The sequence below is a fragment of the Cannabis sativa genome, chromosome 1 (assembly GCF_029168945.1).
Source record: "Cannabis sativa cultivar Pink pepper isolate KNU-18-1 chromosome 1, ASM2916894v1, whole genome shotgun sequence".
NCBI lineage: Eukaryota > Viridiplantae > Streptophyta > Magnoliopsida > Rosales > Cannabaceae > Cannabis > Cannabis sativa.
The window spans coordinates 38,961,391-39,021,391 of record NC_083601.1 but is presented as its reverse complement, the minus strand read 5'-3'; the positions used below and the strand labels follow the sequence as shown (position 1 = coordinate 39,021,391).

Sequence of the window (60,001 nt, the reverse complement as noted above, 5' to 3'; positions counted from 1 at the left end):
ATGAAAATAACATGTCTATATGAGTATGATTCTATTGCTATATGAGCATAATTGATCTAAGAGAAAATAGATAAACTTATAAACATATAAATATACTTAATATTAATTTTGAGAAAGAAACAATTCAATTATAAACAATTCTAAATATCAGCTTGACAATTTCAACACACTAATTACTCATTAAATAACCATAATGTATACATCATGATAATTTTATTTTATTTGATATCAAATGATAGAGATTATTGAGGTTTTCAGCCATGGAAAACACACTATGATCAAAAAGTAATGCTCATTAATTCTTTTATTTTATAAGTATGTGAATCAATTCTTTAAATCATATTTTTAGCGTATTAAGTTTTTTTAAATTTTTAAAATTTTACAAGATACTTTAAACAACTATAACATAAGCAATTGTGAAAAAATAAATTTAAAAAATACTCTTAAATACCAAAATAAATAGTAATGTATTAGTACACTATACACCCATTTAAAAGAAATAAAATTTTAAAAATTTTTTAGATAAAATATGGTACCCTAATATATAACCTTCTAAATATTTCAGAATTTTTATAGGATATCTCATCTTATCTTCTTTTATTTGAAAAGCAATGATATATTTCAAATAATTTATTTATTGCAACTAACATTTCTCATTTATGATCACCCATGGGACAGGCAACCAACCCCAAATGGCCCAACCTCTCCCCTTCATTTAATTTTATGTGCCGACTGAAATGCTATAGAAGATGCGTCACTCTAAGTTACACGAAGACGAGTGAGGGAGATAGCAATTATTGCTTGCTTGCAATACATTGACCGTTCATTAACTTCGCCTTAATTAGAATTTGTGTTATATGTTTTATGTACCAACTAGTAAACAAAGCCGCGCTTCGCGCGGTTTTAAAGCATGATTTCAATATATATATTTAATATCATATTTATTTAATTAATTATAATTTTTTAAAATATATATATATAAAAAAATATATAATGAAAGTGAGAAATTTATACATTTTTGAAAAAAAAATTATATTTATAAAGTTATATTTGTATAACTTACTTTATATTTATGAAAAATTTTATTTTCACCGCATAAAATTATAAATGCACCCCAATATTAAAAAAAATATAAACTAAAAATAGTTTTAGAAAATTAGTGTTAATATTTTTTTAGATTTTTTTTTACATTATTTTGTGTTAATTTCTTTGTCTATTATACTCATATTATATCATATTTTTTTTTTCTAAATTATGCACATTTCTTTATTTATTTTTCATAATATTTAAAATATAATTTATTTTTATTTTCTTAGTATATTTTTTAAGAATATGAAAAATGAAGAATATTTTTTAAAAAAATTTAGCATAAACTAAAAATATATATTTTATATAAAATAAAATATTTCTTATTTCTTTTTTTCAAATTTTTATACATAAAAATAAGGAACTGCGAATACATGAACAATTACTTAGATACTACACTTTAGAATTCAGATCAAGAATTATTTTATGTAACTCATTTCTGATACAAGTATTACATATGTAATTTATTATAAAAATGTACATTAAACTAAAAGTACAATAGTTATATTTCATAAATATGATAATTAATCGAATTTAACACTTTGAAATTCAACTTCAAAAATTTATTTTGTCTAACGCCTCTTTTATACAAATATTTTTTTATGTAACAAATTATTTTGTAATACACTATATAAACAACTTAAATATTTTTTTATAATTAATGAAAAATCAAAAAATAATTAATTACACATACAATTGTTATTTATATAGATTTACTATTAACTAATAAATTCAAATTATTATTGATATACATATATCATGATACTAATTCTTAAGGTATCAAATATATATATATATATATATATATACTAGCAAAAAATTACGTGCGAAGCACGTATACTAAATTTTATATTAGTTTTTTTCTACGTTATTAAAAAGTGATACAATTAAAAATAAAATATATATATATTATTAGTTATTAGGTTCAACATCATTACCCTGTGTTCATTTTTAAGAAAAAAATATATATATATTTATGAAATAATAATTTGTTGCAACGGGTGTACAGGAAAAATTCGGAAAATATAGCATTTATTAGTAGAGTATTAACAATTTCAACAGTAAATTAACTGATTGTATACTTTTTTATCTACTAACATTAAGTATTTGATATTTAAGTGGTGAACTCTTATTTGTCCGCTTTTCAAATTTTTCTAACACTCTCATTTTATTCTTCCAACTTTCTGTAGTTGGAGTGATGTCCTTAATTGTTGTATATAATGTAGTCATTTATTCACCTGTTTTCAAATAAAACAATAGATATACAAAATAAAATATATAATTAAGCTCATATTAAAATCAATCTCACCTTTCAATATAGTAAAAGGATTTTAAATTGATTCATTCTAATAATTGTGACAGACCTAACGAATAATAATATTATGTTACCTAATAACAAAATAGGAATCTACCAAACAACATTATCAAAATTTATTCCAAGTATAATTATATAAATCTATTACTCATTGAAGTCTATTAGAAACTGTAAAAAGCTCACAATACAAAATTTCACATCAAAAATCTAAAAATGATCAACTATGTAGCAGCAATGATAATACAATAACCAAAATTGTCTAGTCATATTAAAACTTAAAAGAGTGACATTATTCATTCAAGTTTCGACTAAGTGTTTATGAGTTTGAGTTATAATATTGTGTCCTGTGTTTATGTCCAAATAATATTGTGTGTGTCTGGCTAATCTAGTGGAGAAGATTGAAGTTTTGATTCTCAATAAATAGAATGAATATAAGTGTATACTTTGTAGTAGGTCATTATTGTGTCATTTTTAAGTTAATGTGTCAACTTGAAAACAATTCATTTAATAAACGGAATAGAGGAGTCAATCTGAAAATATTTTCTACCTTAATAAGTAGAGCTATAGAAAACAAACTTGATAACTTTTTGAGTGTTAAAAAATTGTAAATGGTTATAAATTTAGAGTAAATAACTTGTGTGTGGCAGCTGGTTAAAGAAGCCAAAATTGAAGTTATGTATATGCTGACAACTCAGGTTCACATTTCAAGTTTTGTAAGACTATACTCTCTTCCCTGGCCTATTAACAAAAATTTAACGTACACATAACACATGAATATGACTTTCTGCCCGAAACCAAGAGATGATTAGAAAGTAAAAGCACCGCTAGAACTTTTTTTTGTTTGAAGTAATAATATAATAACTAATATATTTTATTACATATTAATAATTAATTCAAGATGAACTTTCAAAAGTATTTTTGAAATATCGTGTGATATATAAATGCAATACTTTTGTATAATAGCATGTAGCATGTTGTCTTCATTAGTATTTTTCAAATTTTAATATGAAAATTAAAATTATAAAATATAGCTTAAGAAATTATAACTAAGGTTATAAACTGGTAAACGTTATGTTGGAGGCTGGGATTTTTGCTCTAGAGAGAAAAATTTGTTAGATTAAATTTTGGTAGGATTATTTATCTAAAATTAATCAATTATAATTAACGTTTTCTAATCAGAATATTCTGTCAAGTATTAGAATATTCTGTTAATATTTTGACAGAAAAATAAATAATAATATTAAACCAAGAATTCTGTTACATGGCCACATTTTATATAAAAAAAAGATAATATTTTAAAAAAAAGTCAGTCAATAATTTCTCATAAACCAAAATTCGTTTATATAGCCACATTTTATATATTCAGATTTAGATGTGGAGGCAAACAATTATAACCTGATCGAGCCAAAAAAACAAATAGAAAAATTATTTAGCAATATATATATAATATATAAAGCAAAAATCCAATTGTATTTTTTTAGGTTTAATGAGATTTATTTTATTTATTTCATTATATAAAGTAACCCATGAATTTCTCATAAACTATATTATTTTTATTAATAAACCATTTTATTTTTAATATAAATAAAAAGTCATCCATAAATTTCTCATAAACCAAGAATTCTGTTATATAGGCACACTTTAGGTAGAAAATAGATATAACAATCAATTTTATAGATTACAATAATTATTATTGATATTTATTTTAAAATCTATAGAATAACTGTTTTAATAATATTCTACATATATAACCATACCTATTATTTAACGTACTTAATTTATTAATAATAATATGCTATATTAATTAATTTAAAAACTTAGTCATACATATATAATGTGAAAATGTATACATATTCTAAAATAATTCTTAAGATAATTTGAGAAAAAATAAAAGTTATATATTTTTTGAAAAATATATTAAGTATAGTTTACATTTAAATTTAATTTAATTTTTTATTATCATAATTTTTTAATTGAATTATTGTTTTAATTTGAAAAATAAGAATTGATTATTATTGTTTCAAAAAATATCTTAGCAGTATATGTTTTGAATTTTCATAACTTCACTAAATTCATGCTCAAACTTTTTTTTTCTTCATTTTGAATTTTGTTGCTAAACTTGAAAATAAGATTTTATTTAAATTGTATTGAGCTTTGTTGTCAAAATCTTCATAACTAAGTATAAATTTCAGAGGTTAAGGTAATTATTTTACCTTACTCAATGAGTAACTTAAAGTATAATAATTAGTTTAATAAGACAAAAAATTACGAAAAAATAGAACCAGATAGTACCAACAATTAGCCAATCGGGAAATTTCCAAACGAACAATTTCAACGAAATCTTAAGAAAATATGAGCTATATATATATATATTACCACTTTATAATTGGCACATAAAAAATATAAAATAAAATTAGCACAAAATTATAGGAACCAATAAACTATGTATTGCTTAGGGAGAATGGAGATTTCATGAATAGTACTAAATATAATCATTATAAATATAAGGATTAGATTAATGAAGAATAACTATACATGGAAAGAAAGTGTATATATAACTCAAAATTTGAGATTTTCACACAAATTATAATTGATTCACTAAATAAATGTCTTCTTTATAACATTTGTAACAATTTTTCTTATTCTTTATTGTATTTTCAACAAAATACAACCTCAAGCATCTCGAACCCAATGTTATCATCACTGAAATTTGCAATAAATTAATAAAAATTATAAATACAAATATAATTCAAAGAGATAGGAGATGAAGAGATAAAGAGAAAAGAAAGAATACCTATACTATTTGTACTCGCTCTTTACTCACACATTGATCGTCTATCGACCTCAAGTACATTGTTGCAAGAAAGCCACTACCACACTATCAGTGAGATTAGTCAAGTCAAATACAAATTCAATATGTAACGACAACAATTTATAATAATAATAAAAAAGAATGCACACTATTATATTTATGAGGAACAATAAAAGATTAATCAGTGAGAGTAAAATATATGTCATTATATAATATATATACTTAAGACATTTAAATTCAGTTAAAAGTATAAGATTAAAGAAAACAAACGTTAGAATCTTAAATATCAGTTCAAATATTAATGAGATTGGTTTTATTATTATTTTATTATATATAAATAATATTTTATTATTTTATTAAATAAAAATAAAAAGTTACCCATAAATTTCTCATAAACCAAAAATTTTAGTTATATAGGCACACTTTATATAGAATAGATATATGTGTGTACATTTTTGTAACTATTCTAGTAAATAAATTTTTAACATTCTTTTTGTCAACAATTAAATAATTGATTAAAATTGCATCTTAATACTTTTTTCTTAATGATAATTGCTATTTAGTGAAATGGTATTAAGGCAAATAGTATTTACGCACATTATATATATTGTAGTACTTACATATATTAATTAAACAAATAAAATAGTAAAACGAAATTATAATATCAAATTAAGATAATTTTTATTGGTCACTAATATTTTTTTTTTCAAAAAATATATAGTTAAAAATAAATTTATGTTTCGGTCTCTAAAATACATTTAATTTAAATAATATTTTTTATAAAGCACTTTTCTTTTTACGAATGCACATATATTAATAATAAATTTCTATTATAATGAAATGTGGCTCATTAATTTATGTTAATGATTGATATTCTTATATGTTACATATATATATATAAACTATTATTTTTTTTTTATTATAATGTAGTTATTATGGTTGTAATTATATATATTTTTTTTCAAGGGATGAGCTATAAGTTTTAAAAAAAATATTTTACCAATTTTTTTTATAGTTATCTATTTTTTTTTTTCTATCTTAACATTAATTATTATGTTACTTTTATATTTTTTTTACCAAAATATTATTATTTATTATTGTTAGGATAGGATATAAATTAAAAATATAAATTACCAAAAAAATATATTTTAATATATATATTTATATATACCTCATCTCATTTTCTAAATGTTCTAAATATTTTTCTCCATGTCTAAAACACACAACAATAAAGTATTTTTTATTATTAATAATTTCAAAACTATGATGAAAAATATCATATATTGACCTAAGAAAATAAAAACAACAACAACAGTAACAAAATATCTACTTCAAGCGATTAAAAAAGTATACACACTTCATCATATAAAAACCAAATAAAATATTCTTAGAAGATAAGAATATGCAAGAAACTAATTGAAGGTCATTAATAATAATAGAATATATACACATACACGTACAAATAGAGTTACAAACAACAAAATAAACGAATAAAATATTAAAAATAGCACCCATACATATTTAGGAGACATGGACAAAGAGAAAAGATTAATACAAAGAGAGACATATGATGAAAATAAAAAATCAAGAGAAGATATATTTATATATAAGAAGCATAATGAACAAAAACTGAATCTAAATACATATGCATGTAAAGATAGTTTAAGTGATAATCGTTCAAATCAAAATAAAAAAATTACCATATAGTTTTGTTGCAAAATATTCATTGGAGAAACTTGTCAATGAATAACTATTTCCAAATAATCTGAAAATAAAACATCAAGAATTAGGAATAACAATAAAAAAAGAATAATCTTAAAATATGAATAGTCATTGTCATGTAATATGAACATAGAACATCAAAATTAGAAAGAAGAAAAAAAAAAACATAACAAAAACTTCAAAATTATGAGTGGATACAAAACTTCAACTTGAGTATAAGACATTATATATAGACATAAATCAATAAGAACAATGCAAAGAAAACAAATAGTTTTTTTTTATTATTTAATGGAAGAATATGAATAGTTTTAATAATTAAATGTATAATAAATATAAATAATATTTTTTAATGAAGGAATACAAAAATTTTTAATATTTAATAGTGAAATCTTAATATAAACATAAATGAAAAGAATTAAACAAAGAATATAAATAGTTTTTTTTTTTTTTGTTACAAACTTTTATTTTTATGTAATAATAAAAACTCTAAATAATAAGAAAAATGAAAATATTAGAAAAAAATATATATATAATAAAAAAAGCTCATATGCATTACCACATCACCTTCCTATACCATTCTCCTTTATTATTATTATTATTATTATTATTATTATTATTATTATTATTATTATTGATAGAAAGAGTAAAAGATGATGATAATTACAATTTATAATTGTATTAATATATTATTATTATTATTAATTGATAGAAAAATAATTTATTCCTAAGAGATTGTTCATATTCATAATAATTGTTATTAAATTATTAGGTAACTTATTATGTGTTGTAACTTACTTATTAAAAGCTATTATTAATTAGTTGTTATCATATTTTATATTTTAATAGAGAAAATAGAATATCAAAAGAAGATGATACCATTTTTTAAAAAAATAGTTAAATAGCTATAACTAATTTGAGAGAAAATAATATATCATAAAGTAATAATAGCTAAATAGCTATAAACTAATAGCTATAAAATAGTTAAATAGTTAAATAGTTAAAGAAGATGATACTTTCCTATATATCATAAAGTAATAAATTATTTTTATATTAATATATCATACATTAGTAATTAAATGTAGTTATAAGTTACCCTAGTATTAATTAATAATAATAGATGTGAATGGGAGTTACTCTATTGATAATAATAATAGATATTTAGTTAAAATTATTATTGAAAAAATAAATAAATGATAAAAATTAAGAAAATAAAGAATAGGATAGAAAACACATATAGATTGCCACCTCAACTCCCTAATGCTTTCCTTTATATATATATATTGATTAGATTTTGTGCTATATATATAGAGTTGTAAATATGGATCTAATTTTTTCACACAATATAAAATTGGCACGAGCACGATCTCATACAAAAAAATATTAGCTTACAAGTTTAAATACACGACATATAAGCACAAATAAATTAACTTAAAAATACAATTTATTTAATTATTTTATAATTTGATAATAATAATAATAATACATATACATTTACTAATAAATATTCAAATTTTAATCCTTCTAATTAATTTTTCTTTAATTTTCTTTTGTAATTTTTTGAACTCCATTTTGTATCTTGAGTCTCTTATTATCTTTTAGTAGAATTTATATGTTTCCTTTCAATATATATATAAATATTATATATAAATATAAAACAATTGAAACTATATAAAATACATCTAATTTATAATTTAGTAAGTAAGTTATTAATTGTAAAAAAAAAATATAAAAGTGAAGCCCGAGTTCAACCCATATAAGAAAACTGGTTGACCTATTTACAAAAAACAAATCAACTCAAATAAAGCACGATACGAGTCTAAATACGACATGAAAATTTAGATTTATGAGCCATGTCGGGCTTACCCTTTCAAATATTAGCACGACACGACACGATTTATATTTATTTATGGACCAACACGACACGACTCGTATTATAAGCTTTTCAAAATATAAATAAGCACGACACGACTTGCACGTATTTACACATTATAGTTATGTGTGTGTTTGCACTAATATCTTAACCCACATTGGCTTCGTTGGTGAGTTTTTAAAAGCTTTCTGAAGCACTAAAATTACTTTTCCTTCTAGGTAATCAATAAATTTTATCTACTCAATTGGAGTTATAGAGATAGTTAATGGTTCCACACTACAAAGAAAATGTCTTTAAGTTCAAATCTCCCCTTCTCTAATGCCAAAACACAAAAAAATAACTATCTTCCAACTGTAATTTTTTTTTTCTTTTATTGGAAAATAATGTGCTACTGTTTGTAGTTTAAAATAGGCTTCAAAAATACATTGCACATCAATTTTTTTATTTTATAAATTACATTAAATATAATATTTATTTAATTACTAAAATTTTATTATAGACTGAAAATGACTATAAGACAATATGCAAATATTATGCATTTATATATATGAGCTCTCTTTTTTTATTGGTTCCATTTATCCAATTTGTTGAGCTCCAAGTTCATCTTAAATCTCATATTAATATGATGTTATTTGCTTTAGTATAAAATCTTCACATCATTCCACTTTAAGAATATGCTAAAGATTGTTGGAGGAAATCTTTTGGTGCAGCTTGTGCTAGTGTGGAAGGAACTTTTGCTGGCTGGGTTGATAAAACACTTAACAATGGGCAAAGTGACAATAAGGAAGCTGCTGTGATGCTTTGTTGGAGTAAATAGAGAACCCGTAATGATCTCATCTTTAAAAGATTCTCCCCAACGATTGATAAAGTGGTTTCATTTGCTAAACTCACTTTGGATCAATGGATTTCCGCTCAACACTCACCTTACAATTTCTCTCCTAACAATCACACTGTTAGAGAGAAAGATGAGCAGTGGACTAAATCAAGTTTAAACATGATCAAAGTTAATGTAGATGGTGCTATCTTCAGTCAATCAAACATCTATGGATTCAGATGCATTGCTCGAGATCATGAAGGAGATTTTATTGAGGCCTTCCAATCATCTAAATCAGGTGTTGTTAATCCTGAATTTGCTGAGGCAGTGGGCATTAAAGAGATCCTAAGTTGGATAAAATCTCATGGGTGGTCAAATGTGATGGTGGAAACTGACTGTGTCAATGTGGTGCATGCTATCAAGAGCAAAGTTCATATGTATTCTCCATACGGCATTGTAATCCACAAATCAAAACTCATTTTATCAGAATTGTTTAATGTTTCAGTTCATTTTGTTAAGCGATCTGCGAATAAAGTGGCCCGCTTTTTAACTAGGGACTCTTATTCTAAAACTTATTGCATGATTAGTAAGGAGTCTCTTCCTACTAATTTATTGTTCTTACTTTTAAAGGACTTTTAATTAACGGAAGCCTCTATTTTCGTTCAAAAAAATATGCAAAATTTCACACTATTAATAATATTGAATTTTGATCTACACTAAATTGGTGCACAACTTTTTTTTTTTTTTTAACTCTTTTTTAATTTGTTTTGAAAATATTAATAAATTATTTACTGACAATACATCATAAATTTATTATTAATATAAAAAACTATAAAATGTAAAATCTTTCAAGCAAAGTATATTTATTTGGTGTAAATAATTAGAATTGTTGCACTAAAATTAATAAATTTTACTAGGAGTGTTTATCTAATTCAATTCGTACTATTTTGCTCATAGTACATCTGATCCGTACTAACTGTGAATTTAATATTTTGTATCCAGTCCAATTCATAATAACTCAAATTTAACCCAATCTAATTTGCAAAAGTACGAATTGAATCGGTTACTTTTAATATTAAATTATTTAATATTTTATTAATTTTTTTTCTTCATATAAGTAACAATAAAATAAAACAAATTATTATTGTTTTATGTCTCTAACAATAAATTAAAACAAATAAAATAACAAATATCAAATTAAAAAGAAGAAAAAAAATTACTATGTATAAAAATATATATAATTTTATTATAAATTATATTTTTCTTATAAATAAGAATAAACATTTAATCTACTAAGGTTTGAAATATATTTAAATTATGTGCATTAATGTATTTTTTACATTAAAATATCAATTGTATATATAATTTTTAAAATATATAAATATATGTGAATGAAATTAGATCAATTACTTTTACATATCAATCAACCTACACAAGTACAGATTCTAAATTTTTCAATCCAATTCAATCTGCACAAGTACAAATATTCACACTTTACGAATTGGATTAGATATTTTATGAACATCCCTAAATTCTACACCAAATTAATAAAAAAAACAAATGGTCCAGTAGAATAGGTGGAACACTTGATCACTTGTATTCAACATAATTCTTGCTTTTTCTTCCGATGCCACACTTAGGTTGATACCCCAACATCTTTTAGAGATTACTAGTCCATATAATGACAACTAGACAAGGCTCAGAAGTACTACAGAATTTAAAGATCAACAGAGCTCAAAACATTTAGATTGAGATTGAGATAGTTTTATTTAGCATAGTATTCATTTACGCGAACGGTATATGACGTTGAGTAAAAATCACTTTATTATCATGTTAAAGTCTAAAGTAAACATGGGTATGTATGCACACATCAAACATTGTCTTACATAAACATTAACGGAATCATGGAACAAGCAGTATTTTCCCTATATGGTCGCTGCTTTCCATGAGTCTGTGAGCCTCTGCTGCTTCAGATAAAGGGTAAGATTTGTAGATGACAGGTTTCACCTTACCAGCCCCAATTGCAGGCCAAACATTCTTCTCCACTTCACTAACAATAGCTGCTTTGTTTTCTAGAGTCCTTGTTCGCAAGCCAGCCGCTGCGCCGTGGTCATACACAATCAGCAAATGATAAAAGAGGTAAAGCATATTCAACGGAACAGTAATACCAAAATTAGAACATGATCATTTGCTTCTGTATTCAATAAGAAAAAAGAGGAGACAAGAGGAAAAAAAAATGTAATATGTTGAGCTGAAGAGACCAACTCAAAGAAAGAAAAAAAATCAATGAGCATATGGAACCAAATCTCAATAGAGATGGTAATACCTTGCACTGTGAGGCGCTTGGGGAACAAAGCACGGAGATCTAATTCTGTAACAGCTCCCCCCATGAACCCAATAATGAAAAGCCTTCCATCATAATTCAAGCTCTCAAGATTTTTCTTGAAATAGGATGCTCCAATGCTATCCAGAATAACATCAACACCTACAGTTTCCCAAGTGTTAACTATGTTTTCTCAATCACAACATAGAAAATAGAGGCCCAGAATTTTCACTAATATGTAACTGCTACAAAGTAAAGTACCTTTACCACCAGTTTCTTCTTTTACTCTGGAAACAAAGTCCTCTGTTTTGTAGTTTATACAAACATCAGCACCAAGGTTCTTGCAGAAAGCTAGTTTTTCCTCGCTGCCTGGTAAGGAAGATCCAAGTACATGAATACAACAGAAACAGCAGATATGTCATAAGATAAACAAGTATGGCCAGACCTGCTGTGACAAATACTCTCGCTCCTATGTATTTAGCAATCTGAATGGCAAATGTTCCAATGCCACTAGAGCCTCCATGAACCTGTATTACATGTGGAAAAGTTGTTGAAATTGCATCTCCCCTAATACTTACCAACATCCCAATCAACCAATTTACTTCAATTTTGAAAGAAAAAAATGTCAAGCTCCCAACGCAATTGGATCACCATAATTATAGAGTTGTATCAAATAACTAAATAATCATGTACAACATTGTAACCATGCGGAACATAATAGTTGAAATCAATAAAATCACATCCAATCAATCTTGCAAACACACAGATTTAGATGTTTCAATACCAAAATAAATAATATCCTATTAATTATTAGTTTGATATAAAAACAGTGCCATCCCAAATCACAGTTGAGCTGTTGGTACCATCCACCATATACTAAACAACAAGGAATCAAATGAAAAAAGAAAAGGTTACCAAAAGTGATTCCCCAGCAGTGAGGCGACTGGTCATGAAAACAGTGGACCAAACAGTGCAAGCCACTTCAGGAAAAGCAGTAGCATCCTTCAAGGAAATACCAGGCGGCAATGGAAGAACTTGTCCAGCAGGCACAGCCACCTTCTCAGCATACCCACCTCCACTAAGGAGACAACAAACCTGTAAAGTGTAAACCATGGATTTTTTCTTCTTCATAAATTGTCTTAGTTTCAGCTTTAATTTAGGAGAAGAAATGATATTAATTGTGGTAAAGAACCTGATCGCCAACTTTCCAGCGGGAAACGTCTTTTCCTACGGCTTCAACGGTTCCAGAACATTCAAGTCCCAGATAAGGACTGGTACCCTTTGGTGGAGGGTGCTGGCCCTTTCTTTGAAGGGTATCGGCTCGGTTGAGCGCTGTGGCTTCGATCTTGACAAGGACCTCATCGGCGTTGAGCTCGGGGTCTTCAACGTCTTGAAGTTTGAGTACTTCTGGGCCTCCGGGAGTGGTTATCACTATCGCCTTCATCTCTTGGCCCCCAAATCTGTGTACATGTACAGGTCTCTACTATACTACTTCTTCAATCCCCTCCCTCCCTCCTCTTTAACGTCCTCGGCTTCTTTTTTGTTTTGTTTTGTCGTTTGTGTTTCTACAATTTTGTACGGTTTTGTCGTTTTCAATTATGCATTCTTTCTAGGATGTCGTTTGTTAAAGATAACAAAGCGATTAGCAAAGTGCAAACCCAGAGCATGCTTGGAATTGGGCCTCGATCTAGATCCCAAACATTTTGTGGACCCATGAACATATGGGCCTAATTACTTTCCATCGTGTGTCAACTGCTTTATTTTAGAAATTTACACTAAATATTATTTTTTAAAAAAAAAAAAAATTTACATTTATATTTTAGCAAAAAAAATTCTACAATGCACCATCCTAAAATAGATATATTGATGTACCCTTATCTGTTTTAGCATCCGAAATAATTTTTTAGTCAAATTTTTTCTCATGATCATGTACGTTATAGTTATTTAAGACATCGTGCAAAATTTTAAGAAATTCGGAAAGATTTAACATGCCAAAAACTATGTTCAAACAGTGTGTTGCACGAGTGACTATTTTATTTTATACGCGTGTAAAATAGGTTGTTTGAACATTGTTTTCTATATTGTAAATTATTCCGAATTTCTCAAAATTTTGTAAGATATCTTAAATAGATATAACGTACATGAATATGAAAAAAAAAATAGACAAAAATTATTCTGGATGCTGAAACAAATTAAGGGTGCATCAGTACATCCCTTTTAAAGGGGTACATTGTAGAATAGAATCTTTTACCATTATTCTTCCATACTTATCACTGTTTTTTGTACTTATTAATCAGCTTTGACTCATTTTTTTTTTTAAACAGTTGCTCACTTTTTATTTTTTATATTTTTCTTCTTTTAATTTTTTTTTTCAAATTCTTTTTCTCTTTTTTATTTTTATTTCTTTTCTCAAACTATTTTTTTTTATATTTGTATATATATAAATATACTAGTTAGAAGTTACGTGCCGAGGCACGTAAATATTAGTTTTATTTAGAGTTTAGTTTTTTGTTGTTTTATTTAGATTGTATCTAAATATATCATTTTTATTAAAATAATATATATGCTATCATATTTGGTTAGTAAAATATAATTGAGTATATTTAAGTCATAACAAAATAATACTTATTATTTACTTATAGAAAATTTAGAGGACACAATCTGTTTCTCAGTATGTAATTTTTTGTAGCATCATTAAAGATTTGGCATCATCAATCTGTTTTGATGAATCACAAAATCCCAGAGACGGATTAAGACTGGCAGGTGCTTTAACCTCAGAAATATTCGCCAAAGAATCAATTAAATCTTCAGATATTTCTTTCAATGTTGAACGATCATTGGTTGCAGGAATTTGGTCACTTTCCCAAGAGCTGCTTGCTTCTGATATCTCCGTTGCACGCTGTACAACAAACTATGATAAGTATGGTATACCCTACTTTAAAATTTGAAGATTTGAACAATAAAACTATTTCAAGGATAACATGAGCAGCAAAGGAAACATCTTTCTCAGCTAGAAACAGTGGGGAAATGTATATGTATGCTGAACTTACGCAAACATCTTTCGCAAGTTGTTCATCAAGACGGTGCAGATTCAACGAGATAAATGATGCCTGAATAGCGATAACGAGCTGCTCGACGAAGATCAGGAATGCCGTCTCTTTCTCTCAAAATCTTCACAAAGCCATTGACTATTTTAAAATAAGCTTCTCAAAAGTAAAACATTTATCACTGTGATAGATAAATTTTTCTTCTGCTATATATAAAAATATAAAAAGAAGTGATGAGATAAAATCTTTCTTCTTTTTTTTCTTTCATAATCTTAAGCCAATCACAAGTTGAAAAGGGTCAGAAATATTATGAAATTAGTTATTATAGCCAATGGCTATGGCTATGGCAAGAATATGAAGTTTTGAATATGAAAGCCTGTAAAGTAATTAATAAGCCAAAAGAGCTTGTGTCTTGCCTCGGATCGGATATCAATGAGCACAGAATTATCTTTCCCTGTCAGGACCTCCAAAGTCAATTGAGGAGACAAATCTCCCGCATAACTGCTGTATGTCGACACTCAAAAGAAGACCCTGCCACCAAATCTGATAAGAAATATAAAATTTCTTACACAATAGGCTAGTACATATTCCTGGTAAACATAAAAGAGGAAAACAAAAAACTAAGCAAAATAAATAGCAATTTGGATCATTCATACCATAAAGTGGCAGAGGTACCAGCCAACAAAACAAATGGAACGATTGGATCAAAGCCAAGAGTTTTCTCAAAACCCTCAATAGCAATATAAACCTGATTAATAAACACAGTTCACTCAGCATGTAGAAGAAGTAAAACAAAGATTAAAAACAAAAGGGTGCTGAAATCTATGATCACCTTTTGAAAAGCAATCTTGGCAGGTGTCAAGATATTTCATAGATTAATTCTCTAAAGTTGAGAACTTTACTAAGAAAGTGTGTAAACTTTACTAATACCTAAACAAGTTAAGTTTTAAGGAACTGACCTGAGAATGAGAAGAACAAGTTGGAGTTGCAGAGCATAGAGGCAACATTGTCATTAACAAATCTCAAACATTCATTGTTCGATCAAAAAAGAAATTAAATTGATATAAAACAAAGATAAATATCTAATTTTGGATTAAGAGGATTGGAGTGGCAAATCGTGTTGCTTCGTTGGAAACTTAAAGCTATTAGCTTGATCCTGTTCAACTACTCCTTGCCTCTCGTTCTTCTTGTGGGGACAAACGTTTTCATTTTCATACGAAGTGAGAATTTGTTATTGCATGGCAGTTCAATTAGTACAAATTCAAAATACTTCTCCTAAATAATAAATAGAGAAAAATATCAGTGATTATCACAATGAAATTTGTTCTGTTTCTTTTTCAATATAAAGTTTAATTTTGTTCTTAATTAAGTTAATGTCCATTTATCTTTTCCTCCAAAATGTTTTCAATTAAATATGATAGTGATTGCAATATTGGGTAGTCACCCACATCTATGGCAACCCTAAATACTAATCCTAAGTCATCTTGTTCATGTCCAATTATACATTCATAGTCAATGATCAATTATGCCTTTAAATTTATCAAAGATTAAACTCTTAGAAAAAGAAAAAAAAAACCAGACAATCCCTAGAATAATTAAAGAAAATATCAAGAACAAATACGAAAAAGAAAGTCATAGAGAGAAGGTACTCCGATTTACCGAACGAGAATCGCTGTAACGAGCGGATTGAGGAAGAAATTGAAGGAGTTGATGATCGATTTCCAATCGCTTCGGCAGAGGATGATGTCGGAGTATAAAGAAACCGTTGGGAGAAGATACTACACCGTTACAGGGGAAACTCCGAGAGATGAGGTGATTGAGAAGATCATTTTCGATGGAGGAGATCAGTAATTTTTGGAGAGGGCGATTCAGGAACACGGAAGGGGGAAAGTTCTGGAAACTGTTGTTGAGATTCAAGATCGGCACGAATCGGCTAAGGAAATTAAGCCCCACCTAAACACTTTTCAATAAATAGTCGCCTGCACAAAATCAAACGATCCAACACCGAAATTCTCTTTTAATGATCAACCACTTGAAAACCATTTCAAACTCAACAAGATTCCCCAAACCACTTCAATTTAAGGAGCATACAGATCAAGAACAGAGTACAAAATTTCAACGACAATTTTTTTATTTATTTTTTCATTTTTTCCTCCTAATGGGTAAGACTAAAATCGAGATGAGCATGGATCAAAATCAAAACGAATTCAATTACGATCGAAATTGAAGAAAATCAAAAACAAAAAACCTGATTGTTATCGTGTCGTATTTGGGTGTGTTCCTACTCTATTACGGAGCTTCAGAGCTGTCATTGCTGATAAAAACGGCTCCCAAATTGATGTGAGAGAAGAGATTGAGATTGAAGAAGATGATGATAGAGATGAAACCCAAATAGTTTTCGTTTAGAAAGTAGGAATTAAAGAACCCAAATTGTTTTCAATCGTCGACAGAGTGAGAAACTTTTTTTTAAAAAATCTTTTTATAAGAATAATTATATAAAAAATTGGGGATATACGCTAGAGAGATGTATGGTTAAGATGATTTTTTTTAATTTAAAAAGAGATTATTAATATTTAAAAGATTGTTTAATTTTTTGGGTTTAATTATTGGGTTTATTTGTTAATGGGAGTTTAAACCTAATCGTTAAATTTAACAGAATATTTTTTTATTTTTAAGTATATTCTGTTAAACCAAGAATCGTTAAACCAAGAATTGTCGTTAGATAGGCACTTTTAATATATAAAGATATAATAACTGTACATTTTTATATCTTATTTTTTAACACTCTTTCTATCTCTTACAAAAAATTAAGAGCACTCTTCCTATATATTTTATTATTTTTTTTTTTATTTTTTACATAATTATTTTTTAGATGTTTTGTATATTATTGAGAGTTAATTTATAAATAATTTGTATATTTTAATAATTTAATATCTTGTTATTTTTTGTTAATTTATAGTTGTCTTTTTTGTTATTTTATAATTATTTTATAGTTATTTTTATGTTATTGTTTAGGTGTTTTATAGTTATTTATATTTATTTTTATGTGTTTTTTGAATAGTTGTTGTTTAGTTTTTATGTATTTTTTTATCGTGTATATTTTTAATTTATTTCAAACAATAATTTTATTGTATATATGTGCATTCGTTTAATTGTTTTTATATTTTTTTAGTTGTTTTCAATTTATAGTTATTTTTAAACTATCACTAACTCAAAAAAGAAAAGAGAAAAAAAAAAGTTGTAATAAAAAATTTTATGGAAAAAAATAATGTATTAGTATAAAAAGATAAATCAAGTTGAAAATATTTTACTTATTCCAATTAAGTCAATGTTTTGTTATTTTTCTATTGCTTTGTAGTTTTATAATTATTTTCATGTTATTTATTAAGTTGTTCTAAGGTTGTTTTTTAGTTGATTTTGAGTTATTTTTTCAATTTTATTGAACACAATATTTTTTTAATTTCAAAACAATAAACACAATATTTTTGTAAAGTTGATACAGTAAAAATGTAAAAAAATTTGTGTTACAATATTTTTGTAATTTTTTTTTTCCCATTTTACAGTAATCTTGTAAGTTTTCTATATTTTCATCATTTCACCCAATAATTTAGATTATTGAATATTGATATTATTTTTTTTCATTAAATGATTGTATTATTATTATTATTATTATTAAATTTTATATTTATTTTTGTATTATTAGTATTATTTTATATTTTTTTTAATAAATTATTAAGTAGATATTAAATGATATATTAAATTTTGTATATAATAATGGGTAAATACTATTTTGGATTCTGTGTTTTGCAAAAGTTATCGATTGGACCCTCTATTTTTTTAAATGACAAAATGGACATTGTATTTTCCAAAATAGTAAAAATAGAACATGAGCTTAATTTTTGATTTTTTTTTAATATAACCAACTTGAAGACAATTCCTAACACAAACAGATACAATGTAAATATTTTTGTTATAACACCTTTAGATCAGATTATTATTAAATTTTATTTTAACAAAAAATCAGTTTAAAGTCTTATTTGTACCATTTTGAAAAATATAGGATTCAGAGAGTCTAATTGGTATTTTTTGCAAAATATATAGTTTAAAATAGTATTTACCCTTTTATAATTATGTATTGGAAAATAATAATAAAAGTTGATATAAAAATATTAGAAAAATACTTTTTGTGTGAAATATAAATATTAGAAAAATACTTTTTGTGTGAAATATAAATATTAGAAAAATACTTTAGTGTTAGATAAACAAATAACTAAAAAAGTTCTAAGCTAAAATGGGGTGTAGTGTTTTTTAGCTCGTCTATCGAGAAGAAAATTAAAATTTTAACTATTTTTTTTAACTTCTAAGTATTATAAAAGGGAAATTTGAGTTTCTATGCATTTTTTATACCTAAATTAATTATCTAAACTAATACTTATAACTCTTTAAAAAATAGAACTACTTTTACCTAAACCCCAAAATACCCCCCTCATTATTCTCAACCATTTCTCTCTCTTCCTCCTTTCTCTCTCAAATCAAACCCACCAAAACACACTGCCGATCCACCTCCCTTCCACCCAAAACCAACCATCGCAGAACGGCGAATGCCACCTCCGACCGAGACGCCGACGGAGAGCCAACCGAACCCACACCTCCACCACCTCCGACCCTCTCTGAAATGCGAAGAAAAAAAAAAAAATTCTGAAACTTTTTTTTTTTTTTCCTGCGATTTGAGAGAGGGAAGAAGACAAAGGTCCGATGGTCGGACCTTGGGGGTCCGATGGTCGGACCCATCGGACCCCCAAGGTCCGACCATCGGACCTTTGATTTTTTTTTTTTTTTTTTTTTTTTTTTCCGCGATTTTGGAGAGAGAGGAAGAAAGGGTCCGATGGTCGGGTCCGATGGGTCCGATGGGTCCGATGGTCGGTCCGATGGGTCCGATGGCTCGGCTTTAATTTTTTTTTTTTTTTTTTTTTTTTTTTTTTTTCCCGCGATTTGAGAGAGGGAAGAGAGAGGTCCGATGGTCGGACCTTGGGGTCCGATGGGTCCGATTGGTCGGACCCCATCGGACCCCATGGTCCGACCATCGGACCTGGGGTGTGGGATTATTGGGACCGGCTAGATAGAGAGAGAAAGAGAGATAGTTTTAGTTTGGGGGTATTTTTGGGGTTTTGAAAAAAAAGGTATAGTTTTTTTAGGGTTTTAATTATTGGTTTATAAATCAAATTTTTTGATTTTCTAAGCATAGAAAATCAAATTTCCCTTATAAAATATCTATTGGCTTGGCATGCTGTACAAATATAGCTCAAATCAAATTGAAATTTGAAAAGGAAGCTCAAGTTAAAAAAAATAGAATATTTGGTGCTAGTGCTACCAAACCATGTACGGCTCAGACTCAGGGCTGCTCAGGAAACTTGTATTTCTGCTCTTCATTCCAGGAATTCTGGGTTGGGGACCTGAAGGTCATTATGCCACTTGTAAGATCGCAGAGGTGAGTTATCTATCTTTATATATACAATGTATATAATATTATTGTACACAAACATAATGTGTATATGTATATATGATGATTAGGGTTATCTGAGTGAGGAAGCAGCGGTTGCGGTGAAAGAATTGCTTCCAGAATCAGCAAAAGGGGATCTTGCATCAGTATGCTCGTGGCCAGATGATATTCGCAAACAATATAGATGGAGCGCTGCTTTACACTTCGCCGATACACCTGATTATGTCTGTAACTTCAATGACCACAGTAAGTCTATATCATCTCTCATCAGTACTTCTTTTATTATTATTTTTTTTTTAAAAAAAAAAATGTGTTGCCAAGTAAGGGTTATTTAGTGTGATCTTACTGTACTGCACTGTAAAAATTGCAAGCAGTACTTATTTGTAATTGATTATATATTTAAGCTGTTAATGTTTTTGAAAGCATTTAAGCAGTGTTAATTTTTTGATGAATTTAAATGTAAAGGACGTACGGATTGAAAATAATAGAGGTCACGGATGGAATATATTTTAAAAGACGGAAATTAAAAGCAAAAATAAGGAAGAAAGATCAATAAATACAATGTTATAAAACAAAAAAATTTCAAGCTAGCCCACCAAGTTTTTTTTTTCCCAACTTTTCTTTCCAACAAGGCAATTAAAAGAAAATATTAGGGGAACTAATTAATAAGGGTGAATCAGGCTGCAAATTAAGCTCAAATCTTTGGAAGGTTGTCGTCAGTAAACTAAGCAAATTAATATCTGGATCTCTACAATAATTATAATATATAGGAGACTGCCATGACCCTTCTGGGAGCAAAGGTAGATGTGTAACTGGGGCAATTTTCAACTACACAAAGCAGCTATCTGGTTATCACAACCCCACCCTCGAATCAAAATGTGAGTATATCTTTCTTCAATGTTATTACATGGGGTGGCAATATATTTTATATTTAAAAAACAATTATATATCTAATATTTGGTGTGGCTTTTATTGTTTGTTTTGGCAGACAATTTAACTGAGGCACTTATGTTCTTATCTCATTTCTTTGGGGATGTCCATCAGGTTTGCTTTTCCTATTTTTGGTGCAAAATTACTGAGTATATAATTTTCAAACTAGAAATTAATAAAAATATTATCTGCCAGAGAAATGATATATTTATATACAAAAATTCTTGCTGTAATAAAAATACATAGTATAAAAGTTTCTTGTATAGAAATTTTATAACAAAGAAAATTCCTGGGAATTGAAACTAATTAATATTAATGTTAGAGTAAAATATTAATAAAAATAATGTAATTTATGAGACATTGCTTAAAAAGCCAGTATTTAACTGAGAAATAAGGATATCAAAATGTTGACTTTTCCACCCAATTAAATAATACACACTTTCTCTCTCCAAATTAACTAGAGACTTTAACTGAGAAATTGCATTTTGAAGAAATGAATGTATAATTATAAAAATGATAAATATAAATTTCGACATAGTGATCTGAAGTAAGTGCTGTATATTGTCAGCCTCTTCACATGGGTTACCTTGGAGATTATGGTGGTAACTTAATAGCAGTACAATGGTACGAAAACAAGACAAATCTCCACAGGGTAAGCAAATTAATGTGTCTAGATTCACACTGTAGCAATATTGTTTGATTATTTAATTAAGTAGTGTTCATGAAATTGATTAATTTGGTTTTTAATTTGTTCAATTATATATTCCAGGTATGGGACGACAAGATCATTGAATCTGCTTTGAAGTCATTTTATAATTCGAACCTTTCATCGATGATACAATCCCTTCATCAAAAAATTGAAGTAAATTAACGTTGCTATCTTTATTCTTCATATAATTAAGTTTTGCTTGCTTATAATTATAATCATTAATATAATTAATCTTCTCAAAACTTGTTTAACATGTTTGGTTTCTTTTTTATGGCGCTATACATAGACTGGTTGGTTTAATGATGCCTCATCGTGGGGTGTATGCCCAAATAATGAAACTGTTTGTCCAATTCGGTAAGTTTTATTATCTATATTATATCCTAATTTAATTAATAAGTCTCATGCACCGAGAAAATTAAATCTAGTTATTTCTTTCCTTAAGTACATTTTGGGCTTGTTTGGAACGCCGTATTAGGTCGTATTGTATTGTATTATATTGAATTGTATTTTATGCAATATTTTTATGTAAAACTATATGTGGTATTAACTTTTATGGACACCTAAATATATAATATTTTATTATAAATTAAATTTTAACATAGTATTATATAAAAATATGATATATAATCCAATTTAATATAATACAATACAATACAGTTCCAAACGAGCCCTTAAGTATTAGACTATACATGATGATGAGATAAGTATTTCATTTTCAGGTATGCCTCAGAAAGCACAGTCTGCGCTTGCAAGTATGCTTACACAAATGTCACGCCAGGCATCACACTTGGAGGTATTTTTCACTATCTCCTTATAATTTAATTAATTAGACCATCAAATTAAGTTGGACGTCGTTTCATTCATTCTATTATATGTAACTTCATTGATTTATTAAACCTTGTAATTTGTTTTCGTAGATGAATACTTTCTTTCTCGGCTTCCTGTTGTGGAGAAGAAACTAGCCCAAGGTGGGGTTCGATTGGCTGCTAGCCTCAATCGAATTTTCTCCCCTGAAGCACAACTAGTTGCTGAGTGTTAAGGATATCGATACATGAAATATCTTCTATAGTAGGGAAGTGGTATGCTATATATATGGAAAATTGTGTGGATTATTAGTTATTAAGGACTTAGACTTTTGTTATTGCCCTGCAGCCTCTGCTTGCTTTGGTTGTTTTTACGTTTTATCTTAATTATAAATCGATTATCCTAGAAACTATATACTTTGTTATTTATGTATTGTGGTTCATTTTCACTTTTAAAACGTACGTAATTGCATGCCAATTTGCCATGCCTACCATGTTAATCATGCACCTTTTGTGTGACAATAATTTAACATCTTTAAATTATTCGTAACTACGAAAATAAACTTTATACAAAGTAGAAAATTAGAAGTATATGTTTAAGAAGTATATAATCCATCCCAATATATAATTCGAATAAGAGCGTGGTCACTTAATTATTAAATTTTGATAGGTGACCATCCAGTTTGTGTAGTATAGACAGGGCTGGAACCTTTTCTATCGCTAATTTGTTCTTATAATGGGATTTGTTACATATATTCACAATTGTTTATATTTGTAATCAGCTTTGGTTCGCCATTTCTTGATTTTCTTCAGTTATGAAATTTGTGCAGCTGACATTTATAGTCAATGTATATTTTGTTGGAATTTAGAAATCTACATATAGAGTAACTAATTATTAACCTCTTGCTTAGCTTACTAAAGAAAATGCATATTAATATATTGCTTTGGTGGTTGGATTTGGAAGTTTTAATGTATAAAAGAAGATATCCTTGATACAATATTGTACTAAAATGGATCCATGCGTTCTCATAATTCAATATGTGAGATAATCCTTTTCAGGTTCTTATTAATTTAAATGTATGACCCTATAATTAGTTAGTAGCATATGTATGGAATTATTTGAAAAGTAAAATACGTAGAAAAAAAAATATTAATATTAATTTTCTCTTGTAAAAAATTATATATCAAAAGAAAAGTTCATGAAAACTGTCGTTCATGCTATAAGTTGGGAAAGGCCGAGTGCTGCTCTGCTACTGAGTTATATATATATGGTGGTTTAGAATTATTTATGATTTCGTTTGAAATAAATCGAATATGCATGGACAATGTAATTAATTGGCTACCATTTGTAAGAATTGCAAATAAAATGTTACACCTGTTTCTACAATATGCACCCATGAAAAAGATGTGTTGATCATCATGCACCTTTTACTTAAGAATTTTCTAGTTCATTTTTTTTTATTTGTGTGTTGAAATTATTTAAAATATTTTATCAAATTTTGAAAAATTTAAAATAATTTACAATATAGAAAGTATTATTCAAACAATCTATTTTACACGGATATAAAATAATAAAAAAAAAATTACGCATGCACATTGTTTGAACCTTATTTTCAGTGTGTTAATTATTTTTTTTTTGAATTTCTTAAAATTTTGTAGGATATCTTAAATAATTATAATGTATACGACTATGAGAAAAAAAAAATTAACTAAAAAATTGATGCACCTCTATCTATTTCTGCATCCAAGAGACTTTTTTAGTCAATTTTTTTTATGGTAGTGTATATTATAATTATTTAAGTCATTCTCTAAAATTTTGAGAAATTCAAAAAAATTTAACATACCAACAGAGTATAAATTTTCGGTTGCACGCATGATTTTTATATTGTAAATTATTCCAATTTTTTTAAAATTTTATATGATGTCTTAATTAAATAACCATAACTAAAAAAAAATTAGACAAAATACTTTTCTAGATATATACCGAAATAAATAGAGGTGCATCGATGTATCTAGTTTGAGGAGGTGTATTGTAGAATATTATTGAAAAATTCTATAATGCTTAAAATGGATGTACAGATACACCCTTATGTGGTTTAGTATCCGAAATAATTTTTCAATTAAATTTTTTCTCATGGATATATATTATAGTTATTTAAAACATTGAGCTAAATTTTAAAAAAATTATTATACACTGATTTAAACCGTGTATTGTACACGTAATTATTTTATTTTAGAAGTGTGTAAAATAGACTGTTTAAATAGTATTTTCTATATATATTATAAATTATTCTGAATATCTTAATTTTTTTAAATTATCTTAAATAATTATAAAAAAAAAAAAAACTAAAAATTAGATGCTGAAATGAAGTGCATTGTAAAAGCACATTCATGAAAAAGATATTATGTATAAAGAATGTCAGTTTCGGAATGGGGTGTAACTATTTACCAAAAAAAAATAAAATAAAAATGGGGTGTAACTTGTAAGGGATATAAAGTTTTCAAATAAACGTGTTGTTTATCATGAAAGTTGTCAAATTTGTAATATTATTGTCGTTTATGTAGAAATTGTCGTTTTACAGGAAAGTGGTCCACACTGAAAAGGTTCTCTTCAATGCATTGTTTTCATCACGAAATCATTAACAGTTTCAAAGAGGTTTACATAAAATTAGTTTGTAGAGCTTCTTCAATCAGATGCAAAAATAATAATCGGCCAAGGACCAATCTCATTTTACTTCCCAATTAAGGGGCATCTTAAAGTGCCGAGATATTGTTACAAGTACAATTTAATATTAGATTGCAAATATTTTTTTTAATAAATAATATGAAAAAAACACTTAAGGTACTAATGACATATTTTCCCACCCCAAGTAACTTGCATATTAATGCCCCATTTAGAAATCGATAAGAGATCTTGGTATGTAGTATAATTTTAGGAGCCAAATCTTCTGTCCCAATTTTTCCCTGGCTCTCTATCCCAATCCAATTAAAATGCTCCACCTATATTTCCTACCAAAGTTAATATATTTTTCTTTCCAAAATAAACAAACTTAATATATTTACTTGAATAAATTAAATTTTACCTAATATATTATTAATATTAACGTAAGTTGTAATACTAATATATTTAAAAAATAATATATTATTAATATTAATATTTATAAAATATTAATGATAACACCAGTTTAATTTTTTGAGAAAAAAAAGAAGATTCTTAATAAAAAAAAATCTGAAATAAAAAAAATAGGTCTTTTTTTTTTTTTATATAAATTATATTATTTTTTAACTAAAATCTTATTTTATTCTTCTTCTTTTTTTTTTTTTTCTAACGATTTTATTTTATTCAAGTGTCTTTATTATTATTTTTCTCTGAATAAAAAAAAATATGAAAAGAACATTTAACCAAAAAAAAAAGAGTCCCATAATTAATTGAGGTGGAGCATTATAATTGGATTGGGATAGGGAGATAGGGAAAAATTGGGACAGAAGATTTGGCTCCATAATTTTATCCACCACATTTGTTTATTAGTAATAAAAAATAATATTTTACATGGGAGTTCAGAGTTATATGAATATCCTTTCAATTTCAAAGGGCGTATATATAATAATTGAGCATTGCTATTAGGTATCAGTGGTGCCTAGTACCTTCTCGACATGTTGCGTTGCGATTGGTTAGCGATACTTCTTAAAAGCTATTATAGTATGGGATCGATACTTAGTTAGACCAATAGCAATATTAACACGTAGGAGGGTGCTAGACACCATTAGCGCCGTTTAGCATTTCTCATAAGAGCATCTCCAAGGACTACATCAAATTTGGTGTTACACTATCACCAAATTTGATGTTAAAAATTATCTTCACTCCAACCACAACACCAAAAATTACACTAAAAAAATATTTCTTATTATTATATTAATTTTTTAATAAAATAAAAGAAAATATATTATCTTAATTAACTAAAACCACCACAATTAACTAAAATGCACCCCTCTAAATAAAAGAGTCACACAATCAACAAATAGTTTGAACTTTATTTTCGGCGCATTAAATTTTTCTAAATTTTTTGAAATTTTACAAGATGTCTTATATAATTATAATGTACACGATCATAAAAAAAAATAGACTAAAAAAATCTCTTGAATACCTAAACACGTAAGAGTATATCAATACACCACTTTAAAAAAAATACTTTGTAATTTTATAAATACAATTAATAATATCAATATATACATTAATTAAATATAAAAAAAAAAATGGTGTATGCTACAGTACACGGCATATATACCGTGGACTGTAGCATCCACTCCAAATTCAACAAATATATGCAGCGTCCTTGCATAACAAATCATCACCAAACAAAGGATTTGCCGTTTCCTTGGTGATGCTCTAATAATTAATATATGTTCTTTTGCATTGCTTACGTGTCCAATAGAATAACGGACCACGGGAATAAAGCCTGGGAAGGATGTACAGGGGATTCCATTCCAATAGGAAGCTATAGCATATGAGAGTGAGTCACTATGAGTAGTAGTACTCGGAAACAAAATGTTCTACATTTATGGAAGCGCTATAGTACTGTGATGACTCTTTCTAAGGGATATACTACCTTATATATATCAAATCAAACAGAAATACTAATAATTTCATCACATTATTCCTATATATCCACTCCTCTCTTCGATCGCTCTCATCTCACCATATATATAAACCCTACTCAACCTACCAAAACGAAAAGACCGAAAGAAAATTTTAGAAAGACTTTGTTGTTAATTATTTGGAGTGAGTGGCCATGGGTGAATTCAAATGCACCAGCTTGATTTTACTCTACCCTACTATTTTACTTATCATCCTCTTCTCTGCCATAAATCACAATTATTCCAATTCGATCTTGGATTTTCCATATGTTATACAGTACGATCGGCCGCCGAAGTCCGGTACTGGAACCGCCGACATTACATTCGATCTTTTTCCAGATGTGAGCACCAGTAACATCACTGTAAGTACTCTCATACATATATATATATCGATCTTGTTTCGATCTTGAGAAAATTCAAGAAAATAATTTACGCGGGAATAATTAAAGAGAATAGCTATCAAAATAAAAGAAAATCTTCGTCTAATATTTATAGGTATAACATCTATATTTAATATATGAAAATAATAAAATCTTTCGGTATTCATTTTTTTTTTCTATCCTAAAGTCCAAGATTTAAAATTATATGTGCTTTTCACAAATATATCTATTTATAGAAAAAACAAAAAGTATATTATTAATGTTTATTAAGTAGATAATTATGATTTCGTTATTTTAAATTAGGTTACTGATGAGTTAGCAAGGAAAAGTAGTAGTGATCATACATTTGGGAAAATGGAAGAGGGTTTGGCAAGAGCTAGAGCTGCAATAAGAAAAGCGTCCCGAACAAGAACCTATACATCGTACAAGGAAGAGAGTTTTGTTCCAAGAGGATCCGTTTACCTTAATCCTTACGCCTTCCATCAGTTAAGATTTTTTTTTCTCATATATATTACTAAAACATTTTACTTTCTTTTGTGCAATAATTATCTCATATATATCAACTATATGCTACATAGTTAGTTATTATGGATTAAATAAATTTGAAATAGGCTTATGAAACTAATTAATTGAAGCATTCTCTAGTCCAATCACGATGCCTTATCTTTCTTGTATTAATTTGTGATATTATTCTAGATTTGGAATTTTGTGAATTAATTAAATAATTGTTTTTAAATTAACATTTAGTGTTGCCTTGATGATGTCAGGAGCTACATTGAAATGGAAAAGAGATTCCGAGTGTGGTCATACAAGGAAGGAGATCAGCCACTCTTTCACACGGGGCCAATGAATTTGATATACTCGAGTGAAGGGATTGTCATCAATGAATTGGAGGGCGGCCCAAAAAGCCCATTTTTAGCTCAGAATCCAGATGAGGCCCTTGCATTTTTCATCCCTATTAGTGTCGTTTTCGTTGTAGAATATGTGTACAAACCATATAAGGACTATTCACGAATAAGGCTTCAAAACATTTTTGAGGAATACATCAACACAATCTCCCACAAATACCCTTACTGGAATAGAAGCAAGGGAGCTGACCACTTCATGGTTGGTTGTCATGATTGGGTAAGTACCTAAAATTACATTCTATACAAAATTAATTGCTTATATTAATTATTCTTATATCATTAAAATATGTTGTACGTACAAACAAAATGAATACAGGCACCAGATGTTTCCAAAGGATACAGGGCTGATCTTTTCAAGAATTTCATTAGAGTACTTTGCAATGCCAATTCTTCAGAGGGTTTTGAACCAATCCGAGATGTCTGCTTACCCCAAACGAGCCTTCTCAAAGGCGTAGCGGGTTTACCTGACCCTGGTTTTATTCGACCTCCAAATAACCGTTCCATACTAGCATTCTTCGCCGGGGGTGTTGATCATGGTTTTGTGAGAAAAGAACTTTACAAACAGTGGAAAGGAAAACACGATGAGGAGATTCAAGTCTACAATTACCTCACCAACACAGAAAACTACAATGAACTAATGGGTAAAAGCAAGTATTGCTTGTGCCCAAGTGGGTATGAAGTTGCTAGTCCTAGAGTAGTGGAGTCCATATACTCAGGGTGTGTGCCAGTGTTAATATCTCCGGGCTATGTTCTACCATTCAGTGATGTTCTTGATTGGAGTAAGTTCTCAGTTAATGTACCGTTTGAAAACCTTTCTGAGATAAAGACGATTCTGAAAGGGATTCCTAAGGATGAGTATTTGGCTATGCAACGAAGAGTTATGCAAGTACAACCACATTTTGTTTACAATCGTCCAGCTAAGCCATTTGATTTTATGCATATGGTTATGCACTCTGTTTGGCTTAGGAGACTTAACGTTAGGTTCCAAGCTTGACTTTTTTTTTTTTTGAGCTACATAAATTTAGTGATAATTCTTAATACTTCATCATGTATCATTCTAATGAAAAACTATACATACTTGATACTAGCCCATTTTGTTATTGATATGATGTATATATAGTACACCATTAATGTTGTTTGACAGAAGGCGACGAATGAATGGATATGAAAAGTAGTTTGTTATATGATAGCGAGTAAAGAAAGAGCTTTTTTTTTTTAATAAAAAAAAAATGAACAATATTAAACAAAGTTTGCATTAAATACCTAAATATAGATGATGAGTATATTTTATTAGAAAAACCATATTTAGTTGTTGAATAGATAGATAGATATTCATATTGGGAAAAATACAAAAAGTTAATGTAAGCCGATGATGCAAATGTTGACTAAGCTGAAAAGTATCTATCTATATTCAGTAAAAATAGAAGCACACAATCTTACCATGGTAGATATATTAATATTTTCTGTAAGGAAATGAGAAAATTTTACAGTTATTAGTTATGTGACTTTAATTTAGAAATAAATTAAAGAAAAAATTATAAAATAATTGATAAATAACTTCTTAATTTTATTTCCCTCCAATTTTACGAAACTACCTAAAATTGACCCAACAAAGTATAACATTAATAAATCTTGTGTTTTTGTCTATTTTTTTTTTAACATCTGCTCTGTTTGCAGTGATCGTCATTTGTCTCACTTTCAAACCATAGTTTAAACTTTAAAGCGTTTGATTTCCATTTTCCACGAATTTTTTACCCTTCCTCGCCAGCCAAACATGGATTAACAGAATTCATCATTGTTAGGCTGAAACCCCAGGAAAATTTCATCACCAGAGCTTATCTGGGCTCAATTAGATATCTTTCCAGCTTTGTTTGGAGATATGCACGGATCTGGGTTATGGTGTAGGGAACTTGTTTTTCTTCTATTGATTCCAGGTATACTGGGTTGGGGAAAGGAAGGTCACTATGCTACTTGTAAGATTGCAGAGGTGAGTGTCTCTTCTCTTTACTGCTGTAGTTGACTCTGCATTTTTTTTAATATTATATTGATGGTTTGGGGATAAAGATTATGTGGGACTAATATTTGGGGAAAAACAAAGTAGTAATTTTTCTCACTGTTGGTCAACATCAATTGGTTCATTGTTATAATGTTTCTAAAGTTATCGTATGCGTCCATGTATAATGTTAGAGGTGGAGAAAATAATATATAGCTAACAAGAGCTCTTATTTGCGAATTGGGCATTGTGCAAAACTTGGTAGTAGGTATATATGATTTTGACTTTAACTTCCTGGAAGATTTCAATAAAGATGGGTGGGAACTTGGGGGTAGGATGAGGTTGGTCCTGGTTGACCCCTTTCACCTGAAATTTATGCTTCGTCTTGTTTGTTGAAAGGTTTTGTTGGGGACCTGCAACTATTGTTTGATAAGAAATATTAGAGGTTTTTATGAGACAAATTTGTTTTTGCTTGCAGGGTTATCTAACAGAAGAAGCTCTAGCTGCGGTGAAACAATTGCTTCCTGATTCCGCCGAAGGTGATTTTCCGTCAGTTTGTGCTTGGGCTGATCAGGTTCGATTTCACTATCGATGGAGTAGTGCTTTACACTATATTGATACACCTGACTATAGGTGTAACTATGAATACTGCAGTAAGTAACTAGCTTTCTGATTGTTAAACCATGCTCATCTTTTGAACAATTCAAATTGCATTTGTTGCCAATTGCTTACATGACCAAACTGTGGTACAGAGTTATGAGAACCTTTCTTTGAAATTGTTATTGTTTGCTATTGTTGGGGGTTACTTCATTGTGATTTAAGCAGTTTCACTTGATGAATTATCCTGTTTGGACCTTTCTGTAGTGGCTCTAGTGGAAATAAGTCTAAGACTCGGTTAGTAAATTTGATAATCATAGATGATTGGTCTGTCAATTGGAGATAAATGAAAGACAAGATTAAACTACCTACCAAATATCGATAGCTTACCCGTATGTAATTTTTACTTTCTTTTCTTCTTAAAAGAAAACATTATTCTCTTCATGATAGGAGACTGCCATGACTCTGTTGGACGTAAAGATAGATGTGTTACTGGGGCAATTTATAACTATACCATGCAGCTATTGGATTATCAGGACTCCTCCGTGAAATCAAACTGTGAGCACCTTCGTTTCAACCATATATAATTATGAAGGGAAATAAATAGATAAGATCCTGATTATGTATTTTCGTGATGCAGACAATTTAACTGAGGCCCTTATGTTCTTATCTCATTTTATTGGGGATGTCCATCAGGTTTGCTCTTCCTAGAAATTCATCAAACTTACTGAGTATACAATGTCATCAAACTATTGAAACTTTAGTTAACCTTTCTCCATTGTAGTTTTCTTACAAATAGGAGTTCCATACTCGGTGATGACATGTGTTTCACTGGAGAGTTGAATTTTGGCTGGATTACTTGAATAGATTAGATTTTTCTTGTTTCACTGTAGTAACTTCGGCTGATAAAATGTGTTTGAAAAAGAAACTGTTACTATTAAAAGACATGTTCTTTCTTATTTTTGGTTCCCTTCTTAGTTGCTTGACTTCTGAATCAAAATAAAATTATCAGATGGTTAACATTCATATATTCTAAACTTTCTGTTGTATACCAGCCTCTGCATGTTGGTTTTACTGGAGATTTAGGTGGGAACACAATAATTGTACGATGGTACCGTAGAAAGACAAACCTCCATCATGTAAGGGCTGTTTTATGATTCAGTTACATTCATGACTCATGAAGGCTAGTTTACATCATAGTAGTCCATATGTTGTGAGATCATTCAGATTTGGTTTTATTCCAGGTATGGGATACCATGATGATTGATTCTGCTTTAAAGACATTCTATAATTCAGACCTCACAAGCATGATACAGGCCATTCAACGAAATATTACTGTATGCTGCTCTCCTTTTCCCATGATAGGTTCCTGTCATGAATGTTCTTCTTACCTAGTTTACATATGTTTTTTGATTTACCCTTTACGCATGCAGTTGAGATCTATTATGTGTGGATTGTACAAAATGTACTTATGCTGATGACTGTTGGTCAGTCTGAGTGCAAGTTGATGTTAGAATGTGTTAGTTTTCTTTTCAAGTATAACTTTGTTCTACTTGTTTTAAATTTATACAGAATGGCTGGTCCAATGATGCGTCTTCTTGGGCAATTTGTGCAAATAATCACACTGTGTGTCCAGAGCCGTAAGTTCATGCTCTTTTCTGGTCTATCCTTGATTGGTATCTTTTTTGTTGTTCACAGTAACTCTGTTTGCAGTGCTTGATTACTAACCACGAAAGTATACTATTCAAGCCACAATTAAATCACAATGAAAAATTTAACTGAGTTTCGTTTATGTGCACGTGTATGTGTATAAAGATTTATCTTAAATGTGGATTTCTTGGGCATGATAAAATTGCCATTGATAATCTTCAGGTATGCCTCTGAAAGTATTAGTGCAGCATGCAAGTTTGCTTACAGAAATGCTACACCAGGAAGCACTCTGGGAGGTATTTTCCCCTAATTCATTTAAAGTTTTCTCTTTGTATGTCAGTAGACCATTAAAGCTAGATCAAAGTAGTTCTAATGTGATGTGCGACATGCTATGCTATATATCTAAACTTGTATTCCTCGTTTCCAATTCTTTATACCTTATGTTGTTTTAGATGAGTACTTTCTTTCTCGGCTTCCTATTATGGAGAAGAGGTTGGCTCAAGGTGGGGTCCGCTTGGCTGGTACCCTTAACCGAATATTCTCTTCACATGAAAAAATTGCTGAAGCAAGAAGATAGGAGAACGTCATCCATATCAGGACAGGTGGATCATCAGATAAGAAGTGGATTCCCATTTGTTAGGTTTGTTTATATAGCTACAACTTCCCCATACGTTAAAACACTCAAAGGTACTCAACACCCTTAGCTATCCAATTCCATGTCGTCAACTCTTTGAAAAAAATAGAAATAAAGAAATAGAGAAAGAGAGAATTGCATTTGTTATTGTTTATTTGTAATTGCTCACTCTTGTCTTCTAACCCAATCAATAAGATTGATGATGCTTCTTCTTATGTCCCAGAATATGCTCTCATCTTGCTTGTGTTATAATCTCTCATAAAAAAAAAACAAATCTCGCTTGCGTTATAAGTAATTTATAGGGTAGCATGAAACTTAAAAGTAATGGAAATATTAAACTTGCACTCAATTAAGACCTGTCAATGGATTTGGATTTTTCATATATAGTTGCAACTACAACTTGTATAGAACTACATCATCTGCACAAACAATAGATCATCAAGCTTGAGAAAAGTTGAAACCTATGGATAGATTTAGTGGTGGGTTGAAAGGAGTAGTTCCTTTTGTATTAGTTTTTGTTCTGGCCTTTGCTTCAATTACAGTTCCAAGTGCTCATGGTTGGAGTAAAGAGGGTCATGTTATGACGTGTCAAATAGCCCAGGTAAAGTTTCTTCCACTTGTTCTCTTTTGAATAGCTCGACCAAGACCAACGTTGTCAATTTTTTATAAGGATAAATAACCGTAGTTCAAATTGATGTACTTTATACAAGTTTGTTAGAGCATATACAATACATTCCATCACATCATCCTACTTTAAGAATATACACAACATGTCCCAAAACCTAGAGCCGGCTCAAGCACGGGCTCACGCCCAAGGCCTCCCACCCAGTCTAAAAAATTATTTTAATAAAAATTATCAAAATTATATTTTGAAAATACCATATTTTACATTTTTACTATTATTTATTAAAAATTACAACTATTTTCTAAAACAAATACTAAATTTATACTTTAAGATACTAAATTTTGATATTTTATTAAGAAAGAATAGTCAATTATATTTTTAAAATACTATATTTTAAATTTTTACTACTATATATAATAAAAAACATAAATTCTTTTATATCAAAAAAGTCATTTTAAGTATTTTAGTTTAAAATCCCTAATTAACTTGAGACAGGTCTTTTCACAGCATTAATAGTATTATGTTTAGAATCTACGGTACCACCATTAATTTTTCGGTGATAATATGTGAAGAAAAATATTTTTATTAGGTGTCATATTTAGGGCTCGTTTGATATGGCGTATTATATTGTATTGTATTAGTACTATTTAATACAATACTATACTTGGTATTGACTTGTATTAATAGATTGTGTAAAGTTATAATATATTTTCAATACATTCGACCCTAACACCAACTACGGGTCTGAGTCCGGATCTCGTGTCTCGAGTGCGGGCCCGGGTTCGGGTCTGGGTCTCGGGACTGGGTCCGAGTCTTGGGTCTCGGGATCGGGTCCCGAGTCCAAGTTTGGATTCGGGTCCAGTTCGGGGTCTAGGTCTAAGGTTCACGTCCAGGTTAGGGTCCCGGGTTCGAGTTCGGGTCTTGGTCTGGGTCCCGGGTCTGAGTTCGAGTCTGGGTCCAAGTTCAGGTCTGGGTCTCGGATCCGGGTCCAAGATCCAGGTCCCCGATCCGAGTCTCGAGTCCGAGTCCTGGGTTCGAGTTTTGGGTCTCGGGTCTGGGTCTGGGTCCCGACTTCGGGTCCTGGGTTCGAGGTCTGGGGTCCGCGGTTTGGGGTTCGGGTTTGGGTCCCGGGTCCGAGTCCCAATTCGGGTCTGGGTCCCGGATTCGAGTTCAGGATTCGGGTCCTGGGTCTGGATTCGGGGTTCAAGTCCAGATTCGGGTCGGAGATTAGTGTTGACCCAGAATCTTTTGTAAATATTATAATACAAACTAATACGGACAATTTGTTAAGTATTAAATAATACAACATACATTGTATTAAAAATTTTGGTCGTAATAATTAATACAATACATTGTTTTATCTAAACATAATGTTATTTATTATTTAGTACAATACGACTCTTATACGACATACCAAACGAGTCCTTAGTGTGATATTTAATATTAAATTATTAGTATTGTGACATAAAAAAAATTATTTTAATTGATGAAAAATATACACCAAACAAATACGATTACGATTGTTAGAAATGGTCTTAACAAATTCATTAATCAACGATTCACCATAATGGAGAAAGTTGCTTTTAATTATTATATTTAAAAAATAGATTAATCTATTTTAGATTTGAGACGACGATCGTTATATTGTCGTTTGGATTGTAAATTACGATCTATGTAATATTTCTTCTTATTATTATTTTTTTAAAAGTTCCATATAATATTTCTTCTTCTTCTTCTTTTTTTTTTTTTTTTTTTTTTTTTTTTTTTGAAAAAAAGATGTATAATATACTTCTCACGTTAAAATGTATTAAAATTGAAAAATTACTTCATTCACATACCTTTAGAACATCTTCAATGGAGATGCAAATAAGTGATGTAAATGTAAAATATAGCTCATTTTATTAAAGTGATTTACGTCAATGATGTGCTAAATTATGATACAAATATCTTACATAACAAAAAAGTAATTTAAATTTACATCACAATATAGCATGATGTAAAATTTACACCACAATAAATACTATACTTTTATATTTACTATTATGTTATTTTTAATATTTTATTATTAAATTTACGACTTTATTATTATTACATTTTATTTGATTTTGCATTATTATTATTTTATAGTTTTTGATAAATTATTAAGAGTACATTAAATAACATATTAAATTTTACATCAAGATATACTTTGAAGCATAATAGTAAAAGTTGCAGTAAAAATATTTCAAAATCAATTTTTGTACAAAATATAGTTCAACTTTTACATCTCTCATTTAAGATGACCTTAGGTTTTCAATTCCCAATCTCCACTCCTCCAATATTAAAATAAAATAAATAAAAAAATTATAGCCTAATTGTTTTTTAATATATATATATGTTTGATTTTTTTTACCATATATTAGTAGCAATAAATATGCAATTTGTCTAAAAATAATTTAAATGTAAGATTAATAATTAATGTAATAATATAAAGGAAAATTAACTCATAAACTATTTTAATTTTTTTTTTTAAATTTACAGTTTGAGTTGCTCTGGTGGTTTTTCAGTTAGTTTTGATGTAGATTAATATACGGATTTTAATTGTGATTTAAATTGCTCTTTTAATTGCTATAAAATGTAGGGAATTTCGTAAATTACAAAAAAAGAAAAAATTATTTAAAAGTATAAAAAATTATTAAAATCTTGTTTCCAATTTCTCTTAGAGTAAGGTCTTTAATGTTTTGGCTTAATTTACTCTATCGGTAGATAGAGATTTTTTTTGATTGAAAGATTGTCTACATTCAATTTTATCTGTTGTATTACATTTTGTTTGAATGATTAATATAACACTACTTTTTCTCAAAAAAAAATATATATATATATTTTTTTTTTTGAAGGAAAATATATATATATCTTACCTAATATATAAAATGCCTATCTAACAGATTTTGTTATGTACTTAACAGAATATACCCAAAAAAAAGGTTAACTTTAACAGACACCTATTCAATTCAAAAGTAAGCCAATTTTATTTACAAAAAAATTATACAGACCAAGACAACCTTTGGTCATTTGCACAATCACCAATTCATTTTCACAACTGATAAATCATAAATAAAACAAATTGTAACTCTTCAAAAAGTTACAAGAAAATACATTAACTAATAATATAAATAATGTTTCATAATTATAATTCAGACCAGAATCGTTTCTTAAACAATATATATACATGCAAATCATCCAATTATTATTTATTATGAATATATATTTATATATAATCAAAATGTATCGACCGTAATCATTTCTTCTCCGATCTATTTTCATTATATATATTTAAATGTATTTTTCTTTTGTGGTATCGATCCTCACAAATTTCTAGAAATAATATTACTAATGTAATAATCTACATTACTAGGATGTACATATATATATATATATGATCTGTAGTAGACGAGACGCCTGTGAGTACTGTCATGTTTGTGTAAATATATATATAATATATGTATAATGTATATATGTAAGGACATATATATATCTTACCTATTATATTATATAAATATCTATCTAACATAATTTGTTATGTATTAACAGATTGTTGTGTAATTTTAACAAAACGTGATCTCTTTTGGAAATCGTTAAATTTAACATACACTATTAACTTCTCAACCAATACATACAAAGTGCCTATTAGATATCTCTTTGATTTGACTGTGAAACGATATATATATACTATAAAAACTAATGACATCTCTTCAAACCATTGTATTAATTCAAAACTATGCAATTACGTTTCATATTTTATTCTTTATTATAACAATACACGATCCTTAGTCCTTATTATAACACATTATAATGTTCATAATTAAAGAGCACACACATAAACACAGATAAAAACTATTATGTAATTAATGAATGATATTATTAGAACAATGCATCCCCTAGAGTCTTGTTTTTCCATTTAGCAGTTTCACTTAAGCGTTGTAATGTTGTGGATAACTTATGAGACAAGATCTGACAGCATGTCACATCTTTTAAACTTACAAATCTTTATTTTAACATTTCAAGGACTTCGTTTTCACATCCAATAATTTTATAACTCAAATGGGCGTCCAAGAATAAAATTCTTTAGATTAGATATAGATCGAATACTAAGATCTCTTGAATGCCATGTAGGAAGAAATGCCAGTACTTAAGATGATCCATTGTGATGTCTTCAAGCATTAGTTCTACACATTCGGTCAATGACTGTACATAGTAAGGTTGAGAAGACACTCTTCATTCCAATTGTCAAACGAGGTTGTTTATTAAGGTTGATGATGAATGTTCTGAGAATAGGGGCCAATGTCTTGGGGTTTATGATCATGTATTACCTTCTTTCCCTAAATACTTCTCATCTTCTACTTATACACTCTCTTCACTTGATTACCATAACTATTAAGTATAATAGTCAAATTACAAAAAATCTTTAAATTTGTTGAAATTTTTGAGAAATCACAACTCATCAGATTAAGAATTTAAACTTCAATAATAATTATATCTGCCTTTAGAATTACTAAGATCAAATGGTTCAGCCAATGTCTATTTTTCTTCTGAGGTTAGTATGTTGATTATGTGTTGAAGGGTCTGATATTGGTGGTGTTTTGCTTATTCAATATTACTGTGTTTGTCTCTCTTTTTATTTCTTTCATAATCTGATAGACACATATATATTATATCAAAGCACGCAAATCAACAAATTTCAAATTGCAGGTTTTATTTAAAGATTTATTGTCTATATAGTACTAATTAATGTATTTATGTATTAATTTATAAGATTATACTATTATGCATTTATTTGTTATATTATATATATCATAATGTGAACTTTATTATGGGAATTATAATTATGTTTCGACACCATTATTTTATAATAGTTTTGCTGTTTGAAGAGATCCCTCAAATTAAGAAAGTGATTATGCTGATTTTTTTACCAAAGTAATCTCTTAGTCGAGGAGATCCAAGAAGTATTAGACAATTAGAGCAAAAGTATCGATCTGTCATTTTAAATATAACAGTCAAGGAAATTAAGAAGATCTAGGGGAGGAATTAAGAAGACTATGTAACCAATAGACTTTTGTGGGAATTATTGACCGCCGGTGATGAATAATAGTATAAAAAAAATGATAAGATAATTATTAAAGTCAGGTTTAATCCTTTAACACAATGGAAAATATTTGGTTATATGTACATACATGTGTACACAACTTATATAAGAAGATAACACATTTGACTAATTCTCACAGACATCAAAAGATATAGTTTTTTCCTCATATTTTATACATACACATAAAAATCATCATATCTTACATGGTCACTTTATATATATACGAACCATATATTCTTAATTTTTAGATAGTTTTGAATTGCTGGTAAAATTTGAAATTAAAGGAAATTAAAAAATATAGTTTCTAAATGTGATTATATGAGTATATTAAATTACTAATTTGAGATGTTAAAATATAAAAGAGAAATTATATTGTGGAGGCAATTAGTATGTGAGATATTATCAGTTAAAAATGTACGGCAATGTTTAAAACTTTCAGGTTGATGTGAATGTTTAAAATATGTTGATTGATGATACTTTTCTTTAGTTTGATAGCTTAATTATAACGTGCATTGCACGTGGTTGTTATCTAGTATATATATATATATATATATATATATATATAAAAACTCCTAATATAAAAACTAGTTTTATAACAACTTCTTATCTCAAAAAAATAAAATAATTCTGTTTTAAAAAAATTAATTGTAATAATGCATAAATTTGAACAATGGAAAAAAATGATTATTTTTTGGCAATTTTGGCCTTAGCAATTGTACATGTGGTGCAACAGGCGCTGCTAGACTCGGAGGCAGACGAAGCTGTTCGAAATCTGTTACCTGACTACGTCAATGGCGATTTATCAGCCCTCTGTGTATGGCCCGATCAAATTCGCCACTGGTACAGATACCGCTGGAGTAGCCCTCTTCACTTCATTGATACGCCTGACCAAGCTTGCTCCTTTGACTATTCCAGTAAGTCTGAAAACCATAACCCCTCTTTTTCAATTCAATATAATTAAGATAATAATCATCGTCTTCGGTTGGGACTTAGGGGACTGCCATGATCAACATGGGTCAGAGAACATGTGTGTTGCTGGTGCGATCCAGAATTTCACTTCTCAGCTCTCGCATTACCGGGAAGGAACCTCCGATCGCCGATGTAAGGAAGCCCTCACTCTTAAGAGTACATTTCTTTGTTTTGATAGCTATAATGCTTGATCTTGAAATTTGGAGATTATTTTGCGTATTCATGTTCTATTCTTGGATTTCTTTCTTTGTGATTTGTAGATAATATGACTGAGGCCTTGTTGTTCTTATCTCATTTCATGGGAGATATTCACCAGGTATGCGAATATTAAGTATTCGTGATAGAAAATGCAAATTAATCACATTATTTAAAATAATTTAGTTTTATTTCATTTTATCAGCCAATGCATGTTGGATTCACTACTGATGAAGGAGGAAACACCATTAATCTACGCTGGTTCAAACACAAATCGAATTTGCATCATGTAATTTCCTCATATCGCGAGATTATAATATATAACTATTCATCTATGCATAGAATTCATATATGCATATAGAATTCATATATATATATATGCATATAGAATTCATTTTGTTAAAGTAAATGCTTATTTATAACGCAGTTAAGTTCTTATTCTTGTGATCTGTCCCCTCATTATTTTTTTTTTCTTTTACATTAATGTGAAGGTATGGGATAGAGAGATTGTACTGACTGCTCTAAAAGATTATTATGAAAATGATATGGACCTTCTCCTACAAGACATTAAGGGAAACTACACTGATGTAAGACTATTTACTATACTAAATTTCATTATAAAATGCAATGCTTGTGAAAAAACAAGCTCAATGGAAAAATAGTTTAAAGTTGCAAATTCATTGTTTTTACATTTGTGTATGTTGCACAGGGAGTCTGGTCTGATGATGTTTCTTCTTGGGAACATTGTGATGATCTTGCTTCATGCATAAACAAGTTAGTATATTATCCTACCTTTTTTTTTCTCTCGTCTTACTCCAGTTCTCATACATCATACTAAATGAGTTTTGATTTTGGGTTTTTTCTCTAGATACGCTGTTGAGAGCATAAACACAGCTTGCAAATGGGGTTACAAAGACGTTGACCCTGGTGTTACTCTTGCAGGTATAAATGCAAAACCATGCATGCTGCCAATGAGTTGTTTTTTTATTAGTTCAAGCTCATGGTCTAGGGGTAAATTTTAAAAAATAGTTATAAAAATCAAATTATGTTATCACTTACTAGTTTCTGTTCAAACCATTTTATTCTGTGCAAGATAAAATAAATTGAGGTAAACAAATGTTATCCATGATTAGTTGACAGTGAATTCTCATAGGTACCCCTAATAATAATTGAGTGACTCACTCTTTTTTCTCTTAATCTGAGACAAGCATGCTAACTGTTATTAGTATCAGTTGAAAATAAAAGCAGAGTATCTGTGTTACAAGTGGGACAAGTAATAGTTTGTCATTTTGTGTATTTTTGCAGACGATTACTTTAATTCCAGGATGCCAATTCTAATGAAACGCATAGCACAGGGTGGAGTACGATTAGCCATGATTTTGAACCGGGTGTTAGGTGACTCCAACAAAGGACTTGCCATGCCAACTTAACCAACTGATAATTATGCATAAGAAGATTATATCTGGATATTCTTCAGACTTATTCTTTGGTTTAAACCATCCCCGAGTTTAGCTGACCAGGTACACTGCGTACATTGGTTTAGTTATGATGTACCTAATAATGACCAATCTTGTAACTTGTAAGTGATAACATGTGTAGATTACAGTTAATTCCGAACTATTTGTAACCGATTATATGATTCTCATCTTTGATAAACAATCTAGATTTCTCAACATATGGTTGTTCTTGTTAACAAGGTAGCCAGATTATGTTACAACTAATATCACCAAAAAACCATGAGCCATCTTCATATCTTGAAATGGATCATATAACTCCGCTGTTCAAACTTTAATTGAAAAATTCTGATTAATATGTGAGGTATGTAAGATTGAAAGAGTACTGGAAAAAACATTGAAAGAGTTATGTGAGTACTGTAGACAGTAGACACCCCATTCATCCATTAAAAAAACATTGAAAGAGACCTGAACAAATATTAAAATGTTACAAACACATCATCAATATCTGAAATCCTGGCTTGGGAAAAGGTATTTAAAGAGGTTCAGACTTCTCCCTCTTTCTCTCTTTTGGTATGAAATTTAGACTTGTATCTCTATTCTAGTTGTGATTGGGATTGCTTACCTCATTACATAAGCTAAAACGGTCGGCAACCAAATCAAGTGTCATAATTCAAGAAAAGTATTAATAGGCGGCTCCTGGATAGCAGGGCAAGGGTGCGTCTTGTTCAATGCTCACAACATTCAAAGTTTTGTTTGATTTTTTTTTTCTTGAACTTGGTTATTCTGTATAATCTATTTTATTAATATGAGAATTAACTTAAGTCTAGGAAAAAAAATGGATATAAATAAATATATAGGGATATGATTTTGTCCCGTGATGTACTTTCACAGAATGTATTCCGTAGTACATTAGATGGGTGTCAGGATACATTAAATGAGTATCAGGGTACGTTTCTACTTTTTAACCCTAATTACCCCTAGATCAATCTTAGCCGTCAGATCAGATAACTCTCTCATTTGACGGCTGCCGTACATCACGAATTACAATCCATCCCTAATTACTTCTTGATCAATCTCAGCCGTCAGATCAAATAACTCTCTCATCTGACGGCTACCGTACATCACGGATTACAATCCGTGAAAGTACAATAACATGACAAAATCATATTCCTAAATATATAATGTTAATTTCGACATGACACATGGACCACCTCATAATATGGTTGAACGCCAAGGCAGCCATTTACAATTACAAACAGGTTCCAAAGGTCAAAAGTACCCTCCTACTCAGGAAATCCTTTTTTTTTTACCCTCCTACTCGGGGAGAAGGGTGAAAAATTCCCATTTTGGCTTGCGGAATAATGTAGAGAATTGGCATTTGCCAACCGAGCAAAGAGAAAGAATATACTATGTACTACGTATCTCACCACTGTTTCCTTCCTCGAACCCCGTGCTCTATTTTCCAAGACGTGAATAATATATACATATAAATCTGATAAATCTCAACTAACTTTTCTTGAGTAACAAGTCGACATCTTTGATTTTATTTTTTTTCTCTTTCCATTAATATATTCTATTGTATTGAGATCAAGTGTCAAGTGAGATAATTTTTATTATTGCCTCCTAATTATCACCTTATTCTAACTTTAGCCTTCAACTTCCATGTGTCTACATTATTGCACCCAAATTTTTATCCTGTCTCATTTTCCCCCTTCTCTTTTAACAAATAGATGGGGAAATGTAAGATGGAAGTTTCAAAAATATTTTTATGCATTTTACTTGTACTAATTAGATAAATTCCCTTTTTTCCTTACAAAATAATAATAATAACATAAATGCCCCTTTTTTAGTTATAATATGTAGTTATCATTTGGCCAATTTAAGCAAAAACAATTCATGTTTTTTTAAATTACTAACAAATCAGATTGGATTTAAAAATTAAATACAATCTGCTTGCCACAAAATAAATAAATACAATCTGCTATTTGATAAAAACATTTAACATATTTATTTAATAAAAATACTCTATATTTATATATAAAATGTATTCTATATTAACAAAAGTTGTTGAAGATCACCAAGTATTATGAAATATGACTACTATTTCACCTAGCTCTTGAAAAATGAGACATTTTGATAGATTATATGCCAAATATGAACGTTGATAAAAAGTTAGGAGCTAAAATATATTTCAAGGGCAAGACTCGTCTTATTTCTTTTTCTATATTAATTTATATCAGATAAAATGATACCCAAAAAAAAATAAGTGTCGAAGTATAAATATCTTGAAGTTAAGGGTTCAAAATGAAATTAGAGCAATAACCTAATTACATAACCTATATAGCCAACTTTCTTGTCCCACCAAGTACTCCATAAATTTTGGAAAATACGCTCACTGTTCCAAGCTTGGAAGACAAACTCTTCTTCTCCTTCCAGAAAAGTAACGTTCTCGAACCTTAGGCTTTTCAAAATCATATTTCATTTAGTTTTCTAATTCTCTTGTTTCTCTTTCATGCCATTTAAATTTTGTCCATCCGAAACTCTACAGATAGTATTACTTCTTCTTTCTTAGTTTGAGGCTCCGTTGAGTTTGAGGCTTGTTTCAAATAAAGCTTGGTGTCTAGCTATATCAAAATACATTTATTTTTTCAACTTGTAAGAATCAAATAAAGTTAAAACTTGTGAGTTTCATCATTTTCATTTGTTTTACAGAACTTTACGAAGTGTTTTCTCTTTGTATCTGCCACTGGTTTATGAGCATAATGAAGTTATATGCTTTTGTTTTTTTCTTGTCGATTATTCTTTGAAAGGACCGTGTTTGTTTTGTAATTGTAAATATATTTATTTACATATTTGGACTTATTAGTTTCCTATTGTGCTTTTTGGTTACCTATAAAAAACTCTGATCATTTTTGCAATGTTCTCTACTCTTATAGGTGAAGGTACAAATCATTATCAATAGCTTGAACTAATCTGATTTAAGTTCGAATTATAAGGTTGGATTGATCATGGTATCCAGTCTTGTTTCAAAAACTAAACCTCTGAGCATGGCATTGGCTAGAATGAGTAGAAGTAGCCTAAGAAGATCAGAAGGTGCAATTCAAAACATGTTCAATGAGGAACAACATAAACAAAAGTATTCCTCACCTTTCATTCCAAATGCCACCGCACAAGGAAAATTCTCATACTTTTCTAGCATTAAAAGGGAAAATCATATGAGCTTGTGGAGCAGGGGAATAAGGGTCACCCCACATTACCAAAATCCTACAGCAGAGAGAATTGTAGAGGAATCAGATTCAGAGTATGAGGCAACAACAACAACAACAACCAAGTATCCAGGACTCGAAGCAACAAGGTCAAGCGAAAAGCCGAGGGTGGTTGTCCTTGGCACTGGTTGGGCGGCTTGTCGATTCCTCAAAGGACTGGACACAAATATTTATGATGTCGTTTGCATATCACCTAGAAATCACATGGTTTTCACTCCTTTGCTTGCTTCAACATGTGTTGGAACATTGGAATTTCGCTCGGTTGCTGAACCTGTTAGTCGAATTCAGTCTGCATTGGCCTCCAATCCAAATTCTTATTTTTACTTGGCTTCTTGCAGTGGCGTTGATACAGAAAAACATGAGGTGAGTTGAGTGAGTGTTATTTCAAACTATGTGTCATAAATCGAGATGGAGATCATGTTATGTATGATAAAGATCAAAAGGGTTGATGGAGTTGTGTGTTGTAGGTGTATTGTGAGACGGTTAGCAACGGTGGATTGTCAAATGAGCCTTATCGTTTCAAAGTGGCTTATGACAAGCTTGTCATTGCTTCAGGAGCTGCGCCCTTGACATTTGGTATCAATGGTGTGGAGGAACATGCTTTTTTCCTTCGTGAAGTAAATCATGCTCAAGAAATTAGGAAAAAGCTCCTCTTGAACCTTATGCTTTCTGAAAATCCAGGTGAGCTGTCATCTCTACATAATAATTTAAAAGTTTTTGGTTTTTGTTCTGTTCTAGCATCAGAAGCTCTTTTCTTTCTATTAAAACATAATTAATGTATTGCAGGAATATCTGAAGAGGAAAAGAAAAGACTTCTTCACTGTGTTGTGATTGGTGGTGGTCCTACGGGGGTGGAATTTAGTGGTGAATTGAGTGATTTTATAATGAGAGATGTTCGAGAGAGGTATAGCCATGTTAAGGACGACGTCAAAGTAACCCTTATTGAGGTACTTAACAATGTTCATGACTTCTTTCTTTTATATTTGATAAACTAGTATATATACTATAAGAGCAGGAAAGGTGAGGTCCTTCACTTATACTCCTTCCACAGGCAAATGAAATACTATCGTCCTTTGATGTGGGGCTAAGACAATATGCAACGAACCACTTGACCAAAGTAAGTTAGTTTGAATTACCTTGATATCTTTCTTGATCATATATTTCTTTAAGATTTAGTATGATGACATTTGGCATGTTTCTTTCTTTTCAGTCTGGTGTTCGCCTAATGCGTGGTGTGGTGAAAGAAGTACATCAGAAAAAGATAGTTCTCAACGATGGAACTGATGTTCCTTATGGGCTCTTGGTGTGGTCAACAGGCGTTGGACCATCAAACTTTGTGAAATCACTTCATCTTCCTAACTCCCCTGGTGGAAGGTACTAATAATATATACCATAAATCCTCTTGTAGTTGTTACAATCAATATGTTAAGTATGTTACTAACTCTTTGTTGATTCTTAAAGGATTGGTGTGGACCAGTGGTTGAGGGTGCCTTCAGCGGAAGATGTGTTTGCAATGGGAGACTGTGCTGGTTTCCTTGAACAGACGGGAAGGCCAGTACTACCAGCTTTAGCCCAGGTTAGGATTCTTCTTGTCTCCAGTCCCACTCTGAAAATACTGTAATTTGGCTTTTTGGTTTGGATATTTTGGAAAAATGATCACTAAAAAATACTGCAAAGTGAGAGGTGTTTTGAGATGGATACTTATGTATCATTGTAAGACCAACTTTGAAGAATCATTATACAACTATCCAAGCCTTAGATTTAACCAGTTTCACATTGTTTTCATCTGAACAGGTTGCAGAACGACAGGGGAAATTTCTAGTGGAGTTGTTTAACAAAATTGGGAAGCAGAATGGTGGGAAGGCCTTCTCTGCTAATGACATTCCATTTGGGGACCCTTTTGTGTACAGACACCTTGGAAGTATGGCCACAGTTGGAAGATATAAGGCTCTGGTTGATCTACGACAGTCTAAGGTAATATCATTATTAGATATCCAATCTTCATAGAGTTTATGTATGATGTAATTTGGAGAGGGTTTTGGCCTTAATTTGATTAGTTTTTGTTGGCAGGATGCAAAGGGTATCTCCCTTGCCGGCTTCCTTAGCTGGTTTATTTGGCGCTCTGCCTATCTTACACGTGTCATCAGCTGGAGGAACAGGTTTTACGTGGCAGTGAACTGGGCTACCACGCTAGTGTTTGGCAGAGACAACTCCAGAATCGGTTAAACGAGCTTTGTACATAGTAATAGTAGTATACTACTTGTAATTGTATTGTATTGAATTTTGAATCAAGTTATGTGGTTCATGAATTTTGATATCTTAATTTATTGTCCAAATCAATATTTAATCACGCAAACTCATTTCTCTTGTCCTGGAAATTTACTTATCTAGATGTGGAAAGTTTTTTAGCAAAATTAGTCAGCGCAGTGTAGTTGAAATGTTGAATTAAATTTGAATGACGAAGTTATAAACAAAGTACTAAGTTTATACCTTAAAACACTAAAAAAAAGCTAATACAGGATTGCAAGCAGCACAAAAGATATGATATTTATAACCTCAATTGAATTAGTTCAAATGGTCTCAAAGGCACAAAGATCAAATATTACAAGACTTATTAATACACATTAATTATTTAAGATTCATACAATCTCAAACCAAGTTATGAAAACTAGCACAAATTAACAATCATCTAAATTTTGTAACTTTTTAAAAAGTAAATAAAACCCAGAAGGCAGATTTCTTGTGATTCATTCAAATTTCAAACAAACCGAATTCGGATTCACATATGTTACACTATAACAAGAAAAGGGGTCACAGATCTGGATATAACATTAAGAACACAACACACACAATTTCATCACTAACAATTAGAAAAAGATGAAACTTTAGAAGGATCAAAACTCATCTAACCTATAGAAAAAAAACTACAAAAATTTTACAGCCTCCCAGTCCCAGTTACAATAACATCAAAAACAGCTTGCAACTTTTTGAGATTCAGTCTCTCTCTCTCCACCCCTGACTTTGGTAACTGAATATGTTACCAAAGTTGGATTTGGAAGCTGAGCTAGGCTCTAGCTAAGTGAGGACCACCGATACAGCGGCCATTGAGAGAGAATACCGAAGAGAAAGAATGAAGCAGAACCGCCACAGCAGTCATCGTGACTTGACCCCTCTTTGGAATCAGACGCCCAGAAAACTTCTGGTTCAAATTCCCACCACCTTCCATCAAAGCCCTCTTAGCATCAGCCATTTTGCAATCTGGTTTTCTCCCTTAAAACTCTTATGGGTATTTGAACTTGAACAGAGGAAAAACAAACACAGAAAAAGTGAATGATTATATAAGAAGTTGGATAAAGTTGGTATGGCTTTCGTATCTAATGTGAATTGTACGTCTATTTATATAGAGAAAAAAGTAGTAAAATAAATAAATAACAAATACGTGGCACGTCAATTTCTTCACTTGCATTCAACGTCCTTTTTGTGCTCATAGATTTTGACTGATTGTTGACGACGATGACCTTCCTCGAATCAACAACCTGATTGTAAATGTTTGTAATGTTTTGTCGTTTTGTCCTTCGGGGAATTTATGATTCGATGACTTTTCTTGGAAAAATGTTTGATCTGGAAAAAATAAAAAATAAAATGGTCTATTATATTCATTTTTATTTTTAAACAAGTTTAAAATTATGTACTATTAATACTTCTTTTGTAAATATTTTCTTACCAAAAACTTTATAAATATATTTCAATTGCAGACATGATTTTTTTTTTTTATTTTATAGGTGGGTCGATGAAATAAACTACTTAAATATTATAATTTATATTATAAATTATTTTGAATTTATTAAATATTTATTATAATGTATACAAACATGAAAAAAAAAAAACTTATCTTTTTTTTAATGAAATTTAGTAAACTCTATTTTAAGATGTAATATAGTGTTACGAAAATTAGGAACAATACGCAAGTGTACGTAATCAAGTAGTAAACTCACAGTGAGGTCGAACCACAGAAAATTAAACTGAATACCACTAAACTAGATTCATGATTCTATTTGGCAAATAAAAATAATTTTAATAAAGTTTGAAATAAAGATAATCAAGAAAATTAAAGAAAATAAGAACGGTGTTTAATCAAGGATGAGAAATTAAGAAAAAGAATCATGTTGATTTAATTACCCAATTATTAATGCTAATTACTACTCTCTTTCTCAATGTGAATGACAGATTATAAAATTAACCTAACTCTTTTCAGATCTTTTAGGTCCTAAATCACATGTTATCTAATCATCTCTGAATTAGACTAATATATAATCAGCATTACGCAATAATCTAATTGTCACTAAGGCTATGTAAATACTTTCGTTTCACATCAAAACCTAGTTTATCCAATTTTAGCATTCTCAATTCTCACTATTCAGATTTTGAATTGAGATCATAGAACATGTAAAAGATGATCAAGCTTAAACATGGAATTAACACAAATATGGATAAATTTCACAATCAAGAAAGGAGAAATAGCAATATTCATTAACTAAGGATAAATTCAATCAACAATCATCATCTCCCTAAATAGGAGTTTAGTTCATAACATCCATCATCAAATTCATAATTAAAATTGAAATAGAAAATAGCATAGAAAAATTAAAGAGAAGAGAAAGAACTAGTTGAAGCAATTGATCCAGGTCGCCACAAGCCGCTCTTCTAGCCTCCTCCTTTGTTTCTAGGGCTCCAAATCTGAATAATCCCTAATTTTCACGAACTCTCTCTATTTAAACCAAGTCTCATCTTTAAAATTCGTGAAATTACGAAACTGTCCAAAAATCCCGTCTCTGGGTCCCCGTCGCGACTGGCAATGCCCCCGTCGCGACGGGGTTAAGCATCGAATTCTTGAAAAACTTTCTGATAGTTCCCGTCGTGACTGGCATGTTCCCCGTCGCGACTGGAACAGAAAGCGACACAATATTTGGTTTTTCTTCTCGATTCTTTCACCACGCGTCCTCAATTCTTGTACATACTTTCTTTAAACACCCAAGGACCTGAAACAAAAGAATCAAGCGTAAAATAGCCCTAAAACTAGAAACAAAGAGTGAAAACTAACCGAAAATATGATCCGAAATTTAGACTAATTTTTAGCCTAACATATAGAAGCACCCGATAACTTTAATTAAACAATAAAATATTAAATTAGTTCGACTACAAATAAATTACTATTCTCTAATAATAATAATAATAATAATAATAATAATAATAATAATAATAATAATAATAATAATAATAATAATAATAATAATAATAATAATCTTAATCTGATTCATATAATAATAATTTGATTTATTTGTGGACAGATTATGCTTGTTCAAGATTTATTAGTGTTCCTGTATAACAGTTAATTTTATTTAATTAAATACATACTCTCTTTTAAAAAAAAACAAAATAATAAGAGAAATTTGATATTATATGCTTAAAATTAATTCATCCACTAAAAATATGCTAGCATATTTTGCATCATGCAAAATATACTCACACTATTTTTCTATCCAATTTTACCCTTAAACAATTAAAAACCAAACATCCATATCTCTCTCTCTTTCTCCGGCGTTAACCCCGACCTAGAACCCCTACCGTCGAACACACAGACCCAGAACTTCAGTCGCAAGGCCTCGCCGTCATCTTCTCTCACGACCTCTCTCGTTTTCTGCATTTTTTTCTTCTGGTTTACCAATTTTTTGCGATATTTTATGATATTTAGCGATGTATTTGCAATGATAGAACAAATCTGAGGTCAGGGATGAAGTTTAGTGATGATTTGCGATATTTAGCGATGTTTTCGCGATGCTTAGCGATGATATTCGCAATGTGTTTCACGATATAGTGAATTGGAGACATTTAGAGATGTTTTCACGATTTTGCGATGTTTCGCGACATCGTCAAAAATAATAAAAAAAAAATGTAGAAAACAAGCGCTGTTGTGAATTGAAGACATTTAGAGATATTTCATGATTTCGTGATGTTTTGCGACATTTAGCGATGTTTCGCGATATCGTCAAAAACCAGAAAAAAAAATGCAGAAAACAAGCGAGTGGGTTTCGCCAGAAGTGGTGCGGTGGTCGTGGGTTGTCGGGTGCTTCTCGTGGGTCGTCGCAAGTCATCATGGGTGTTCTCGGTCATGGGATGTCTTAGTCGGTCGGAGCTCGAAAACAGTCGGGGCTTGAGTACTTCTAATGGTCAGGTGAGGTTTTGTTGGGAATGGGTTTGGAGAGTTAGAGAAAGAGAGAGAAACAAGAGAGTTAGAAGGAGAGTGGGAGTTTGAAATGAGGAGGGTATTAAAAATGTTTAGAGGGTATTATTTTTACAATTTTTTAAAAAGCATATAAAAACACCTTATGTTTTTTTTAAGTATATAATGTCAAATTTCCCAATAATAATATGGTGTCCAATAATAAAAACATTGTGTGCCAAATGTAAGCTCTGTATATTATTTCTTTTCCTCAACTTAATCTAATAAGAGTGTACATGTACACAATTATATATATTAAAAGAAAATAAGTATACGATGAATATATATAGGTATTTTTCCTTTTCAAAAAATACTGTATATAGGTATTTTCTTGTTATTTATTTATCCCAAACAATGAGAATGGTTAACTTAAAATATTTTTCTAAAAGAAAATCCTAAATTTAGATGGTCCTTTTTAAAGTTAAATAGAAAAGTCAGTTTAAAAGAAATATTTTAACCTTTTCAAAAAAAAAAATATATTTTCACTAGTTCCTAAAATAAAAGGATTGCACTAATATGATTTGAAAATTTGAAATTAAACAAGAGAAATACTAATTACAACCTCCTATATATTATAATCTCTTAGTTAATTTTTACGTCTGAAATTACATGCCGAAATATTTTTTTTCAAATTTTTTTCATAGCGATATTCGTTATAGTTACAATATGTAAATTTTTGAAAAATTCCGAATAGTTGTACAGTGCCGAAAATAGAGTTCCTGATATTTTAGTTTACCACGCGTGTTCAAAAAATTTCAAACGTATTTTTGGCACTGTAAACTATTCGAAATTTTTCAAAAATTTACATGGATGATGTTGTAAGCATAACGAATACCCCCGTGAAAAAAAAAAAATTGAAAAAAATATTCCGACATATATTTTCGGACGTAAAAATTGATTAAGAGATTGTAAAAGAAAATTGACGGTAACACACCTCGTACTTCAATCCAAACTCGTTATATTTTGGGATACAAAAATGAGGTTAATTATTACATGTGGAAAAGCCCAAAGTTATGAAATTTATGAGGACTAGTACTTAATTACTTGTGCAAAAAGTGATTTCATTTGCAGCCATGTTGCATAAGAATCACATGGTCAACATATATATTTATATATATAGGCAGCCGATTTTGTGTCCAAATGTGCAAAACACGGATTGGAATCCGTGTACGGCAGGTAGGTCCCACGTTAGAATAGTTATAATTTTTAATTATTTAATTAAGTTGGCAACCGGTTATTCTAGGTTTGGTAACCGGTTGTAAATTTGTATTTTTAATTAAAAAATAAAAAGGTACAATTTAATTACTGTTCACGTCAGTTAAAGTAAAAAAAAGTACAACGACTTTCTTGTTCGTGGCAGTTAATTGTACAAATATACTGTAGGCAGTGGGTCCATGTTGTCGGAGTGGGGTTATTTTGGTATTTTACATCATGTATGTAATTTTGGAATTGTAGTTGAGTACATAATATCACGTACCGAGTACATTAATTGTTTATGCATGCTGTTTAGTAAAATTAGTGTACAAAATATCACGTACCGAGTACAAAATATCACGTACAGAGTACATTCATATTTGTTTCGTAGTACATTGTTAAGAATAATTTGTTATAAATTATGAAATTATGTGTTGGTATATATTGAGTTTTACGTTGGTGTATTATTTTTATTTTTATTATTGTGTATAAAAAAAATTAATTACTATGGAAATTTTTGACCTTATAAGATTGAATTTTCTTGGGTAAAATAATTTATTTGTTCATTAATTATAAATTTGAGATTTTTTGAGATAAATACCTTAAACACGGCAAACATAACATGAAGTATATAAATGTAGAGTTTTTGAAGCAATAACTAGAGTCATAAACCTTAAAACATCAACGGTTAAAAATAGCTAGTTATATATATGAATGACCATAGTATGATTCTTGTGTGGTGGAAGGCGGTTCAGGGAAATACGCGTTGGAGTGTTCATTGAATGAGTCAGTTGTTGGTTGATTGTGTGCTGACTGTTGCCCCTGAGATCCAGTATTCTGTTGACGGTTTGGGCACCGCCGATAATCATGGCCTGATGAGCGACAAATGCGACAATGTCTTGAGTTTCTTGGGATCTGCTCCCCGTTCGGTCCTTCCCTTGGATTTCCCGTACCCTTTGTTCTCACAACTTCAGGGTCTTTAATAATGTTGGGGTTGTTACGATATCTTCCAGGTTGTGGCGTCTGTCCTTCTGGATTGGAACTCATCTCAAATTCTTCCTTGAACATTAGAGTTAGCCGTTCAATCTCTTCCTTTGCACGCGTGTACGAATCCTCTGTTTTTGCTGCATAGAAAGTCAAGTTATAAGTTAATGAGCTGAGAGATCCAAACCTAGCCATCTCATAAATGTGTTGTTGTTCTTGGGCCGGGGGGTTAAAATGTAGGTGGAGATTTGTCTTCGCGGATTTGCTCCATCGCTTCATGAGAAGAGTATTAGGTATTCTTCTGATGTTTAATCTTTTCATTGTAGCCCATAAATGTCTACAAGGGTACCCACGACTTTCATATAGCATGCAGCTACAGTGTAGTGCTCGTTGGCCTTCACAGTAATGAACTCGGTATCGGACTTCGGATGCCGAAACTTTCCAATGGTGTATATACGCCACTCTCCTTCTTGCTCCTCACTTATGACAAAATAATTATTCTCTAAATCAAGTCATTTTGCTCGGCAACCTTGTGGTACATAGTTCTTGTGTAGAATTCAAGACATTGGTTGTAGTACGTGGTCAAGCATGTAGGATTAGGTGGGTGAGGTCGAGTGCATCTGCTTTTGAAGTCATTTGCAGTCTCGTTGTGTCTGAGCTTTGAGACTGTCATATCTATGGTTGTTACGAACTCACGCAAGCAATAATTCTTCTCTAAAAATTTTTTTAGGGAATTTGAGTTGATCGATTCGCAACGTTGTGTGGTTCTCATTCCTGCAACGAATGAACCCCTTAAATAAGTTTCTACCCACTGTTTTCTTGTGTCGAATGTTGTTTGGCACCATTCATTATCTGTTAGTTGTTGGGTTTCGACGACGTCTAACCATCTTGCTTCGAAATCCTCCTCCTCGTAGTAGTTGTACATTAGATCTTTAAATATTTTCAAGAAGATCGGATCTTTAACCTTTTTGGAAGCATTTGTATTGAGATGCCAAGCACATAGACGGTGTGTCACATCAGGCATGTGTTCCATGATGGCCTGTTTCATGGCCACATCTTGGTCAGTAACTACAACATTTGGCTTCTTATCTCCATGGCATTCGAGAAAATTTTGAAGTAGCCAACGATAGGATGGAAGCTTCTCGTGGAGGAGTAGAGCGAACCCGAAGATGCATGTGTTGAAATGGTGGTTTACGCCAATGAGAACAGTGAGAGGCTTATTGTACTCATTTGTCATGTAGGTGGTATCAAACCCTAGTACATCCCCAAAAGCCACATAGTCGACACGTGAGTTTCCATCTGCCCAAAATAAGTTAGCCAATCGATTCTCCTCGTCCACCTGATATACAACGAAGAAATTTGGATCCCTCTCTGCGAGACAATCAAGAAATCCCAACGCTCCTTCCGAGTCCGTCTCTATCTTTTCTTCTCGCTTGGCACCAGCAACCCTGTTGTAGACATCTCGAAGTTGACATGGCATTCTCTTGTAACCTCCACTTTGCAAAGCAACATGAGACATTATGTTGGCAGTTTTAATTCCAACTGAGTTCATCGACCTAACTTGGGCAAGCAAGCCATCGGACACTACTCGGTATGATCTCAAAAATTGTACCTCACTTGATGAAGCGAGGTCGTGATTGTGTATTGTGCTGAACTCTTTGCATTTCCAAGTGTTAGACGGTTGTGTGAGTAAAATACGTAATGCTGCCTGACATCCGGTTCTAGTGACATCATGAGGTCTCTTTTTTCTTTGTGTTTCCGTTATTGTGATTCTTTTGTAACCCTCGGAACAACAAACCCACCTGCGCATTACGATGACTCCGTGAGAACGTCGTACATCATCTTTTCTTGTGCCGAAACCCATCCGTTTCGCATACATTTCGTAGAATGCTTCCCATTTTCCCAGTTTGTCGAGACTCTTGCCTAGGACGTCACATATTTGAATCTCATTCTTGGTTTTGTGATGTTTAGCTCTGTTGTTATGCTTTCCCATTCGTAGGTTTGTTCCTCATTCATGTTCTCTGCTTGAGACTCGGCCTCCATATTGTATCTGTTTGAATTAACGAATTAAATGATAAAGTTAATAGGTAAGGAATGGTTTTCGAGAAAGATAAAAAAAAAAGGACTTACTGATAAGTAACCAATTGTTCCTTCGACGTTAATGTACTGGAGTGGAGTTACAGTGTTCGATTGTTATTGATATCCAAGAATTAGAGATGAAGAGTAAGGGAAAGATAGTGGTGAGTCGATTTAAATTAGATTTTATGAGATTGAATGCCTCAGATTGTAGAGTAATATGGGTTGGTGATCACATTTAAGTGTGTTGGGCTGATATTAATGGGCCTTTCAAATATTGGAAACTCTATTCCACTCTCTTCGTACTTTTGAACAGTAAAATAGTACAATTACATTTACTTTTGAATAAATTAATTGGAAAATAATGTTATTGTATGATTTTTGGGTTTAGATATTTTGTTGAGTTGTATGGGTTGGTGGTAACATTTAAAATTGTTGGGCTTATATGAATGGGCCTTTACCAACCTTTTTTAATGAATTAAACCACTTCGTACGTCAGGATAAAAGTAATAGTACATTTTTGTATTTGTGGAGAATAAAGATTGAAAAGTAAGGATGTTTTTTTTTTTGTATGAATTGATGACATTTTTTTAGTAGAATGGGTAGTTTCTCCCATTTATATATGTTGGGCATTTATATATGTTGGGCTGATATTAATGGGCCCTTCACCTACATCTTCTTATGAATTAAACCGTCGTTGTACGTTAGAACAAGATCGTAGTACATTAGGTTTTACGGGAAAACGGGATTGACGAATAATGTTGACATTTGACCATACCACGTACGCCTACACGTGTATTTAACTGTGTAATTCAGAAATTTAACCACCCCTCTTTTGACACATCAGATGTGCCCAATGGAGTACATCCCAGTAGAGTACAGCTAACTAAAAAACGTACTGTAGGGTTATTCTCCACGACTTATATAACACACTTGAGACGTTTTCCAATCCAGCCTCAAGTTTATAGAGAAATTAACTTGTAATTTAGTTATTAGCATTACATATATCAAGTATGAGTTCGAGTCCACCTTTGGGTTATTTTCAATGGACCAAATGAAGGTATCTATAGTAGGTACGAAGACGCTGTAAGCAAAAACACTAATTCTGATGCGTCCATAAAAATAATTCGTTATGAATCTTTCATAGAAGCTTTCTCTGCTTTATGTCTACATGGAGAGACGGGACAATGCTTCAATGGGCAGCAAGTTAGAGAACTTTGTTGTGTTAATGAGTTTCCCTGCATGTGGGATTCGATGATGATAATGATGAAGAGGCTATCCTTAATTCGTTTCCTCACTGTTTGATGAGGGTGAATGCTCTGGTGCAAATAAATCACCCGAACAGGACAACGTGAAAGATTCGACTGACAAAGGTGAGGACCGAAATGGAGATGATGTAGAAGTTGGGGACAAAGAAGGAGTGGATACTTCTCCAAAAAACAGTAAATGATGCTTTGTGTTAGTGTCCAAGTTATGTTATTTTATATTTTGATGCTATAATGTACTATCAGTATTTGTTATGAAATCTGTACTTCGGTTTATTTTGCAGTATTAATGTCACTTTCCTCATTAATTAATTGTGGAATTAAAAGTGAAGTGAATCATTGTGAAATCACAACTGCAAACGTAAACAAAATAGACTTAAAATAATATAGTAGAGTTACACACAACTATATATATAATGGAGGTAAGTTCTTCAATCTCATTAAATGGCCTAACAAAAAGTTGATAGAACGGCCATATGAGATGAGTTGTAACAAAAGTACACTACATATATATAAAATACCACGATTGAAACCGAACGGATGTTCAATCAAGTTCTATAACTTGAGGGAACTTCCGTTGAGACGGAGGGGAGCTATTGTCTGCGAACGGGGACTTTGGTCGTGAAGGAGTTTCTCTTGGAGTAGTGATTGGTGATTCTTGTTTTACATGAAGTGGGTAGTGGGGTATGGACACCTCGGTGTAGTCGAGAATGTCATCCATGATACCCTCTAATTTTTGTCTTGAAGTGTTGGCTTCTTGCATGAAGTGGGCTGTATGGTACAGGTGTTCCGCCAGTTTGTACGACTCCTGCTTGGCCTCCGTGGCTCGTGAATGAGCCTTCCTTGTCAGCTTTTCGTGTTCGTGGAGAACAGACTCCAGCCTTGCACAGTTTGGACATCCTGACATGGAGGCTGAACGGAGTCTTGGACTCCGTGACGGTGTACCTACGGGTCTTGTGGAAGAGAAAGGATGCGGTGGGGATTTTGGAGGACTTGTTTCAAAAGGGTTGAAGTTTTGGTAAGGGTCCATTTGATTTAGGAAATAGTAAAACGGGGTTTCAAAATAAATGCTTAGTTTGTAAAACCTAACCTTTACTTATATAGTGGTTTGGTGGGTTGATGTACACGTAATTCGGTTCATGTAATTTAATAATGGATTTTTTTTTTCCCAATTAAACCATTTAATAGTTAATAAATTTTGACAATGGTAATATCCATTTAGTTAACCAATGTTAATAGAGTGAATCAAATCCAAACAAAATCTAAGTAATATAAAAAAAGTACTATGTGATGTGACATTTTTCTATTAAAAAGAATAGTACGTACGGTTTTTTGATTTAAATAATAATTTCCAGATTTGAAGTAAAAAAAAAATGTCACATCACCATCTTGAAATAATAAGTACATGGTTTAAATGGTGAAATAAAAAATGTGATATGACATCCACTCATTTCAGTAGTCAATAATTTATTAACATTTCACTTGTCCAAATTTTAATAACAAAAATGTGATATTACTATATTACAGCCCAACAAATATTAAATCTCCTTAAGTAATATACCTAGGTTTCGTGTTTGCATATAGTATCTTAATTAACTCAAATCAGGGAATCCCATGAGATCTGAATTCACTAATTTGATTTGACGTTACACTGTGACATCTCTGACGTACGTTATTTAAAGCATATGAAATATTCCATTTAACGTCAGTGAGTACACTGTAGGACGTAGACAGAAAATTAAATATTGATAAGACAACAATTGGTTTTTTTAGTGAGTATGCAGAAATTAAAATTAGAGGAAATTAATAGTCCATACTTGGGTAAGAAGATTACAATATTTGGACAATTTTGAAATAATTCCCAACAATATAAGAATGTGGACTATTAAGAATGGGTAGTAGTCCAAATTTAGTACAACTCGTAAATAGGAAATGGTTGAAACTGTATTAAAATAAGTATTTTACGAATAAATATGTACGAAATTATAGTTTACATTTGACAACAACTTCTAATTATCTCATTAAATTGAAATATTGAGTAAACATAATTGCACCATACTGTATTTACCGTGTGACGTACTGTGCACAGATATTGATGTACGTTATTTTCAAACTTGAACTTATTGAGATATGGGAGATCCAGCTTCTGCCGTACATTGAAATACGTCACAAATATATTTGCTAATTAATTTTTGGGAACCACATTACAATTTTTCACATATTTATTTAAACATTACAAATTTCCAATATTAAAAGTGAACACCCAACTACCATTACCATTAAGATGTTATGAATCCGTGTTGGTAAAATTAATATTAAATATTTTCATTTAAAACCTGATTTGACTAGACTGTACACCCTATCAATCAAGATGACTTTGTCAATGCATTGGAAAAAGACATTTGGAAAATCCAACCCAAATTGTGAAGTGAGTTCAAATTTCAAATTAAATAATATTTAAAAATAATAATTAATAATTTCAAAGGTATTACTAATTACTTGATAGTAATTATATGTCATTATTTCACTAATTTTGTACCATTAATCCGTATAAGGTCACAACATTAGGGTGTACCATCTACTTTGAAAACCCTAGCTCATCCACTTATTTTATTATGGAATTATTTTTTAAAATCTGACATTGCAAGTGTTGTTCGTAACTTATTGGAAATAGTGAAACTCAATGGCACATATTGAGTGAACATATTTCCATTCCAAATAAAATTTAAGTTTACAGTTACAAAGACATACACAATAGAACAGAATTTGTACATAACTTAGTTGTATCCCAAAATAAATTAATTAGGATGTTTTTTACACTGAAAAATGTAGGTTGTATT

The 60,001-nt window shown here is 30.1% G+C and overlaps 7 protein-coding genes and 2 long non-coding RNA genes across 14 annotated transcripts; 5 read left to right on the top strand and 4 right to left on the bottom strand.

Moving 5' to 3' along the window:
- Positions 1 to 4,991: 4,991 nt before the first annotated feature.
- On the bottom strand, positions 4,992 to 5,356 carry LOC115705145 (uncharacterized). Its single transcript, XR_009687568.1, has 2 exons — positions 5,196 to 5,356; positions 4,992 to 5,104 (listed from the first exon to the last, which is right to left on the bottom strand). It is a non-coding gene; the product is annotated as an uncharacterized LOC115705145 (long non-coding RNA).
- A 6,064-nt stretch (positions 5,357 to 11,420) lies between these two features.
- On the bottom strand, positions 11,421 to 13,494 carry LOC115706881 (uncharacterized). The gene is made up of 6 exons (XM_030634639.2): positions 13,135 to 13,494; positions 12,858 to 13,037; positions 12,388 to 12,469; positions 12,204 to 12,311; positions 11,946 to 12,104; positions 11,421 to 11,718 (listed from the first exon to the last, which is right to left on the bottom strand). Exons 1-6 carry the CDS (start codon positions 13,384 to 13,386, stop codon positions 11,522 to 11,524), a joined length of 978 nt encoding a protein of 325 aa, XP_030490499.2. The 5' UTR covers positions 13,387 to 13,494; the 3' UTR covers positions 11,421 to 11,521.
- A 1,056-nt stretch (positions 13,495 to 14,550) lies between these two features.
- On the bottom strand, positions 14,551 to 17,461 carry LOC133033524 (uncharacterized). 5 transcript variants are annotated; one of them, XR_009685648.1, is made up of 7 exons: positions 17,238 to 17,461; positions 16,649 to 16,968; positions 15,949 to 16,264; positions 15,822 to 15,870; positions 15,646 to 15,737; positions 14,993 to 15,532; positions 14,551 to 14,841 (listed from the first exon to the last, which is right to left on the bottom strand). It is a non-coding gene; the product is annotated as an uncharacterized LOC133033524 (long non-coding RNA). The 5 variants fall into 5 exon arrangements; XR_009685646.1 differs by having other exon boundaries at positions 15,822 to 16,264; XR_009685647.1 differs by having other exon boundaries at positions 15,646 to 15,870.
- A 2,606-nt stretch (positions 17,462 to 20,067) lies between these two features.
- On the top strand, positions 20,068 to 23,342 carry LOC115703618 (endonuclease 4). The gene is made up of 9 exons (XM_030630855.2): positions 20,068 to 20,477; positions 20,561 to 20,735; positions 21,260 to 21,367; positions 21,478 to 21,533; positions 21,988 to 22,071; positions 22,189 to 22,281; positions 22,415 to 22,482; positions 22,848 to 22,921; positions 23,046 to 23,342. Exons 1-9 carry the CDS (start codon positions 20,367 to 20,369, stop codon positions 23,165 to 23,167), a joined length of 891 nt encoding a protein of 296 aa, XP_030486715.2. The 5' UTR covers positions 20,068 to 20,366; the 3' UTR covers positions 23,168 to 23,342.
- A 3,998-nt stretch (positions 23,343 to 27,340) lies between these two features.
- On the top strand, positions 27,341 to 30,038 carry LOC115707935 (probable glycosyltransferase At5g11130). Its single transcript, XM_030636041.2, has 4 exons — positions 27,341 to 27,928; positions 28,250 to 28,431; positions 28,714 to 29,071; positions 29,171 to 30,038. The coding sequence occupies exons 1-4, from the start codon at positions 27,722 to 27,724 to the stop codon at positions 29,846 to 29,848; spliced, it is 1,425 nt and encodes a 474-aa protein (XP_030491901.2). The 5' UTR covers positions 27,341 to 27,721; the 3' UTR covers positions 29,849 to 30,038.
- Positions 30,039 to 30,407: 369 nt separating this feature from the next.
- On the top strand, positions 30,408 to 33,943 carry LOC115706876 (endonuclease 4). Its single transcript, XM_030634637.2, has 9 exons — positions 30,408 to 30,841; positions 31,326 to 31,500; positions 31,895 to 32,002; positions 32,085 to 32,140; positions 32,500 to 32,583; positions 32,689 to 32,781; positions 33,017 to 33,084; positions 33,317 to 33,390; positions 33,547 to 33,943. Exons 1-9 carry the CDS (start codon positions 30,734 to 30,736, stop codon positions 33,669 to 33,671), a joined length of 891 nt encoding a protein of 296 aa, XP_030490497.2. The 5' UTR covers positions 30,408 to 30,733; the 3' UTR covers positions 33,672 to 33,943.
- A 10-nt stretch (positions 33,944 to 33,953) lies between these two features.
- LOC115706875 (endonuclease 1) lies at positions 33,954 to 42,332 on the top strand. The gene is made up of 9 exons (XM_030634636.2): positions 33,954 to 34,329; positions 40,209 to 40,389; positions 40,469 to 40,576; positions 40,705 to 40,760; positions 40,845 to 40,928; positions 41,131 to 41,226; positions 41,349 to 41,413; positions 41,508 to 41,581; positions 41,945 to 42,332. The coding sequence occupies exons 1-9, from the start codon at positions 34,192 to 34,194 to the stop codon at positions 42,067 to 42,069; spliced, it is 927 nt and encodes a 308-aa protein (XP_030490496.1). The 5' UTR covers positions 33,954 to 34,191; the 3' UTR covers positions 42,070 to 42,332.
- A 1,941-nt stretch (positions 42,333 to 44,273) lies between these two features.
- On the top strand, positions 44,274 to 47,671 carry LOC115705105 (internal alternative NAD(P)H-ubiquinone oxidoreductase A2, mitochondrial). 2 transcript variants are annotated; one of them, XM_030632347.2, is made up of 9 exons: positions 44,274 to 44,536; positions 45,033 to 45,725; positions 45,830 to 46,043; positions 46,149 to 46,309; positions 46,414 to 46,479; positions 46,573 to 46,736; positions 46,824 to 46,938; positions 47,157 to 47,336; positions 47,433 to 47,671. In XM_030632347.2, the coding sequence occupies exons 2-9, from the start codon at positions 45,105 to 45,107 to the stop codon at positions 47,586 to 47,588; spliced, it is 1,677 nt and encodes a 558-aa protein (XP_030488207.2). In that variant the 5' UTR covers positions 44,274 to 44,536; positions 45,033 to 45,104; the 3' UTR covers positions 47,589 to 47,671. The 2 variants fall into 2 exon arrangements, with proteins under 2 accessions (XP_030488207.2, XP_060970771.1); XM_061114788.1 differs by lacking the exon at positions 44,274 to 44,536 and adding an exon at positions 44,660 to 44,777.
- Positions 47,672 to 54,322: 6,651 nt separating this feature from the next.
- Positions 54,323 to 55,813, bottom strand: LOC133034518 (protein FAR1-RELATED SEQUENCE 5-like). Its single transcript, XM_061109617.1, has one exon. The coding sequence runs from the start codon at positions 55,811 to 55,813 to the stop codon at positions 54,323 to 54,325; it is 1,491 nt and encodes a 496-aa protein (XP_060965600.1).
- Between the last annotated feature and the right edge of the window lie 4,188 nt (positions 55,814 to 60,001).

Coding starts and splice junctions, on each gene's coding strand:
- LOC115703618 (XM_030630855.2), top strand. CDS start 20,367: ATGTACGGCTCAGACTCAGGGCTGCTCAGGAAACTTGTATTTCTGCTC. Junction 21,368..21,477: donor CCCCACCCTCGAATCAAAAT/GTGAGTATATCT, acceptor TTGTTTTGGCAG/ACAATTTAACTGAGGCACTT. Junction 21,534..21,987: donor TCTTTGGGGATGTCCATCAG/GTTTGCTTTTCC, acceptor GTATATTGTCAG/CCTCTTCACATGGGTTACCT.
- LOC133034518 (XM_061109617.1), bottom strand. CDS start 55,813: ATGGGAAAGCATAACAACAGAGCTAAACATCACAAAACCAAGAATGAG.
- LOC115706881 (XM_030634639.2), bottom strand. CDS start 13,386: ATGAAGGCGATAGTGATAACCACTCCCGGAGGCCCAGAAGTACTCAAA. Junction 13,038..13,134: donor GCTGGAAAGTTGGCGATCAG/GTTCTTTACCAC, acceptor TACACTTTACAG/GTTTGTTGTCTCCTTAGTGG. Junction 12,312..12,387: donor GAGAGTATTTGTCACAGCAG/GTCTGGCCATAC, acceptor CTTCCTTACCAG/GCAGCGAGGAAAAACTAGCT.
- LOC115706876 (XM_030634637.2), top strand. CDS start 30,734: ATGCACGGATCTGGGTTATGGTGTAGGGAACTTGTTTTTCTTCTATTG. Junction 30,842..31,325: donor CTACTTGTAAGATTGCAGAG/GTGAGTGTCTCT, acceptor TTTTGCTTGCAG/GGTTATCTAACAGAAGAAGC. Junction 32,141..32,499: donor TTATTGGGGATGTCCATCAG/GTTTGCTCTTCC, acceptor GTTGTATACCAG/CCTCTGCATGTTGGTTTTAC.
- LOC115706875 (XM_030634636.2), top strand. CDS start 34,192: ATGGATAGATTTAGTGGTGGGTTGAAAGGAGTAGTTCCTTTTGTATTA. Junction 40,390..40,468: donor TTGCTCCTTTGACTATTCCA/GTAAGTCTGAAA, acceptor GTTGGGACTTAG/GGGACTGCCATGATCAACAT. Junction 41,582..41,944: donor CCCTGGTGTTACTCTTGCAG/GTATAAATGCAA, acceptor GTATTTTTGCAG/ACGATTACTTTAATTCCAGG.
- LOC115705105 (XM_030632347.2), top strand. CDS start 45,105: ATGGTATCCAGTCTTGTTTCAAAAACTAAACCTCTGAGCATGGCATTG. Junction 46,044..46,148: donor TATGCTTTCTGAAAATCCAG/GTGAGCTGTCAT, acceptor AATGTATTGCAG/GAATATCTGAAGAGGAAAAG. Junction 47,337..47,432: donor TTGATCTACGACAGTCTAAG/GTAATATCATTA, acceptor TTTTGTTGGCAG/GATGCAAAGGGTATCTCCCT.
- LOC115707935 (XM_030636041.2), top strand. CDS start 27,722: ATGGGTGAATTCAAATGCACCAGCTTGATTTTACTCTACCCTACTATT. Junction 28,432..28,713: donor AATCCTTACGCCTTCCATCA/GTTAAGATTTTT, acceptor TGATGATGTCAG/GAGCTACATTGAAATGGAAA. Junction 29,072..29,170: donor TGGTTGGTTGTCATGATTGG/GTAAGTACCTAA, acceptor AAATGAATACAG/GCACCAGATGTTTCCAAAGG.